General features: G+C 56.8%; 1 protein-coding gene across 1 annotated transcript; it reads left to right on the top strand.

The window, feature by feature from the left end:
* The first annotated feature begins 9,860 nt into the window (after positions 1-9,860).
* Positions 9,861-29,474, top strand: FOXO6 (forkhead box O6). Its single transcript, XM_012646706.1, has 3 exons — positions 9,861-10,274; positions 28,215-28,797; positions 28,996-29,474. The coding sequence occupies exons 1-3, from the start codon at positions 9,861-9,863 to the stop codon at positions 29,472-29,474; spliced, it is 1,476 nt and encodes a 491-aa protein (XP_012502160.1).
* The last annotated feature ends 34,005 nt before the right edge of the window (positions 29,475-63,479 follow it).

Raw genomic sequence — 63,479 nt, 5'->3', positions numbered from 1 at the left:
GCTCGAGGAACTCGCAGACTAGTAAACTGGTGTGCAAACAGATGGTTAAAGAGAGCGTGAGGAGAACAGGAAACACGTACAAGAAACAGAGGAGGGATGAGCGATACGTTTGTGAGGGTTAATTTTATGTGTCCACTTGACTGCGCCAAGAGTCAAGACAGACATTATTTCTGGGTGTGTCTGTGAGAGAGTTTCCAGATGAGATGAATCGGTAGACTCAGCAAAGTGAGCCCCCCAGTGTGGGTGGGCCTCATCCAATCCGTTGAAGGCCTGGAGGGAACACAAAGGGAGGGAGGGAGGATTTGGCCCCTTCTGGCCTGCCTGCTTGAGCTGGGACCTCGTGTTCTCCCACCCACGGTTGGGGATTTACACTATGGGCTCCCCTGGCTCTCAGGCCTTTGGGCTTGAGCTGGAAACCGCACGGCTCTCCTGGGTCTCCAGTTCGCAGGCGGCAGATGGAGGGACTTCCCAGCCTCCGAAATAGTGTGAGAGTTTCCTCATAATCCATCTATGCATCTACAAAGATGTCTGCCTATCTACCTATCTAATCTGTCTCCTGTTGCTTCTGTTTCTCTGGAGAAACCTGATTCAACATCCAAAGAGCTCCAGGGAGGCTTCTTAGAGGAGATGACAGCTGAGTTGAGTTTCAAAGGCTACTAGGAGTTGGTCAGGTGGAGAGGAAGCCACTTGGGATCTGTCTCACCCTGTACATGACATACTTCCCACACCTTTGCTGCTCTCCCTCATTCCCCATTTGTGCCTCATTTACTTCCAAAAAAAAAAAAAAAGATTTAGGGTAGATTCTAATTTTTATAAAATGACACATACAATAACAATTGGACTGTTAAGAAAGGAAAAGGAGTAAGAGTCTTGTAATAAGATGGGAAAAGAGAATGAACCCGAAACCTATACTGAGGACTCAGGATAGTTACTGCAGCTGAATACAAGATTTAACTCCATGCTTCCCAGTGGGCAGAAAGGTAGCATTGCTGCACCTACTGCGATGTGGGGACAGAGGGCCCATTGGTGTCACCAGTAGAGCCCATGCCCGCTCACCCCCTCTCTGTTGATTTGTTCACTGTGTTTAGGGCTCTCTTGTGTATTTGGCTGGTCAGTGTTTTAAATTGGTCTTTAATTATGTCTCATTCGAATGACTGAATTGAATGGAGAGGCTGTGGAGCTGACAGTTTTGGAGCACCTACTATGTGCCGCTCCTGCACGTCCACACTGCTCTGCAACATAGAGCAGACATTGAGGCTCCAAGGACTTGAGCCAAACACTGGCCAGGTTGGCCCAGGGGCCGACATCTCGTAACCCTAGCATAGCCTCTTTGCGAGTTTGGCTGGGAGAGATCTGAGGATGAGATGACTCAGAACAAGCCAGCCAGGGTGATCAATTTGCCAGGCTGGAGCCACAGAGCAAGCCAGACACCTGCAGATGTCCCACGTAAGAACAACTGTTGTGTACCTTGAGTTGGCTTCAGTGTAGTTGATTTGACTTATGAATTTAGGCTGTTGAAAAACCAAAAGCCCAAAAGCCATAGAAAGAACTGGCACTTGTCAAGTGCCTACTATGTGCCAGATGCTTCTGTTACCATATGTTTGTCTGTGAAATGGGGATGACAATAAAATAATGCCAGCCTCCCCGGGTTGATTAAGAATCCAGCGAGAGCCATGGAATCACTTAGCATAGAGGCTGTACTTAATAAGCCCTTGAGAAATATTACTGTTATTACCTTTTTCATTATTATTATCTTCACAACAGCCCTGTGAAGTAGATATTGCCAGGGCTGCCTTGCTGCTAAGGACCTGAGGCTCAGGGAGATGAAGTGCCCAAGGTCACTGGGCTAGAGCGAGGATTCTAACCCAGGCCTGTTGGGCTCAGGTCATGTGCTCTCTCCATGTCACGAGACAGAGGCCAGGAGATCAGGAGATCAAACGAAGGCTCAGGACGAGCACGGAATGCAGACAGGTTTGCTGGGAGGGTGCATGGTGTTAGGACCCTCTGCTGGGTGAGGGGGCCTCTGAATGACAGCTGCAGAGAGAATGTGGACACACGTGGCCGGCCTAGGCCGTGCAGCTAGAGTTGTGGTCATTGTGGTGGGGACCTGCTCAGCACCCAGACGAACAGTAGAGAAGTGGCTACAAAGCAGGTGGGGGTTGGGACCAGGTCCCAGGGCACCAGACAGGGTCAGGCCGGCTGCGGGGGGCCCTCTCTTGGGGGCCATGAGAGTTTAGGAAGTGTAGGTTGACAGCATCAGCATGGACCACATTTTTGGCTGCTCCTCACTTAGTCTAACCCAAGCATTGTACTGCAGTGATTGAAGAGTAGAATGTAAGGCTGTGGGCTGAGCATGTTTCACAACACACGGAGGGGAGAGGATGGGATGTCCCATCCTTACCACCCCGTTAGCCGCACGTGGCCTGGGCAGTCTGTGCCACCCTTATTTGGCATCGCCCACCTGTGCAGGCAGCAGCCCGGTGAGAAAGCAGTTGCAGTGGTGAAACCCCTGGCTTTGGGGTTGGAAAACCCACAGATCCTGGCTCTGTGATCTGGAGGAAGCCATTGTACTTCTCTGAGCCTCTGTCACCCCTTCTAAAATAATACCGAGCTCTCAGGGTTAATCATGGATCAAGTGAGAACCATGAAATCACCTAGCATAGGGGCTACACGTAGTAGGCACTTGGATAAACATTGTCATCTTTGTCACTCTCTTGGTCCATTCAGGCTGCTACAACAAAATATTACAACCCAGGTAGCTGATAAACAACAACAATTTCTTTTTCACAGCTCTGGAGGCTTGGTAAGTGCAAGCCGAAGGTGCTGGCAGATGCAGGGTCTGGTGAGGGCTTGCATTCTAGTTCACAGACTTCAACTTTTTGCTGCCACCTCACATGGCAGAAGGGGAAAGGGGTCTCTCTCGGGCCTCTCTCATGAGGGCACTAATCCCATTCACGGGGCTCCATTCCCATGGCTTAATCACCTCCCAAAGGCCCCACCTCTTAATAACATCACTTTGGGGGTAAGGATTTTAACGTAATAATTTGGGGGGACTTGAACATTTAGGCCACGGCACTCGTTATTGTCATATTCACAACAGCACTGGGAAGCTTCCTCAGCAGATGCTGCCTCAGTTTCCTTGGCAGATGCTCTCAGTTTCCCCATATGCAAAAAAAACCAAAAAACCAACAGGAAAACAAACAAAACCCAGGAATAATGCTGATGACGCCAGAGTGTGGCTTTTAGGATTAAATGAGAGCGTGCACAGCACGGCGCCTGGCACGTGGACGCCTTTTCCTTCCTCCATCGTCAGCCGCTTCTGCCGGGCTGGTCGCTCCAATTATCCTGATTCACCAGGACTCCACGGCCTCGCTTCCAGGGTTCCTTGTGCTGCAGGGTCCTGGGACACAGAGTCAGGCTGAGGAGGTGGTGACGCCTGCCATGTGCCCAGGGGACACAGGGAAAGGCCAGGCTGTCAGCCAGAGAGAGATGCTTACAATTCTTCAGAGGCCGCACAGCCCCTTTCTGCCCCATTATCTCCTTTCATTCTTGTACCCACCGGGGGGAAGGGGTGTTGTGAGCTTCATGTCACAGATGGGGAAAGTGAGGCAAGTACCCAGTCCAGGGTCACAGCGGGTCCTTGATGGGGCTCATCCTGGCTGCATCCCTCCACAGCCACCTACCCACGCTGGGCCGTGGCTGCCAACGGGAGAAGCAACAAACCCAGGGCACCGTGGGCTGGTGTCTGGGGCTCCTCACAGTTGGCGGTTCACTGGCTTGGCAAAGTCTGCACCTCCATGGCCTGGTAGGCTGGGGGGACCCGGTGGTGGGGGGCAGCTGAAGAGGCAACTTTCTCCTAGAAACCTCACCCTCTTTCCAGTGATTCCCCCTGCAGACATGGTGGGCTCTTTAGAGTTCTAAACCACTTTCGTATTTTGCAAGGAGGTCTCAGGGCTCTGCGAACATCGGCCTCAGATGGAGACTTCGAGAGTATCTGCTTCAGGCCTCCCACCCACTTGATTGATCAGGAAACAGCCCCAGAGAGGAGAGTGATTTAGCCAAGAGCAGGGCCAGTAGCGGGACACTGCAGCCCGGCGTTCTCACAGCATGGCTGGATCAGGGAGACGAGAGGCCCGGGGTCAAGACACTCCAGAGGAGAGGGCACTTGCAGGGCAGTGAGGCCACGGGGAGATGCTGGCTCTCATTCTGCCGGGCATCGCTGTCAAGTTGTCACTTTGTCTTTTCCCTGCAACAATCCTGGGGGTGGGGTCAGCGTTGTTGTCCTCACTCTGCAGGGTAAGAAACAAGACTCAGAGGAGTCCGAAGTCACGTAGCGTCTTAGCGGAGGAGGCAGAATTTAAATCTGCACCTACCTGTCTCCTGACTGATGTGTCTACAAGGCAAGGAACACCAAGGATTGCTGGCAACCACCAGAACCTAGCCGAGGCAAGGGAGGCTTCTCCCCTAGCGGTTTCAGAGAGAGTGTGGCCCTGCTGACACCTTGATTGTGGACTTCGAGCTTCCAGAACTGTGAGATAATAAATTCCTATTGTTTTAAGCCATTTGGTTTGTGGCACTTTGTTACACAGCCCTAGAAAACTAATATACCTCCTTCCCCTGGTACAGGAGGAGGAGTGACTATATTGGCATGGCGGATCCCAGGCATGGTCCTGCTGAAATTTAGACTATCACACAAACCCAAGGCAGAGGAGAGTAAATGTACATTGTTTGACATTTATTTACCCTTTGCCAGCCTCTGTGCTGGGCACCTCACTTATGGGATCTTGAGGTGCGCATGGCCATTTTCATGTCACAGATGAAGAAACTGAGGCTTGGAGGAGGGGAGGTATTCGCCCTTAAGCTCCTTTTTCCCCTGCCTCTAGGTGCTGTGCAAGGAGCAAACCAGACTCCAGTTTGAGTCCCAGGGAAGCAGCTTACTCACTTCCTTTCTCTGAGCCTCACTTTTCTCATCCATAAAATGGGAATAAGAGGATCTGCCTCCCAGGTAGTTGCGAGAATGAAATGAGCTCATTCCTTCATTTGATAAATATTTACTGAAGGTCTCCTCTGTGCCTGCCCCTGCTCTAGGCCCTGTAGACCCAGCAGTGAAGAAGATGGGCCAGATTCTTTTGGACAATGCCTGCCAGGTGTTCTGCAGGGGCCAGCACTTAGTAAGTGCTCAATGAAACTTGTGGGGCTAAGAATATAGGATTGAATGGGATGGCGTGTGGAATGGGCTTGGCCTGTAGGAGGAGCCTACTTCAGCACTAATTCTCTACTACTGCTGGTGGTGGCACAGCCCCCTGGCCAGAAGATGTCAAGTCCTTTGGGCCTGGGCCCCGGGTTCTCAGGCACCCAGACACAGCTCCAAGCTGCCTCCCCAAAGCCAGCGGAACTCTCTGTCCTGGAGTGATCTGCGGAGGTAGCTGAAGGGGCCTCCGGTCTTTTCATGGGGCCCCAAATTGCTGTACTGTCCCCTCAGCCATGGCTCCTCAGCTCAGCCCCACCCACTCCCTGACACTGTCCCTGCCTGGGCTGGGCCTGAGCCTGCCCTGGAGGCGCTCCCAGCTGTCCTGATATCCCCTCTGGCTTCTGCAGACACTCCCCCTTTCTGCCCCTGGAGGCCTCCTCTGGGCACCAGCCCCTCCCCCAACCTCTCCAGAGGTGTCCCCAGACATCACCCCTGTGCTATTCTTTTTTCCTGACAACTGTGGCATCAAATGTCAACCAGGCTCCGCTCAGCACAGGCAGGGTGGGGGTTCTCGATAACTGTGTGGTTTAGGGGATGGTCCTCCCGAGCCCCCTGTGGGGTGTTAGGAACGCTTGGGTGGGTTGTGGTCTGGCTCAGCTCCCAACCCACTGTGCTGCCTCGAGCAAGCCTCTGCCTCCCAGACTCTGGTTTCTTGGAGCCCACCACGGAAACCACAGCTGCCCTCTCTGCTCTCCGCTGGGGGCATGAGGATCAAGGGACACAGGCAGAGGCCAACCCCAGAGCTGACTTTCTTCCAGGTGGAAGAGGCTCTGGAAGGGGGTGCTGGGGATACAGAGCAGCTACACCCATCAGACCTCAGAGAAGCTCGTCCTCCTGTCCTCACTTGCCCTGAGTGAGCCGGGAGAGCTGGCACCGAGCACTGGGGAAGCGGGCTCCGCGGGCCTGACAGCTCAGCAGTGGCAGCAGCAGTGGTGGCAGGGGCTATTCTGAGAGCTGGGAGGGGCTGGGGAGCTGAGACTGGAGGAGGGGAAGCAGCAGGAAGGAGACAGTCTCGTGAGGGCAGGGAGGGAAGTGTCACTGCAGCCCTGGGGTGGGGGTGGGGGTGGGGTTGTCTGCCACTGGCAGTGTGCCCTGGGGGGATTGTGCTGGTGTGTGCTCATCATTGGGAGAGGTTGGGCCAGTTCAGGTACCAAGGCATGCACTGAGAATGTTTGGGTGTATAAATTTGGTGACCCAAGTGTAAGTTGAGTGGGTAAAGCACACCCCTGTAAGTGTGTGGGCAAGCGGGTGTGTGTGTATTGGAATGCGAGCGTATTTAAATGCACAGGCAGGTGTGAGTGGAAGCGCGTGTGGAAGGAGGAAGAATGAATGGGGAAGCAAGCAGGGGCTTGTTTGTGAGCAGGATGAGTGTGGGCGTGGGAGGGAGGGGAGACGGGAGCCTGAAAGCAGGCGTGGGGAGGGGGAGGGGAGTGTGAGAGCCAGCTGGTCAAGGGAACTGTAGGAAGAAGGTGAGGATCTGTGTAACTGCACAGTAATTGCACTTGCCATGAGTGTTAGGCACGTGGCAAGTGTGCACCAAGTGAGCCAGAGTGAAGGGATGCGAGCGTGTGCGTGGCCAGAGCGGGTAGGACTGTGTGACTTGGGAAAAGTAGGAAGGGAAGCTATGTATGTACAACAACAGTTAACGAAAACCGCCAGCATTTACTGAGCACTTATTCAGAGCCTGGTGCTGACATTCATAAACTTACTTAATTCTTCAAATATCCTGTGAAGGTAGTGCTATTATGATAGCCATTTATAGAGTAGGAAATAGTGGCTTCGAGCAGATAAGTGACTTGCCCATACTCTTAATCCCTATGTTATTCTGCCTCATAATGAATGTGTGAGCAGGAGCCAAGTTGGGACTGAAGAAGAATGTCGTCAGTGTGCACTGGGGGTGTGCCGTTGAGTGTATGTGTGGGGGGGGACTGAGTGTGCCAGACGTGGGCCGCAGAGGAGAGTCCAGGCAGCAGCTGTGGACACTGGGCAGGGCAGGGGCCCTAGCAGAGCCTGAGTCAGCCTCTAGGGCATCTCTGCCAACCTGGTTTCCCAGCCCTGCAGTGGCAGCCTGTGCCAGGGCCCCCAGCTAAGGATCCTCCCAGCTCTGGTATGGCCTCCAGCAGGGCCCTGTCTCACAGCTCAGAACTGCGCCAGGGCTGGAGACTGGCAGGAGGCTTTCCCGGTCTTCAGGGTACCTGAAGGGGCATCCCCATGTGGGCTGCCCAGGCGTGGAAGGCATTATGCGAGCTGTGGGAGGGAGGTCCAGCAGTCATTTTAGACCCCTTGTGACTCTAAACAGAACCACCTGAAAGGTGTGTGTGTGTGTGTGTGTGTGTGTGTGTGCGCGCGCGCGCGTGCTTGCACGGGGAGTGGGCAGCCAACAGTTCCCATGCCCACCCTCGCCTTCAGGACGTGACTCAGGCAGATGCCACGCCAGGCATCTGCAAGCTGGGCCTGCTCCCCCCGGGTGGTGAGGAGGGGCACCTCTAGCCCTACCCTCGACCTCACCCTTGGCCCTGCTCCTCAGGTCCTAAGCTGGAAGGAAGGAATTTTTGAGAGCAGAGGACTGTCTCCTATGGCCTGGGCCCAGCCCTCCCGCTGCCCAGAGGACTGTGCACCTCCAGCCTCCCCAGGAGCGAGGTACTGGCTGGTGAGGGAGTCAGGAGCTTGGGATTCTAGTCCTGGCCATGCCTTCCACTGGCAAGTCCTGGCAAATCATCTTCACACTCTGGGCCTCAGTTTTCTGATTGGCAAAGTAGGAATATTGTGCTAACGGGACACAAGGTGTTGCTAGCAGGGCAGCAAAGTGGTCTGAGCAAGCAGGGAACTGAGACAAATGTCGGGAGCTAGGGATAGAGAAGGTGTCAGGGTTAAGCTGACATTTGAGCAGAGCTTTGAAGAACACGAGAATCTCTGATGGGGCATTGGGAAGGGAAAAGGCTGTTCTAGGCAGACGGGAGAGATGCCCTGAGCAAAGGCTGGCAGGTGCAGTGGTGGCTGGAACCTAGCCTAGCACCCTGTGGGATGAGGTCATGGACTGCTCAACCTCTCAGCTAGCCTCGCCTTCTGAGGTCACCTGATCCGATTAACATCTGACTCCTCCAATAGTCTATGCAGTAGGGACCTCATTTGTCTCAGTCGCTGCTCTCCTATAGTGCCCTGGACAGGGTCTGGTACATCAGAGGTGCTCAATAAATATCCGTTAACCAAACGAGCAGCTTCTCCCCAGACACCATGCAGGCAAGCGCTTGTTCCAACAGCTCCTGTGAGAACCTCCCACAGACTCTAACACAGCGGTTTGCCAAGTGTGGTCCCTTATGCATCACCTGGGAGCTGGCTAGAAACGCAAAGTCTGGGGCCCCAACCCGGACCTGCAGAACCAGAAGCTCTGGAGCTGAGGCCCGGCAATCTTAACAAGCTCCCGAGGACGGTTCTGCTGCACGTTAAACTTTGAGCACTGAAGCTCTAAAGCTATACCCAAAGGCACCATAAGAGCTCATGAAGAACCCTTTTGCAGATGAACAAGCTAGAACTGTGGCAAAGCCTGCCCTGGAACCCAGGTATTCTTGACCCATTCCTTTCCCCAGACCAGGCCAGGGCATAAAGAAGAGGAGTTTGCTTATCCGCCCAGTCAGGTTGCTGGAACGGAGACTTGGAAACGCCAAGGGTCTAGAAACAGAGGGCGGGGCGTTCCTCCCCGGAGTAGAGGGCGGGGCTAGCGCTCCGAGCCCCGCCCCATTCCCGTTGCCCCGGGAAACCCCGGGTTGTAACAATAACCCGCTGACGCGCTTCTGGGAGGGATCCTGTCGAGGCCGAGGGCGGGACAGCCCCGCCGCGGACCAATGGGAGCACTGGGGTCCCGCCCCCTGGCCCCCTCCCCGAGCGCCGAGCAGGGGGCGGGGTCGCGCCCGCTGCTCCTCCCCTGCTCCGTAGGCGGCGCTGTTGCGTGCAGGGGCTGCGGCTGGGTCGCCCGAGCTGGGAGCTCCGTTGCCCCCACCCCCAGCCCACGGGCGGGGCACCCGGGCAAGCCGAGGATTCCGCGGCCCGGGAGAGCACGCCCCGCCCCCTCCTTCGCCGGGTCCGCCCCCTCCCCGTCCCCCGCCCATCCCGAGGTGCAGCCGGCGCTGAGCGCGGCAGGCGCGGGAGCTGGCGCTGGAGCCGGAGCGGCCGCGGCGGCGGCATTCACGGGGCGGCGGCGGCGGCGCGGGCTCCGGCACCGGCTCGGGCTCCGGCATGGTGCAATCCAGCCTCGTCCCGGGAGAGCGGGGCCCGCGCGCAGGGCCGGCGCCCAGGGAGCGGCGGCAGCGGCGGTGGCGGTGGTGGCTGCAGGCGCAGGCAGGCGGCAGGTGCTAGAAGCAGGGCTGGGCGAGGTGTGTGCCCGCTGGGCTCCCGGGCCGCCGCCCCCTCACTGCCTGAGTCTTTCCCTCCCTGCTTGCTCCCCAGCGCGTCCAGCCCCCTGCCTCCGCACCCCGGCCCATGGCGCCCCGCAGTTGAGCCAGCGCCGCCAGGGACCCCTCCCGCGGGCCTCCCCGGGGCGTGCAGATCCCGGAGCCGCCCGCCCACCCTCCGCGGAGCCTCCCTCCCCTCCTCGCCCGAGCCGGGCGGGACCATGGCTGCGAAGCTGCGAGCGCATCAGGTGGACGTGGACCCGGACTTCGCGCCGCAGAGCCGGCCGCGCTCGTGTACCTGGCCCCTGCCGCAGCCCGACTTGGTCGGCGACGAGGACGGAGCGCTGGGCGCAAGGGTGGCTGAGGGCGCCGAGGACTGCGGGCCGGAGCGCCGGGCTACGGCCCCGGCGATGGCCCCAGCGCCGCCGCTGGGCGCGGAGGTCGGACCGCTGCGGAAAGCGAAGAGCTCCCGGCGGAACGCGTGGGGGAACCTGTCCTACGCCGACCTCATCACCAAAGCCATCGAGAGCGCCCCGGACAAGCGGCTCACGCTCTCGCAGATCTACGACTGGATGGTCCGTTACGTGCCCTACTTCAAGGATAAAGGCGACAGCAACAGCTCGGCCGGCTGGAAGGTGGGGGCGTCTGGCTGGGGAGGGGGATTGGGGACGCCGACTGGGGCTCCCAGGGGCTGATAGGTACATCTGGGCTCTGGGCGGGCCATCGGGAAGGGAGCTCTTTGGCACCCTCAGGGGTCACGGAGTGTGCGCCCAGGGCGTGGGGCCGGCCAGCAGACAGGCGGGGGCGTGCTGGGAGCAGCTGTGTGCGTGCTCCCTTGCGGGGAGGGACACGGAGTGGGAGGTCTGGCGGGGTGATGAGGGACTGCCTCTTTGAAGCGTCCCTGAGGAACATCCCCACCCGGTCCTTGGGGGCATAGCGGAGGAGCCCATTCTCAGGCATGGACACTGGGGAGCCTTCCCTTCCTCCCCTGAGTTTGCTTTGTGTTACTCTTGTTTTACCGTTTCTGCCAGGGCACCCTTCTTAAAGAGCTGGAATAATGACTTGGGGCCAGTGGCTGCTTTCCCTCCCAAATCTCTTCCACTGCCCTTCCTGGAGCTGTCCCCAGGGTGAAGAGCGTGACCATAGGCCCACAGTTCTTCTTGTGGTGCCGGGAGTTCACCCTAGGGCACCAGCCAGCCTGGGGTGGGAAACTTGGCAGGTGACCTGAGATTTGAGTTCTCCATGGGGCAGCTGCTGACCCCCCTTACCTGGATTGGTATGGGGGCACTGGTGATGACCCCTGCTGGTATGAGGGCAGGGTGTTGAGGGCTGGGGATCTGTCCTTGCCCACCCAGGCTGCCTGTCTTCTACTTCCCTGGCTTTCTGAGCCCAGATGCATTTAGGGATTGGGGGAGGAGCAGGGGTACCCTGCAAAGGCCTCAGTGCCAGCCAGTGGGAAGGGGAGAGCCATCTTGGGAGAGGACAGGGGCTTGATTGGATTGTGGCCTCCAGACCCACCTCTTCCCCTGGCCATCTTATTTGGGAATGCGATAGCCTGTGCCTTTGGGGGAGAGGAGGTTGGAGGGGGACTTGTGCCTAGGGGGTGAGTTATCAGGCTTCCTATGGGAGTGGGGGCCTCTGTGAGGGAACACGCCTATGTCAAGGGAGAGGGCAGTGCCCTGTGGTGGCTGCAAGCAGGGCCAGAGGAAAGAGGTGTGCTAGTGGAGGAGGGGAGGATGGTGGACATGGGCAGCTCTAGATGCCCATGGGCAGCATTGTAGGGACCAGGGTATCCAGACCTGGGAGCCCATGGCTCTCAGGCTTTGTGCTGGCAGCTTCTCTGTCTCTTTTGGGACAGTATGGGGCTGGGACACAGGCTGGAGGAATAGACCTAGGTCTCCTTTCCCATCCCCCTGGGTTCAGTCCCCACCAGAATATTTATTTCTCCCAAGTGTGTTCTGCCCTTGGGCTTGGCTCCCACCTCCCTCCTTGCTCCTTATGCCCTGGCCCACCTTCCTCTCCACTCTGTAGATGTATTCACTGTCCTCAAGCACACAGAGTTCAGGCAGCCTCCTCCAGGAAGCCTTCCCTAACCCTTTTTAGCTAGCTGAGGACTTCCACTTCTCTGGCCCTCTCCATGCCCATGGTGGGTTTTTGTTGTTTGTGTCCTGTCTCATTTCCACTTCCCAACCCACCTTTGGAAGACGGTGTTAATGTCACAGCCATTCTGTGCCCACAGCACCCAGCATAGAGCCTGACACCAAGAAGCCATCTGTGCATGTCTAGTGAAGGAGTGAGGAAATGAGCGACTGGTGAAGAGGATGCTGAGGCAGGGGAGAGTAGGCCAGGAGGGCTTCCTGCAGGAGGTGTAGCTCCCACTGGCTTGATGGATTAGGGAGTATAGGGAAAGATGGGAAAAGGGGACATGAGGCTGGAAGTCAGGAGAGACCTGCAGTTCACTGAGGCTCTTGGGCCAAGCTCTGTGCCAGGCACCTTCACACATCTCCTTTCCTGCTCTCAGCAGTACCTGAGGGGGTTTTACTGTGACATTTGCAGATGAGGGCACTGAGGCCCAGAGTGGAAGACTGCCCTGCCTAAAATCAGAAAGCTGGACTCCAGCCCAGGTGTATCTCCCTCCAGGGCCACCTGGAGCCTCTGGAACAGTGTCCCGCTGGCATTTGGGAGTGGGAGGGGGACACCGAAGGCATTTGAACAGAGGCAGATATAAATCGTAGAATGTGGTTGAGAATGTGCTTGGAGATGATTTAGTCCCATGAGTTCATTTCTCAGCCTGTGAGACTGAGGCCCTGGAAGGGGCTAGGACTCTTCTTGGGGCATCAGTGAGCGGCAGGCTCTGGATGAAGGCCCAGGTCTCCCGCCTGCTGATTGGATGCGGTTTCCACTGCACCACACTGCTGGGGACACACTGGTTCTCCCTGCGCTGGGCTCCCAATCCTGGGCTGGGGCATCAGAGAGGGAGCTTCAGTCTTGGGCTCCTGGCCTAGGCTGTGGCAGACACCACCCAGGCACTGAATGGGGCCTGATGCTGTCTCCTCAGTGGCTGGCCTCCTTCCATCCCACCCCCTGCACCCAGCTCCCCAGGGAGCTTCCTGCCCCTGAGCCCCTTCTCTTTTCCCAGTCACTTCCTCCAGGGGCCTGGTGGAGGAACCATCCCCAACTCCTAGCCAGTCTCAGGTTGACATGGGTACATCTCAGGTGCCAGGGCTGGGACCAGGGCCCATTGTTCCTTCCTCACTCCCCTCTCCCATGAAGGTGTTGCACTTGAATCCCTGGAGTGTACCTAACCCTGTTATATAGGGTGCAGGGACCAAGGGAGCAGGCATTGGACCTTCCTTCAGAATACATCAGAGCTGAGCCAGTTCCACACCCAGGTCCTGTGTTTTGAAGACAGGAAAGGCTGGGCTGGGGACAGGGGTATGGAGAAGGTGAGTTGGATCCCCTGGGGAGCCAGGGAGGTCCTCACAGAGGAGGTGACCCTTGATGTGGCCTGCCTTCACTGGGGAGGGGAGAATTTGGGAGATGGTCTTCCAGGGGATGTTGACTGCATACCAAAGGCAGGAAGGTGGAATTGTGGGTGTTTGATTTGGGTGTGCCAGGCTGGAAGCAAGGGCTCCAGGCATGGCAGGGAGGTGGCATGGGAAAGATGGAGTGGGCCAGATCAGGAAGGGTTGACAAGGAGGTAATTGAGTGGTACTAAGGACAGGAATTGGAGGAGACAAGACCAGCAGCAGGCTCAGGACACCCAGCCAGGCTGAGGCCTAAAGCAAGGCTGGGTTCAGTGCTGGGACTCCCCATCAAAGGGGCTGGTTGTGTTTCCCTCCAGGACTGGGATCTATGCTTAGACAGGGGGTCCCTCTCCCTCTGCAGTGTCCCAAAAGTGTAGCTGTCAGGGTAGAGCCTCCCACTTCCTCTCAGATGCTCTGGTCCCACTTTACCTTAGCTAGCCCTGGACTCCTCCGGGAAGCCTTCCAGGCTGCTGGGAGTCCTAGTGCTCCTTCGCTTAGCGCCCCTGGAGTTGTTCTGCCTGCTATTGTGTTTCCTGGCTGCCAGCTCCATTGGGAGCTCCCAGCCCAGGCCTGGGCGCCTCCCATTCCTGTCCCGAGGTCTGGTGGTGGGAAGGAGCGCAGTGGATGGGGACTTCCCTTCTCTCTCAGGGGCTGGGGCAGCCTGGCTGTGGATGAGTGGTGCTACCCCTGTCTGGCCCAGGCCCTGGCCCAGTAAGTTCCAGGTGGGGTGGGGGCCGGGAGGGAGAGACTGATCTCAGAGTCCAGGAGCAGGGTCCTGCTACAGCGCTGAACGGTGGTTGAGTGTAGGCCACCCCTCTTGGTCTCCCCCTAGCCGGCTCCAGCAGGGCTCCCTCCTCCTCCATTGTCCTCCGGGGATCCCCAGCCCCGAGGGCTGGTGGGGGTGTGGGAGGAGGCGGTGTGAGCCCGGGTTGGGGGGTGTCCTCACCCCCCTCTCAGCACGAGCGGGGGGCTGGCAGCTGCCCGCCTCCTGGGCACGAGCCCGTGCCAGCCGCTCCTGGCACAGTTGCTGGCACGCCCGGCAGACTCCCACGGCCACCTGCTCACACCCACCCACGAGCGCTGGCGCGCTGCGGGCCCTTCCGGCTTCCCGGGCCTCCCGGCGCCCCTCCCCCGCCGCCGTGCCCCTGCGCCCCCACCCCGTGCTCAGCTCCCCGCGGACCCCCTCGCTCCCACCGCCCCACGGCCGCCCCCCTCCCTGCGCAACTTGGGGAGCTCGGGAGGCGGGGCGTTGGGAGGACCCTGGGGTAGCCATGCCGCGGGGGAGGGGGACGGGAGGCAGACAGACCGACAGACAGGGTGAGGGCCCCGCCTGCCACCTGGCGCCGCTCCAGCGGGACGATGGCGGGCAGCGCCGTGCCAGGCGGTAATTGCAGACAGACTAATTTAAAGAGATGAGACGGTTATTTTTAACTCGCGTTAAGGTAATGAACGGCGCGGGGGGTTTGCGGGTTCGAAAGTTCAGCGCCCCGAGCCCCCACTTTCTGTGGGTCAGGGCCCCCTCTGCACGCCAAGGGCTCCAAGCCTCTGGACTGACTAGAAATGAGAGGGAGGTCGAGGAACAGGAGAGGCCCTGCCAGAGGACAGGAGGGGGTGGAGAGCGGGCTGGGACAGAAGCGCCCACCAGCTGAGAACATGTCCCATCAAATCCTCAGCACTGCTGTCCCAGGTGGGTTGGTATCCCTGTTGTCCAGGGGGGGAAGTGACTTGCCCTGAGGTCACACACCTGGGAAGTGGCAGATCTGGGAGTTAGACCCCCTTCTGACCCCCAAACTCAAGCTTTTCCTGTGCCATTGGGTAGGATTGGGGTGGGGTGGGGGCTGGAGAGAAGGGCTTGGGTTTGGACTCTGGAAGGGTTAGGGGCTTGTTCCTTGCAGCCCACCTTCCCCTGTCTTTGAGTGGCAGCTGGTGATGGCAACCATGCGGGATCCTGGGGGCTGTGGAAGCCGGCCTGTGTGTGTCTTGTGAGGGTTGAGGGGTGGTGGCAGACTGCGTGTGTGGCTATGAGCCTCTGGGAGGTGTGTGCATCAGCTGTAGCGGGGGGGGGGGGGCCCTCCTCACCTCAGTTTCCCTTACATCCCAGCTGACTCACTTAGACTCCTTCCCTGCTGCAGCTTGCCTCCCAGGTGACTGCCTGGGGAGCAGGACAGGGTGGGGCTGGGACTGCCTAAGCATTGCTGCCCACTCCCTCCACCTCCAAATTAGACTTCAGGTCTCAGAAAAGGTGGAGGGTCATGGAGCCCAATACCCTAGCCCTGCTTCCTCCCCAGCTGAAGCTCTTCTGCCCCCCTCCGAGTGCTTCCAGTGATGAGAACTCACAACCTCTGGGACCACCCGTTCTGTTGCTAGACAAGCTTAAAGCTGTTAGGACTTCCTTCCTTCCTTTTCCCCAGTAGTGGCCCATCCTCCTGGAGAATCACTCAGGATGTCCTAGTTCAGCCCTTTGAGTCAGCTGTGGAGTCAGGGGTAGGTGGGGTGGGGGGTAGGGGGATGGGTGGACAGAACACCTGTGTGTGAACTAGAGCAAAGCTCTCTCCCCTTTTGGTCCTTAGTATTCTCGCCTGTGTCCAAAGGGCTTTAACTTGGTCTCACGGCCTTTCAGTGCTGTGACTTATAAACCCTCTGGTTCCAGGAGCCATGAGGCATTCATTGGACAGGGGGCACATAGTACTGAGAGTACTGTCCACCTGTGAGTACAGGTGTGGATGCACTTGAACTTGGTGCTCCTGCTTAGAGATGCCTGCCCTGCCTGTGGCAGTACCCAGGTGACAAACATTTTCTAGGCACAATGAAAGGAGTGTTCATGGCAGTCCCAGCTGGCCCCCAGAGCAGGCAGATGGGGGGGGGTTCAAGGTGTTGGGTGGGCATAGCTCAGGCTCTGGGACCCGGGTAGGGTGCTCAGGGGGACAGCTGGATCTGGAGCTCCCCCCTTCTCCTGGCACCCTGGTTACCGTGGAAACCAACTCCTGTTTGGGAGGGTTTGGCTGTTTGCTGTCTCTCCCCACCCCCCAACCCATATGTGGAGGTGGGAGGGGGACCAGGTGGTGTGTGGGGGAGGGGCCTCCCACACCCTCCCCCTAGGGCCTCCCTCTTTACGGAGAGAAGGCTTTCTGGTCTCTCAGGGGGGTGCCTCTGGTGGGAAGGGGAATGAGAATTGAGAGAATGAATGTCTAGGTGCTAGGCTGTCAGTTGGGCACTTCACATAAATTCTCTCATTTCATCCTCCCCAGTCTTGCCATGTATGCATTAATAGCCCCATTTTGCAGTTGAGGAAATGGAGGCCCAGAAAGGTGAAGTCACTTGGCCAAGGCAGAGCCTGGATTTAGACGCAGACTTGTCATCTCTACCACATTTTTGTCCATCTCCCAGTGCCAGTGCTGTCTCAGCCCCACACGCCAGCCAGCCTGCCCTCCTGCCCTAAGGCTCTCTCTTATTCCAGAACCACGCCCCCCCCCCCACCTGGCTCCCCAGTTCTCCTGGGAGCCAACCAAGTCCAAACTTCTCTGTTTGGAGCCCTGGGCCCTCAGCTGGCCTTGTCCATGCCCTGCCCTCTCTCCCACTTTCCCTACCTCCTCTGATCTCAGGCCACCCACACGTTGCCACCTTCACACCTGACACCAGAGTTCTCAACCCACACCCCTGCCGTCATCACATGCTCACCAAGGCAGCCACCGACTTTCCTTGACTGATCCCTCAGGACACCCTTTACAAACTGGGTGGAGGGCTTGGGTGGTTTGAACAAAGACCCACCTTCCAGGTGCTTCTGGAACCCAGTATATCTCCTTGAGAATTCCTGCCTTAAATCCTTAGTTCATAAGCCTGGCTTATGATCAGAGTCACCTAGAAGCTTTTGGACAGCACAGGTTTCCAGTCCCTATCTCAGACCCTCTATATCGGGGTCAGCAGGTGGGCTCTGGAATCTGTATTTATCAGGTGTGTCTGGCGACGGGTCATTGTGAACCAGTGCCTTAGATGGTGGCTTCCTGGCTTCCTGCTTGTCCCCCTTCTCCTCCTCCCAGAATGGACCAGCTCCTTCTCCATGCAGGCTGCCCAGGTTAGGCCACTCCTCTCCTCCTCACTCCTTTGGGGTTCTCCTGAGATTTGAACCCCATGCAGTCAGCTCCACAGGACTGAGCCCCCGCCCTCGCGCCTTAGGATTCATGCAGTATAGGACGCAAAATGGAGCCACAGCCAGGGCTGATGTGCTTTGCAATTGAGAGCCTTTGGTTGCAGAAAGGAGGGAAGGGCTGCCCTGGGCTCCTGGAGCCCCTGGGCATGGGGACCGAGGGCCAAGGATGGCCCCTGGGGGCAAGGCCAGTGTCTGTGTGGTTATAAATATCAGGAAGCCTCTCTGGAACTGGAATGGCGAGGAAACTGAAAGTCACAGCCACTGCTCTCAGCTCCCCATCTGCTGTATGGCCCAGTACTGTTCCATCCAGTCCTGGGGCTTTAGGACGACTCCAGCCGCCCTCCCATCTTCTGACCCTTGCTTTAGCCACACTGAACTATTCCAGCTCGGGCTTCAACCTACCATGTGCCATTACATACATTCTTTCATTTACTTTCACAGCAACGCTATGAAGCTGGTGTTTTTGCTATCCCCATTTTGCAGGCGAGGAAACAAGAATGAGAGAAATAAGAGGCTTGAGCAGTGTCCCACTGTACGTGGCACAAATGAACCTCTCCCAGGCTAACTCCACCCTAGCCCAGTGCTATGGCCAGGCCATTCCAAGCTGACCTTCTCCCCCTCCTCCTGCCACCCCTCCCCCCAGTCATCCTCCCTCTGCTATTCCTTGGAGTTTGGCCCTCAGGTTTCTAGCCTGGGGAATGGCCCTGGGGCCCCTGGCTCCCTTTCCCAGACAGAGAGCTCCCTGAGCACAGGGGCAGACCAGCTGGATGTCCCCAGATCTGCAGGCCCCAGGGCTGACAGCAGCTCCCTCCATCCACTGTAATCCAGGGCTACATACCACACAGTACTGCTCAGAGGGGAACTGGACTGGCTCCCTGACCTTGAGGCCCCAGCCTGCAGGTCAAACTGGGGAGATAAGATGAGGACACTGATTCTGATTCAGGATAAAAACTGCTCAGGTTCATGATGGAAGGTCAGATAATGAGCCGGTGGGTGTTTGGAGGTGGGGGAGGGGAAACTGACAAAGGAAGTCAAACCTTCAGGACTCTTTGGGGAGCCCCTCAGGGTCTGGCTGTGCTGGCCAGAGCCCAGCTGAGGCTAGAGACACCAGTGTGTGGCCTTGAATGGCAAGCCCAGGAGCTGGCACTCTGGGCCGTGGGGGTGGGAATGGCACGGGCAGAAAGATCACTCAAGGGTAGTGTGGAGAGACTGGCTCCAGCACCCAGTGTGGACTTGGTAATGGGGTCCAGAGGAGAAATCGAGTCTGAGATAGGGTGGAGGCCCAGAGAGTCCAAGATACCAGGCCTAAGGCCATGTGCGGCACCCTTTGGTGCTTTGAGAATCTCTTAGCCATCTGGTTAGGAGCCTTGGAGGCAAACAGGGGAGGGCAGAACCTAGCTCTGCTTACCCTCTGTGTAGCCTTGGGCAACTCAGCCTCAGTTTCCTCCTCTACAAAATGGGATAATAATAGGTCTATGCCTAAACTTTGTTGTGAGAAATCATCACCGCTATTCATTGCTCTGAGAAAGGAAAGGAACCACTGCCCTGCTGTGTAGGGTAGGGTTCCCTAGGCCCTGACCTCCCGGAGACACTGAATTCTGTGTGCATGCGTGTGTGTGTGCATGTGTGTGTGTCTGTGTGTGTGAGTGTGTGTGCACACGCGCTGGAAGAGAGGGGAGGCCTTCCTCTAAGGCCTCCCTTTCTTGTCCCTGAGCCCTAGGTATCAGATATTCAGGATGTCCAAGCTCCCTCCTTCCCCTAGTTTGACCCACTAGACTCTAGAGCCTTTCCCATGGCCCTGGGAGACAAGCAGGGCAGGTTTTAGGCCTCCCATTTTCACAGATGAAGGAAATGATTTGCTCAAGGTCCCCCTTGAACCCAGAGTTGCCTACCCTAGGACATTGGCTCCTCTTCTGGCAGGCTCTGTGACCTTGGGCATGGCCTTTCCCTCTCTGGCTCTGTGTTCCCCTCCCCCAACACTCTGGGGAGCTGCAGGCCTCCTCCTTCTCCCTCCTGTCTCCTCCCTCTGTCCTCAGCTGGCCTCCTCCTCCTCCTCCTCTTGTAACCTGAGCTGGGGCTCTGGGGGAAGGGGCTTGCCCTCTGCCAGAGGCACCTGCCAGCTGAGCAGATGTGCGGGGATGGAGGCCCTGGGAGGGGATTGAGGGCTCTTAGCCCGGCAAGGCTGGGGCTTGGCTCAGCACACCCAACCCCGGCCTCTGGCCTCTGCCCCTAGGGCTTACCCTGAGCGCGTGTTCATTTTTCAGTGGACATTCTCGGCACTCCAACATGTCCTACAAGGACCCCTTAGTTTCCAGGAGAAGACAGATGGCAGATGAGGGCTGGTGCCCCCAGCTGGGTGGGTTGCCCTAGGCTCTGGGAGCCCCTTGGCATGGGGACAGAGGGCCAAGGGCGGCCCCTGGGGGCAAAGCTGGTGTCTGTGCGGGTGGCCGTGCCCCTGGGAGAGCAGATGGTTCTCTTGGCACCATGCCCACTCCTCCTTTTTCTCCCCCAGGAGCCAGCCTGCAGGGCTGGGGCACAGCTGCTGGGCCCTCCCCAGAGCTGGCCCAGGGCAGGGCTGGGTGAGGTCACTGCAGCTGCTCCTAGGGCCTGGGGCAGGGGAGTGGGAGGTGCTGCCTGCAGAAGGAAGGAGGGGGCTCAGACCGAGAGGAGAGACAGGGAGAGGTCTCAATGGCTTTGCATTTAGGGATTCTGTTTAATCCTGGATGAAGGAGGAAAGGGTCTGTGAAGGGGTTGCTGAGCCAGTGTGGACAGCCTTCCCTATCCCTACCCCAGGCTCCCCCTGGAGCTTCTGCCTGGCCGCTGCTCCTCTCTGGCCTCCGCTCCTCTCTAGAGGTGTCTTAGGGCAGGAGGAAGAGCAAGGGCCCTGGGTGCAAATTCCTGCACTCCCACTTATATTGTGCGACTTTGGGCAAGTCACTTTGTCTCTTGGAGCCTCAGTTTCTCATCTGTAAAATGGGGATAATAAACCAACTCAGGTTATTACAAAGACTCATTGAGGTGATAATTGTTGAGTGGCAGCACAGTGCGTGGCACATGGTAAGTGTTTGGTAAATGGTAGTCCTTCCCTCCTCGCTTTGCTGAATTCTCCCAAGGAGGCAGAAAGTACTGAGGAAGGTGGGTAGGTGGTGGAGGCAGCAGGAGCTGCAGGGGAAACTAGGAGGGAGGGGACTCAGGCAGGACCTTGGTAAAGGCTGGGCAAGGCTTGGAGCTGTGGCCTGAGTTTTTGCTGAACAGAAACTGCACAGAAATGCCAGTCCTGAGCGGTTCATGGCTGCCAAGGGCTCTGTTGCATCCGCAGACTTCCTGTGAGCCAAGGATTGCCCCACAAAGTTCAAGTCGCGAGGCAGACTCGTACGCTGTCTCACTCTGGTTTGCAGTTAGATCTCTGCAGTAGCATGGATGTGAGAGCATCTCTTTTTGGGGGGCTTGCAGAGGGGACTAGGAAGGTGCCATAGAGGTGGCCTTGATGGAGGAGCAGGAACTGGTGGAGCAGTGAGAAGGGCAAGGGTAGAGGGAACAGAGTGTACAAAGGGACAGAAGTGTGGACATCTGGGGTGGCTGGAGGCCCACGTGGGCCTAAGGGAATGGGGGTGATGAGGCTGTAGGGCTGTTGAGTGTCAGTCTGGAGTTGGACCCACACCCATGGGTGACAAGGAGCCATGGGCTTCTGAGTAGGGGTGAGCTTGGACTTCTGTTGGTGGTTTGTTTGCTGTCCAGACTGGGTGTTTGGGCTCTGCTTTCTCAGGGCGGAGTGGGAGGGAAGAGGGGCAGTGCAGGGTGGGGCAGAGAGCCTGACCCTTGACCCTATGCCTTGCTTTGGACATTTGGTTCCTCCTGGGCCCCTGTCTTCGCACTTCTGTTCCACTGCTGATCCTGAGCCCACTCACTTGCAGACATCTGTGGCCTTATGCCCCCAACCTGCCCTTCTCCACTGCTGTCCCTAGTGCCAAGGATTCGCACATGGCCTCAGACTCCTGAGGTCATCTAGTTACCTCTTCTGCCAGGAAGCCTGCCTGGACTGAGAACCCTAGCTTCACCCTGGGTGGCAGGGCAAGTGACCCTTGGGGAGTCTGTGGCTCTGTTTGACACAGGTGTGTGTTCCTGGGCCAGGCTGGGGCCCCAGAGTGGGGTGAGGGGCATGGGTGGGATGGGGGTGGCTCCTGGGGCTTTGAGACAGGCAAGGGATGAGACATGTGAGATCCTGACATGTGGGATCTCAGCCAGGTCTCATCTCTCCCTGTGGATGTTGGGGCTGTTACCCCCTTTACCAGGAGGCCAAGGTCACTTGGATGAAGTTGGGATTCCAGCCCCTGCCCTTGACCTTTCTTTATGTAGGAAGGGAGGGAAGGAGGGAGAGAGGCAATGGGAGTCATGGAGAGGATCAGAGCTCTCAGTACAGCAGCATAGGTGGTCTCTGCTCGTGGAGAGGCAGCGAAGGGAGGGGCTGGGCTGGGCCTTTTACTGTGATGGAATCTGGAGAGGCATCCACTCCTGACTGTGGGCTTGGGCTTGGGCTTGCGTGGCCAGAAACAAGACCCAGGACTGAACTTGGAGGATCCGAGAAGCCCCCAGGTACAGGGTTGGTGGTGGATGGGGGCGTAAGGCTTGGGCGTGCTGTATCAGATGACATTCAGGAGAGCTTGGGCTTGAGAGCCAAGGCAGGAATGGCCACTGGGGTGAACAGCAGAGCAGAGTGTCCCCTGCCACATTGAGGGTAGGGGTGGGAAGAGCCCTTGCTTTGGAATCCAACAGCCCTGGGACCCAAACCTGGCTCCAGCATTTTACAGCTTCATGGCCTCAGGAATCATTTAACCCACCTGAGCCTCAGTTTCTCCCCTTTAAAACAGCAGTTCCTACTCACAGGATGGTTATCAGGATTAAAACAACCTAGCCTAAGTCTGGCACGTAGTAGGTGGTGCCCTTCTCCTGCCTCAGTGGTGTGTGAGAGCTGGCTTGTGCCAGCTCATGAGAACTGATCATGTACACTTCTTCCCAATTCTGCACTCAGTGACTTCCTGCTGGCAGCTTAAAAGTGGCTATGATAGGAGTACCCATACCACAGAAATCAGCAAAAGCTACAAATCACACCAGGTGGGTTTTTTGCCTCCTGGAGAGCTGGTTGTCAAACATTTATCAACACACCACTGAACGTGCCCCCAAAGGGTAACCTCCCCCAGCCCAACTACCCAGGACCTCAGAAAATGGCACAGAGAACATGTCCCATAATCCATCCTGTGGATCCTCTTTAGCCCTAGTAGGGACAAAACAGGAGGCGGGGCAGTAGTGGAGCTCTGGCCATGCCCAGCAACCTAGAACGCAAAGTCCATGGGCCCTTCTGGGCCTGGGGGAATTGGATGTAGTTATAGCACCAGGCAGCCCTTGTAGGCAGGGGACAGCAAATGGTGGGACTTCTCTCCACACTCCTCCCTTACCCCCAGAGATCCAGCAGGCCCTGGCTGGAGAAGTAAGATTGGATGAGGTTGAGCTGTCAGAGAATGAAGCTGTGTGTTGGAAGGAGAAATGAGGTTGTACTGGAAGATAAACGAGGTTGTACTGTCAGGGAATGCGGTGGTACTTGGAGGCAAGGTGAGGCTGCATTATTAGATAAATGAGGTTGTACTGTCAGGGGATGAAGTGTACTTGTAGGAGAGATGACGTCTTGCTGGATCAGTCGGGTTGCGCCGTCGGAGAACACAGCCACACCGCAGGAGGAAGGAGGGCATCCGACTTAGAGGATAAATGAGGGTGTCCCGCTGGATAAATGAGGGGGCCCGTCAGGTGAATGGAGTGCTGTTAGCAAATGAGGTTGTACTTGCTGGATAAATGGGACTGGTGTGCTGGATAAATGGGGTTGTGCTGTCAGACGAATGCATTACTGCTCGTGGACGAAGGGTATCCTGGGAATAGATGAGGGTGTCCTGCTGGATAGATGAGCTGCCGCCACCAAATGGATCAGACCCTGTCCATGGGAGAGGCACCGTCAGCAAGGACGAGGTTATTCTGTTCCCACTGGGACTCCGGGAGCGTCTCCTGGCCCAGATGGTACAGGCCAGAGGGATCTTGGTGTGCGCAAGCCCTGGGTTCTCCAAGTCTCTCTGGACAGCGGGGTGGGGTTCGGGGAGGGCAGCTGCACCGTTTACCCTGGGAGTCCTCCTTCACCTCTCACAGCAGCCCTAACCCCTCTCTGCGGTTCCTTCTGCGGCTCATGCTGTTCCTGACTTTGTCCACCCCACCGCTCATTTCTCGCTCTCACCTACATTTTCTCTCCATTCAATTTGGAAAAGGCCCTGTGTGTGCCAGCCACTGCCCAGTCTCATTTAATTCTCCCTACGACACAGTATCACTCCCCTTTACACACACGCACATTTTCTCTATCATTTATTCATTCAACAAACAGGTGCCCAGTATGTACCAAACACCTGGGGTATACAATTTAAAAAAATGGACAAGAATCACTCATGAAGCTTATATTTTAATATAAGGGCAACCAGACCAATAAAAAATTAAACCAGAGGATAAATACATTATATATTCATTTAGAAAGTGATAATTGCTTTAAAAAAATTGTAGAGAAGGTTCAGGGGGCAAAGAAATACCAGGGAAGAGGAGCAGTTTTTAGGAGAGGTCAGGATGGGCCTTGTTGCAAAAGGTGAGCTCTAACAAAGATTTGAAGGAGCTCAGAGATCTCTGTGGGCACCGGGGGAAGATGGGACCACGCCTGGCAGGCTGGAGGAACAGAGGGAGTGATGGAGCAGGGCGTCTGAGAGGTCACAGAGGGTCATGAGTGCCATGGCAAGGCCTTTGCTCCTTACTCTGAATGAGATGGAGGGTATTGGGGAGATCCGGGCGGGACTGGACATGATCCCAGTTATTTAAAGGGTCACTCCAGCCACTCCTGGAGTGCTGCAGGGAAGTGAGGGTAGAAGCAGGAATTGGAACTTCAAAGCATCTTGCTCCAGGGTGGCACCGCCCATGGGCGATGGAGCTGAAAATGGAATCTGGATCCGGCACCAGAGCCCATACACTTTGCCCTGTGCCAGCCTCTTCTCCCTGGGGGATGAGGCCTGGGGGACTGGTCTCCCTGGCCCAGGTTCTGCAGGAGAATGGGGTGGGTGGGCGTGGGATAACACCCATTATCCTTTCCTTCTGCCTCCAGATGGTCTCCCTGGGGCCCCAAATCAGGGAGGTCCTATCTCTCTTAGGAACATGCTCTGGGCCTGGATGTGGGGCCCCAGAAGCCAGGCCCAGCTCTGGGCACCAGGGGAGCCCGGGCATGCCGAGGCTGTGGCTGTGGTGGTGGGTTGCTAGGTGACTCCAAGAAGGAGCCCTGGTTACTGCTGCCTGGCAGAGGCCTCTCCCTCCTCTGCCTCCCTCACCTCCTCCATGGCCTCTGGCCTCCCAGGAGGCCTTGCAGGTGAGCCAGAGCTGTGATCAGCACTTGCCACTGGATCTTGGCAGGGAGCTGTGATTGGTACCAGGTGGCTGGCCCCTGAGGCGCCAGACTGGGCTGCAGGGCCTGGGCTTCTCTCATGGGGCACAGCCTTGGTGCACACCTGGTACAGAGCCCAGCTCAGCAGTCAGGGGCCTAGATCCTTGCCCAGCTCTGAGCCACCTCCCCAGGTGGCCCCGGTCAAGGCATGGCAGCCCTCTATGCCTCCATTACCCTGACCAAGGGGCTGGTTTTCTGTGAGGGAGGGTGCTGAGTGGGCAGGGCTCCAGGTCCTCCCACTCCCACCCCCGCTGGCTTGAGTGTGTAATGCCTAACTTTTGCATTAGATTCCATTTATGGAAACAGTTCCACTACTTTAAGAAAAAAGTCTGAAAACCTCTGGAGTGGATGATTCCAAGAATTTTCAGTGTCAAACTGAAAAGGTCCCCAGAGTACAACTTGCCCATCTCCTTAGTTTACACGTGGGGAAACTGAGGCCAGGAACTCTCCCTTTACCTAGGTCAGACTTGGTGAGTGAGAAGTCCTAGGCCCACATCCCTCCTCTGCCACCAGGTCCTGGGTGACCTTGGGCAAGTCCTTTGTTTTCCCTGGGTTGGACCAGACACAGTTTCAGGCTGGGGCTTGAGCTCCCAGGGGTACCTGGCTGGATAGGGGACAGAAGGGGAAGGGCACAAACCTTCGTAGGCCTGCAGCATGTCTTCGTGGTAATCTAAAACATTTTTATGTTTATGAAAGAAATGTGGATTATGAAGTACATGCAGAATTTTCTTGAATTCTGAAAAAGAAGCATAAGGCTTGTAGGAAATTTTGACCTTTCATCATGCCCCCAGCCTCCCCATGCTACCAGCTTCTAGGGACAGTTTACATGGAAAACTTGAGGAACACTGGAGCACTGGCTTCCTAAGATTCTTTGGGAATCCTCTGACCTGTTTCCCTCTCCCATGGTGGAATGTGATGTCCTTTAGACTCAGAGTAAGACCACCCTGAAATCAGTACCTGGCTCTACGCCTAACAAGCTGCGTGACCTTGGTAAGTCAAACGACTCTGAGCCTCACTCTCCTCATCTTGAGACAGGGATCACCATTTGCCATAAAGAGTGTGTGAGATAAAGAACTTAGAGTGCCCAGGGCTGAATGGGCAGGTATTGGCCAGTTGCTGGCACCTGGTGATGTCCTTCCTACTTCCCCCCAGCTCTGAACCAGGCTGGCACATTGATAGAGGAGTGGCCTGCTGGTCTCCAGCTGGAGAACTGGGGAGGTGGGAGGTGCAGCCTCTGGTAAGCCAGACAGTCCTATGGGGGAGAACTGAGGCCTCCGAGGACCTCAACACAGGTGTGGGGGAGGGGCTGGGGAGCCAGGTGCAGGGGCGGGAACAGGGAAGGGGGTGTCTACTTGAGAGAGCACCACTCCCTGGGGGTCCAGCTCCCCTCCTCTCAAGGCCCCAGGAGAAACCAGGCAGTGCAAGGCTGCCAAGCTCCAGCTGTTGCCACCCAGGGCAAGAAAGTGCCAGAGACAGTGAGTATGGAGCCCTGAAGCATCAGTACTGGGAGCTGGGGGTAACGGGTGGGAGGATACGCTGGGCAACAAGAAGGCCTCCTCCTCCTGGAGACTTGTGGGGAGGAGGCGGAAGGGACAGTTCTCACAGAGCAGTGGCTACGAATGTGCCTGGGCAGATTAGCAGGTTAAGAGCAGGTCCACGAGCTGGGCAGGGCTGGAGTGGTACCTGGCACCGTTGCCTAGCTGTGGGGCCACGGGCAAGTTACAGCATGCCTCTGGGCCTCTGCTTCCTGCTCTATGGAACGGGATAATGCCAGCTTCCCAGAGTTGTTGGTGCCCAGCACAGCTGTACTCAGGGCATGATATTAAGGAGTTGGACTCAGAGCAGATCTGTTAGGTGATCCAAGAGGTGAGGTCTTCTGGCCAAAGTAAGGGATGTAACCAACGTTTATGATTACCTGGTGTGTTCACCAAACACTTATTCTCACACATTATCTCACATAAGGATCTTACAGCCTTAAGATGTGGTTACTGAATGTAGCCCATTTTGTCAGAGTAGTTCATGAGGCCCACAGATATTTGAGTAAGCAGCCCATGGTCACACACAGCATCCTGCCCAGCCCACTGATACCCAACCCCGTGCTGTTTCCACAGCAGTGCCTGAGCAAGGAGGTCAAGACCACCAGGTGGGAGGCCCCAGGGGTGGGGCATGGCGGGCCCAGCAGAAGTTCTGCGCCAGGTTCCTGCGGGCAGCCAGGCCAGTGGAGCTGTGGACTCCTTGCCTTCCTTTATGCTCAGGACAGGCCTGGCAAAAGCAGGCAGTGACATGAGGAGCACTGGAGACTGGCATAGCAGAAATGAAGAGGAGGAAATGGACAGAGGTAGCAAAGGTGACACCCAGGGAAGTACTGAAGGCAGCAGAAAGGGCTACGTAGCCATGGGCAAGCCACTTTGCCTCTCTGAGCCTAGGTCTTCTTGTGTGTAGGTAGGGATTATGCCACCTACTTTTTAGGGGTTTGTGAAGGCTCCACCAGGAAGGGGCTTTGAGGGCAGGCAGGCAGCTCAGGAGGGATGGGTGGGCTGTAGCCCAAAGGGCAGGCTGCAGAGCTGGGCTGGGGTTCGAGGTCTCCATGGCCAAAGGTTATCCTTCCTTTGAGGGGCTTGATGGGATCCAAGGCCTCTGTGGAATTTACAGGAGCTCAGAGGAGTTGGGGGGAAATCTCTGAAACGTCTCGGGCATATACCCACCTTGGAGACCCCCAGCCTACTCTGCTTTCCCTGGCCAGGCCCTCCCAGCAAAGGGTTAACACTCTTCTCTACCTGCAGTTGCATTTTAAAGACACGAAATTAAAGCAGGTAATTTATTCTCCCCACACACGAAAGAGCAATTAGTTCTAAACAGGGCTTAATCAGTCACCGCGAGATTGATTTCTGGAGCCCTGGGTTTTCGGGCTCCTGGCGCCATGCCAGGCTGGGGAGGGAGGGGGGCGGACAAATGAGCCGCAGCAGCATGAGCCCTTACATAATCTGCTGGGGGACCCTGGCAGCCTGGATGGCCCCGCCTCGGGCTTGGCTGAGTTGGGGAAAAGGGGTCCCCGCAGGCTCGGAGCAGTCCTCAGGGTTGGCCATGCCCCCAGGAAAAGGCTAGCCCCAAAGCTCAAGCCTCGCCCTCCAGGCAGTGTCTGTGTGGGGGTGGAGGGTGGGTACTCTGGGTTTGTCCAACCTGGTACTTACACCTGCCCCCCTTCTCCCAACCCTCTCACCCCATCCACCCTTCCATGCTCCCTATTTCCTTCCCTCCCCCTTTGGCTCTCCTCCATTGTCTTCTCTCATTTCTTCTATTTTCTTCCCCTCCTCGTTCCACCACGACCCCCTCTTTCCCCACGGCCTCCTCACTTCCCACTCCCCACCCGTGCCCTTGTCTCTGCCCACAGAACTCCATCCGGCACAACCTGTCGCTGCACACGCGTTTCATCCGCGTGCAGAACGAGGGCACAGGCAAGAGTTCGTGGTGGATGCTGAACCCGGAGGGCGGAAAAACTGGCAAGACCCCGCGGCGCAGGGCCGTGTCCATGGACAATGGGGCCAAGTTCCTGCGCATCAAGGGCAAGGCAAGCAAGAAGAAGCAGCTGCAGGCACCCGACCGCAGCCCAGACGACAGCCCTCCCGGCGCGCCTGTCCCAGGGCCGGTGCCCGCTGCGGCCAAGTGGGCCGCCAGCCCCGCCTCGCACGCCAGCGACGACTACGAGGCGTGGGCCGACTTCCGCGGCGGCGGGAGACCTCTGCTCGGGGAGGCGGCCGAACTGGAGGACGACGAGGCCCTGGAGGCCCTGGCGCCGTCGTCGCCGCTCATGTACCCGAGCCCCGCGAGCGCGCTGTCGCCGGCCCTGGGCGCGCGCTGTCCCGGGGAGCTGCCCCGCCTGGCCGAGCTTGGAGGCCCGCTGGGGCTGCACGGCGGCGGCGCGGGGCTGCCCGAGGCTCTGCTGGAAGGCGCGCAGGACGCGTACGGGCCTCGGGCCCGCGCCGGGACCCCGGCCTACTTTGGCGGCTGCAAGGGCGGCGCTTACGGCGGGGGCGGGGGCTTCGGGCCGCCAGCGCTGGGCGCGCTGCGCCGCCTGCCCATGCAGACCATCCAGGAGAACAAGCAGGCCAGCTTCGCGCCGGCCGCCGCGCCCTTCCGCCCCGGGGGGCTGCCCGCGCTGCTGCCGCCGCCGCCCGCGCCCAGGCCCGGCCAGGTGCTGGGCGCGCCAGGGGAGCTGGTGCTGGCGGGCGCGTCAGCCGCCTACCCCGGCAAGGGGGCCGCCCCGTACGCCCCGCCCGCGCCCTCGCGCAGTGCCTTAGCCCACCCCATCAGCCTTATGACGCTGCCCGGCGAGGCGGGCTCCGCGGGCCTGGCACCGCCCGGGCACACTGCCGCCTTCGGGGGCCCTCCTGGCGGCCTCCTGCTGGACGCGCTGCCGGGGCCCTACGCGGCCGCCGCCGCCGGGCCGCTGGGTGCTGCACCCGACCGCTTCCCGGCCGACCTGGACCTCGACATGTTCAGCGGGAGCCTCGAGTGCGACGTCGAGTCCATCATCCTCAACGACTTCATGGACAGCGACGAAATGGACTTCAACTTCGACTCGGCCCTGCCTCCGCCGCCTCCTGGCCTGGCCGGGGCCCCGCCCCCCAACCAGAGCTGGGTGCCGGGCTGAGGGCCGCCTCCCGCGCCCCGGGTGTCCCCGTCCCGTCCCCAAGGGGCCTCTGTCTTCCCATCCTGAACCCCGGGTCCCCGTCCCCATTCTAGCGCCCCAGAAGGCAGCCCCAGCCCTGCTAGAGACCTCAGAAGTTGACCGCTGAGGAAAGTGGGAGGGAGGGGCTGGGGCACCCCCACCATTCCTGCCCAAACTCCTGCGACTTGCTCCCCTCCTCCTGCGGCAGGAAGCCTGGGAGGAGGCTGAATTCTGGGCTGGGTGGGAGTGGGGAGGAGCGAGGTGGGACGCCTGGTGAGGACGCTGGTTGGGGAAGCCAACTAGGAGATGGGCCATGGAGGGGGGCAGGGGGCGTTTCCGGATCTTCAGTTTCCTTTGCAGAGCCCTAGCTGTGACTCCTCCCCCACCCCCAACTGCGATCTGATTCCCAATTGACACACTTTCCCACCGGTCTTAGCCTCACTCGCCCAATGCCAGCAGCCCTCTTATTGGCCATGGCCTCCCCCACGGTTCAGCCCCTCCCTCCCATCCTTGCCGGCCCTCGTTTCTCCCCTACCCGGTCGGAGTCAGTCCTTTCCAGCCCTCCCACTCCCAAGTGCTGGTCTCAGCCTCTCCTGCAGGCCTCAGTCCCAGATCCACCCCCAAGCCGTCACCCCTTGCTGCGCGCCAGTCCTGGCCCCTCTCCCATATTTATAAGTGTCCGGTCGGGGCGGGCGGTGGGCGCGGCGTCCCCGGCGCGTATCGTAGGCAGTGTACCGTGGCCGTGCCGTCAGCGTGTGCGTGTGCGTGTGTGCCGTGTCGAGGCCGTGTAGAGTGCATTGTACAGCATATTTTCATGAATAAAATTGTTTTAAATATTTCCCGCGCCTTGGGCTAGCAGGAGGGGGGCAGTGGCGGAGGATAATTGGCAGGGATCTTGGGGAGGTGGGGAGTCCCTGCGCTTGAGCCGCTATTGAAGCTTTGTGTCTGGGCACGTGTCAGCATTCGCTCTTGCTTGTCTGCTCAGCACACATTGGTTAAGCGCCTACTGAGTTCCGGACGCTGGAGATGTGCCTTGTGGAGCTCTGCACCTGTTTCTGTGAACACGTGCATGCAGGAAGTTTTGGGCCTGGGGAAATTCTGTCCTGAATAAGCCTCAGAGATTGGGAGAGAGGATGCAAATATTTATTGTGATTCTAGTGCCAGACCCTGTATTGGGCACAATATTTTGTTCCCATTGTGCAGATAAGAAAACAAGGTCAGAGAGGGAAAGTGACTTAGGAAGGCTTGGTGGAGATGGTGGAAGGAGGAGGCTTTGAGGTGCACAGGCTGCTATTGGAATCTATCCCCTGCGGTCTACCAGCTGTGCAACCAGGGGCAAGTTTTCAGACTCTGCAGCTTTGTTTTCCTGGTCTACACCATAGCATGGTAGCATCTATCTCATGGATTTCTTTTGAGGGGTAAATGAGAAAAGGTATGTAAAGTGCTCAGCACAGGCCCTGCTCATTCATTCATTCAAGGAAGATTTAGTGAGCACCTGTTATGTGCCAGTCCTTATATCAAGCATTGGGGCTGCCCTAGGCACAGTCTCTGCCCTTAAGGCACTTAGAGGTTTATTGGCGGCAAGGATGAGTCCACAGGAGATTATAGATCAGAGCTGTGATGAGTGGAGAAGCCAGGCTGCCATTGTGGGAATCGAATGATGGGCCAGCACTCATCCTGGACTTGAGAAGTCAGGGAAGGTGCCTGGAGGGGATGCTGTCTCGCTGAGCCTTGAAGGATGAGTTGGCATTGGGAAGAGGAGGGACTCAGACAGAGGGAATGGTGTGTTCAAAGGCCCAGTCAAGATAGCATGTGGATTCCAGAACCAACAGCAGTTGAGTGTGGCTAAGCTCAGCAGAGAGATTCCTGATGGCAGGGAGGCCAATGGGCCAGAGGCAGTGTGGCCCAAACAGAGGGGCTGATGTGGCTCAAACCAGGGGATGGGGAGGGCAGTGGGGCTGGAAGGGAAAGGATGAGTTCACATCTACTTTGCTGTACACTCATTGGGACTTGGTTGTAGATTGGACATGGGGATGAGGGCGAGGAAAGAGTCAAGTGATGCCTGGCTTCTGGTTGGGTGTCTGCGCAGACAGGGCCATTCCCTGAGATGGGGGCATCGATGAAGGAGGAGAATGGTGTGCTGGGCCCCAGGCAGGCTCAATTTGAGTTACAGTCTATGGGAATCTTTGGGATTTGGGGCAGGGGGAGGGATGTTTAGGAGCGCGTATACTGTATGAATGGCATTCTCTGGCATTGGGCAACATGGTGCCCTGGGTATATCCACCTGGATAGTGAGATCAGAGCCCAGGATGGTGTCTGGGCTGGAGATGGAGGTCAGAGAATCAGGAGCACAGAGGTTGTCATTGAGGTGTTGGGAGTGGCTTGGTGGGGGGGGGGTTGCAGAGAGAGAAGAGTAGGGAATCCAAGTCTGCTCCGATGAACAGCTGAGAACGCCTTGGCACAGGAAGAGGGACACACTGGCTGAGAAGCAGCAACCAGAGGGAGAGGAGAAGGAAAGCCAGGACACTGTGGGGTTGGGGTCCTAGAGTCCTAGAATGTGGTTCTAGAAAGGAATGCCCAGTGCTCTTACCTCCTGGAGCTTCACTTTCTTGGTCTGGAAGATGGGACAGTAGCACCTGTCTCATAAATTTGTTTTGAGGAACAAAAAGATTGGACTTCTTGTCTGAGGTCGCACTACTAGCAAGGGGCAGAGCCAGGGTCTCTGCCACTGAATAGGTGCCTCCAGTGCCCAGGCTCTCCTGCGGCCCCCACTGCCTCTGAGGAGGTGGCTGGGAGCAGAGGAACAGAGGCGCTTGGAGCCAGTGGGATCCACACAGGTTCTGGGCTCAGAGCTGGGGGGCTGAGACTTTGTTGGTGTGGTGTGGTGGGTGTCCCTGCTGGGTGGGGAGCACATAGAGGCCGATGACTCCCCTCCTGGGACAAATGCCCTAGCCCTACCCCACAACCAGACTCAGCCCAGCTGGGTCTGGGCTCCATATGGGCTGCAAAGCTGCCCCCACCCTGGGCTGATGGAGGGTGGGCTGCTGGTGTGTACGTGCAGGTCTGTGTGTGTTCACGTAGCCCCATGTGCAACTGTCTGTGCGGGTGAGTGTGTGTTAGGTACTAGTAAGTGTGCTGAGGGGGCGGTTTGGGTGGTGGTTGAGGTCTCCGTGTCTGAGTGTGCACATGGCTGAGCATGTGCGTGCACGCGAGTGCGTGGGTGTGGGTGTGGTGCGAACCACAGTGGATCCGTCTCTGAGTGTGCCCACACAAGTGCCTGGGGCTGCGGGGTCTATGCCTGTGTGAGCTGCTCCCTGTCCCCCCCAACACTGTCCCCACATGTGCACTGCACGCCCTCCTCTCTGGGTGTGCCTGCCCGTCTTGGCACATACTTCTCTCTTGGGAAGCTCCAGCGCTGGTGTTCCCCTGCCAGGAGCGTCTTCTGGGCTGCTCTGCCGGCTGTCAGAGGGGAGGGGAGCAGAGGGACACTCCAGACCTGGGATCCAGCCCAGCTCAAGGGCAGGGAGCAACGGGACCACCTCAGAGTAATGACTGCGCTCCGCCCGCCTCAGGCTGGTCCTAATTCCACACACAGCTTCTGTCCTGCTGGACCCCATCAGGAGAAAGGGGGCAACACCCCTGCAGCCGGGGGGGGGGGGCTTCAACTGGCCCTTCCCCACCAGCCTTGGAGCCCAGCAGACCGCCCCCTCCATGCCCACTCCCTGGGAGGCGTCTGACACATGATTTATTCATAAAAAGCCATTATTTGTGCCAAAGAAGAACTGAGCTGCCGGCTTTTTAAGTGCTGATAATGCTCTCAGCCTCCTTGTCTCTCCTCCCTCCCCCCATCTTCTGTCTTCTCTCACCTCCTTCAGACTTCTACCCGGTCTCCTCCTCCCCGTCCTTCCCCCTTCCCCTCCATTCTTCCAGCTAGTCCTCTGTTGTGCTCCTCACACCTCCTCTTCTCCCTGCTCACCCCACTCCACTCCTCCCCACCGCAGTTAGGGGAGCGAGGCAGGGCGGTGAGGCTCAGAGCCAGTTGTCCCAGATTGGGGAAGGGGCCTGGAGCCCTGTGGACCCCACGCCTCTACCTCCACCTTCACCTGTACAGGACCAGGGGAAGGCCGAGCAAGGTGGGGCGGGGGGCCTCAGAGGCTGTCCTACCCAGCTCCCCTTCTGCTAAAGGGTGTGACTTTAGCCCCTCATTATTAGCACCCATCCCCCACACTCCCAAATGAACCTTCAATTAAGTAAAAACCGTGCACTTGCTATGCAACTACAGGTTCAAGGCAAGCCCCCTAAATCCCTCCCTGCCCAAGAATAACCCCAAGCTCTCCCATGTAGAAATTCTGGAGCCATCACTACTCAGGTGGTGCCAGGAGAGGCTGGCGTCAAGGGAGACGCTTGGGGCCTGACACAGAGCACCTGTTTCCAGACAGGAAGGAGCAGAGTGAGTATGTTCACAGATCGAAGCGTGGACATGGACACACACCAGGCTCTTAGAAGCAGACATGACAGCCCCACATGTGTGCATGCCCTCATGCTCACACGTGCACACACACACAGGCATGTGCGCAGCCACACAGCTACTCACGCAGATGGAGAGCCGTTCCTTGCCCCTTTCCAAAGCGTTCCTCCCCTGCACCTGCAGTGGGGGCTGGAACTCTTTCCCCATGCAGACACCTGCTCATTCATTCATCCATTCACTCATTCACTCCATCAATTTTGTTTTTGCACAGCCGCTGGGTCAGCCCTCGTGTTGGGCACTGGGGAGGCAGAAATGAACTCCAGTGGGCTCTGGGGAGGAGGACTGGAGCAGAGAGGTGCTGCAGGCCCTCCCCTACAGCCTTGGGCTGGGGGCCGGGGGCCCAGCAGGCGAGGGGTTAAGTCATTTGGCATCCAGAGCTGGAGCCATTAGGCCTCCTAATTATGAAATTATCGAGGTCCTCAGGTGACTGCTAATTTCACACACACTGTTCCTCTCACGGCTAATGAACGCCCGCAGAACCCACACCTTGTCTTTCCTGCTGAACGGTGACCTGCAGTTAATGAGCTCAGGAAGGCAGACAGGCCGCCGGCTGGGTGGGTGGGGCACCAGGCCCGAGGAGGGGGCAGCTCGCCCCTCCTGCCCCTCCTGGCTCCCTTTACTGGCTGCCAGCCCCAGCCAAGGCTTCTGGGCCAAAGCCCAGCCCGCAGTTTCTGCAGGACAGGCTAGGCCCAGGGCTCCTGGGAGCAGGGGAGGGATGCAGATTTGGGGAGAGCTTTGGGTCATATGACCCTGGAATGAGCATGGGGCAGAGTGAGGGTGGGGGATGACGAATGAAATGTAGATGGCGGAGGAGGGCCATTTCTGCTCGATTCCGATGCCATGGCAGGGACACTTAAGAAGGGCTGGGGGCTAGTGATGGCATGAGGGGTGGGAATTGGTGAGTGGGGCTGGGCTACAGCCATCCCCCGATGCCGGAGATGGTGACAGCTTCGGGGGACAGGAGTGCTGATGACTGTGGGAACGTCAGCTGGTGAGGTCGCGATGTTGCTGCTGGTTGTGATTTTGAAAGTTTTAATTTTTTAAATTAAAGTAACATAAAACATTACCCTGCAAAATATGAAGAAAGGTGACATATACAGGTTGCAATCTTAGGTGGGGGCAGTATAAGAACTCAGGTCTAGAGGCCACGTTCCCCCAAATGGAGATACGGTGGACCGTCTGGGCTGACCACTAGGTGGGTTTGAAGGCCCTGCGACCTGCCCATGGGGAGAACCCTGCTCCAGCCGTGACCCACTAGCCAGGTCAATGCGGCTTGAGTGGCGGCTTGAGTGGCAGCATGGTGAATGAGGGCAGCGAGAGGGTGAGAACCCTGGTCCCGGGCACAAGGTGCCTTTGTTCTAGCTTTTCCCTGCCCTGAGGCCTGAGCCGGCTCCTTTCCTTCTCTGGGCCTCTGTTTCCTGGTGAGTAAATGATAGGGTTGGGCCAGAGCTGTGTTTACAGAGGGCCATGGCTGGGCTCCTTGGGGCTGCCCACACTCAGCCTGAGGCAGGCACCCCAGGCCACCTGGGGGTCCATGGAAGAATCCCCTTGGCTCCAGGTGTGTGCATTTGTGCTGGTGTGTGGCGGAAGGGGTGCATCACTCCATCCTCTTGAAGCCGCCCTTTCCCCTGCATCACTCCATCCTCTTGAAGCCGCCCTTTCCCCCTCAGGAAGGAGAGGGAATCCTGGCTTCCCACCAGCCTAGTCGTAGGCTGTGTCCACCGACAGCAAGTTCCCGCGCTGCCACCAGCTCTCATCTACTTCCGCACCTTGGGTTCCCACCTGTCAAAGGTACGTAATAAAAGTGTCAACTCACTTTGGGTGCGACAGAGATCTCAGAGGTCCTCGCTGTTACTGTGCGACCTGGGCCCAACCAGGCTCTTTCCACGTTTCTACTTCTCTCCCCAAGTGCTCACAGGGGCTCTTCTGGAAGCCGGTTGCATGATGAGGCCAGGGAAAAGTGCCTGCACCACAGGTGTTCCAGGGAGGAGGGAGGGCGAGGGCCAGGGTGAGGGGAGAGGCTGCCTGTCTGCTTGAAGGCATGCCCCTGCGTGGCACATTCCTGCTAGCACTTCGTGTGTGGTAGCCCACTTGACCCACACAACAATAGGGGTAGGTGCTTTTGTTATCTCCATTTACAGAGGAGGAAACTGAAGATTAGAGAGGTTCAGTGATTAGCCCAAAGTCACAGAGCCCGAAAATGGCAGAAACAGGCCTCAAACCCAATGCCTGGGAGACCTTGACTATGTTATACCTTTCTTCTACGTATCACACACAAATGCACAGGAACATGCATGCCTGTGTACACATACACACCAAGACACACATAGACACAGCGATTCACTCATCTCCACATCCTACCTGCGTGTACCCACATGCATGTTCGCCCTCCCCTGGTCTAAGGCTCGCAAAGCCACATGCCCACAGATGCAGTCACACATGAATACGTACCTCATTAGTAGACTTGCAGAAATTCCCAAGTACATACCCACATGCAGATGTCCACACACAGACATACAAATCACACATGTGCATGCATAAACATATGTAAACACTATGTGTATACAAATGCATCTACCCAGGAAAGTGTGCACACACACAAGTTCACACCCCCATGTGCACAGGTGTTAATGGGTCACACATGCACGTGCACTAATATACAAACACAGAAGTGTACAAGAGATATTCTCAAGGGATTATTTATACACACATGTGCACATAGGTATGCCCATACAGACACATACTCTGCACATATGAAAGAAGGCTCATGTACTCTCACATGTGCACACGGGCATGCACACCCTTGTACACATGCACAGGAGCACACAGGCCCAGGCGCCCCGGTACAGCAAGGTAAGCAGCTTCTCTGTACTGTAGGTGTGATGGATGGACCCACGTTCTAAGTGACTATCAAAGTGTCGTGGTGTTCGAGGTGCAAACACCAATTAGTGGGGCCTTTGAAAGCATCGGCTCGTTAGAGGGGAAGCAGAAGAGGCTGGAACTGGCATAAAACGCGGAGCTATTTAACTCTCACGGGGCGAGGGTGTGTGCACTGTGGAAAGGCCTTTGGGTAGAACTCCCCCCTCCATTCTGCACTTGTTAGTGGAGAAGGACCCTCACGAGAGGCCTTGGCAGCCAGCTTTGATGCTCCTTGAAAGTGGGGGGGGGGCAAGTAGCATCCTGCCAGCACTGGGCTGGCACTGAGCGAGCGGGGGCTGCGCCAACTGGCGATCAGTTTCATGCACATCGTAAACCTAAGTGCTTTCTGGAGAGTCAGGCAGATTGCACATAAAGTCCCCCTTCTGTCCCTAGCACACGGGTGGGCGGGTGAGGCAGAGGCTCTCCCTGGCAGGCAGACCTCCACCAGGCTGCAGGAGACCTGGTAACCTGGTCCCCAAGAGGAGGCATCCCTGGGGACAGGGGGAGTTCTCTCAGGAGGGCTGGCACTTCTGGAGGAAGCTGGAGATGTGGACAGTACATGAGCCTGAGGTCTGCCGGACTGTGCCACTTTGCTGGCTGAATGACTCTTGGCCATTACTTTCTTTGACCCTTGGTTTCTTCATCTGTAAAATGGGTTTATGTGGGAATTAAATGAATTCATGTCTTTGGCATGATGTGTCACGGAGCTGAAGAACCTATGAGCACAAGTGAGGTCACAGTTGCATTTATTGTTATGCTCAAATGATCCAGGCTCTGTGTCACCGCACACACACTGTGGGGCCTTGGACCCCTCCCCACAAGCTATCCACCACTCTTGGCAGGCTTTGGGTGGTGGAGGATGGGGGTCTCACAGGGGCATGCATACCTGTCTTTCATTATGGGAGCCCACCCATTCTCCCATCCTGTGCCTGTCCAAACTCTTGTCCATACATATATCTGCTCTCTTAACCATGTTTGGAGAGGCCTCCCCATGCGTCTCTCCCATCATGAAATACCAATGCCAGACCAAAGGGTGGTCTCTGGGAGTTCTCCAAATCCCCTGCCCTTTGGGAGCCAAAGAGTGGTTTTGGGCTCTGCAGCGGGGATTCCAGGGGTTGGGGGAAGACACTAGAGGGTGGAGGGGGCTGTGTTCCTGCTCAGCTCTGTGTCTGTGTCATCCGGGCTACAAAGAGCTGTGCTGTGCTTGTGTATCATCTCTCAAATACTCTCATAAAATCAGTGTCTTCAGTTGCTGCCATCATCCTAACCCTGGGAGCTCAAATCCAGACCAGGTGTTGGGCTGGGGAGGGATCCCCCACTGCCCTCATCCCAGGAACCCATACAATGGAGGCTTAAGAGCAGTTCTGAGGTCAAACTGCCTAGGTTCAAATCCTGGCTTTGCTATTTAAAAGCCACATGATGTTGGGTAACCTACTTTATCCATGCTTCAATTTCCTTGTCTGTAAAATGGGGATGATAGTGTCTACCTCATAGGGTTAGTGTTGTGAGAAATAAACGCAGGAATAAATCTAAGTAATGTACTTGGAGCAGTACTTGACACACAGCAGCATGATGTGAATGTTTCTGATATTATGATTATAATATTATGATATTATAACCATTGTTCCTGTTTCTCCTGTGCCCTTTTCAGACCACCAATTCTTCCTCTTACAGGGACAGAACCAAAGTCTCCACATTCATCACTGGCTTCAAAACAGATCTAGAGTGGGAGTACAACAGTGCTCCTACAATTCATAACTCCAGGGGGTGATTTCCACACTATAGTCTTTGTCAGTGCCCAGAATTGTGCAGGGTCCAACCTGGGCAGCTGAATGTAGCTATCTCCTTTTTCTCTCTGATACAATGAAGCCCTGTCTACTAGGACATCTCGTAGTCAGGTTCCTTACAATGAGCCTGGCATGCAATAAGCACTCAGGAACATAGTTAATATAATTTACATAATTACCTTTACATAATTAATCTTCACAACCACACTGTGAGGAGCAGATGATTATCCTTAGACTACAGATGGGAAAAGTATGCTCAGAGAGGGCTATATTAGTCAGGATCAGAGAGGCTATGCTGTGTAACAAACAACCCCCCAAATCTCAGTGGATAAATACAACAAAAGTTTGTTGTTTGCTTGTACAAAGTCTGCTGCAGGTGCAGGTACCGTGGGTGACTCAGCTTTCCCTGCTGCTTTGATCTTAAGGATCCACCATCTCAAAAGGGGTTTTGTTGGTTGCTGCAGCAGCTGAAGTTCATGTACCAGCTCTTCTATGCTTTGGCCGGGAGTGGCCATTCACCTCTGTCCACAGCTCACTGGCCAGGAGCAGACACCTGGTCCTCCTTCCAACAAGGAGTCGGGGCAGTGTGAGAGCCCATGTAGGCAGGGGGAAGGATGGAGGTGACTCTGCTGAGTGCCCTGCCTGGACCAGATAAGAAGGGCCCGGGAGCTTAAGGTGAGAGGAGAGGCTTCCTGGAGCTAGGCGTAGAAGAGGGGCAGGATGGATTTGGACAGGCAAAAAGGCGGAAGAGGGCATTCGTGTGGGGACAAGGAGTGAGTAGACAACTGCAGGTGGAAAGCATAGGCACCTCCAAGGAACAATGAGAACCTCCTGGCTTGAGCAGGTGTGTCTAGGGAGGATGGAGAAGTAGAGGGTGGACCTTCGAGAAAGGGAATTATTTCAGAGGCAGAACTGATGAATCTGCAGCCCATAGTCACCCCTGTGTGGATGTGGTGGGGGAAGGAGGCTCTGCTTCGACCTCCAGGTTTCTGGCTTGGGGAACTGGGAGATAAAGGTGCTAGTCATGGAGTTGGGGAACCCAGGAGGAGGATCTGGGTGTGGGGTCAGAGGGAAGGCTCGGTTGGGCCATGTTGGGTTTGAGTGACCATGGAGCATGCGCGGAGGGGTCCAGGAGGTGGTGAATAGTCTGGTCCCAGCTCAGCAGGAGTGGACTGGAGCTGCTGGTCAGAGGTTGTAGGCACACGGGTGGTTCCTGAAGCCTCGGGCATGGATCAAGGGGGCCCTGACAGAGCTCTTGAGGGCAGCCCTATGTGGCAAGGTAGAGGAGCACAGGAAGGTACCAGCCAGAGGAGTGGGGACAAAGCCAGGAGGTGTCTTGGGAGCGAGGGGCGCCAAGAAGTCAGTTGTGCCTGATGCTGTCCTGGCACCAGGAGGAGGCGTGACCATGGAATTTAGTGACAAGGAGGCTGCTGGTGACCTTGGCAAGGATTGTTTCCTGGGCACGATGGGTACAGTAGCCAGGCTGGAGTGGGCCAAAGAACAAAGAGGAGGGGACAAAGCGTAGGGAGCAAGTGTAGACAACTCCCCCCTGGGGCGTCCCCTGGAGGGTGAGGAGAGAGATGGCCGTGGTGGGAGAGGCTGGGTTGTCAAGGGTGAATATTTTTACAAATTATTTTATTATTATTATTACTATCTTTTAAGAAGGGAGACACTTGAATGTGTTGACAGCTGATGGGAAGGAAGCAGTTGGGAGGGGATGTCAGAGACGTAGGCAGGAAAGATGGGACTGATGCAGGGCGGCACTGGGGAGTGGGGGCGTGGGGAGGGGTGTGGGTGCTGTTGGAGGAGGGTCAGCTGTGAGGAAGCCATGGGGGGAGATGGGGAGTTACAGACAGTAGCTGAGGGTCCAGGGGTGCAGATGTAAGGCACAGAGAGAGGTTGGGGAGGGGAGGGACGGGGCTGACTGAAGAGCAGAGAGGTAAAAGACACACACACAAAGGGAAACAGAGGAAAGAAGGAGAGAGGAAGAAAGACAGGGAGGAGGAGCACCAAAGGCAGGGTGAGGCTCATGAAAAGACCCCTTGGGAGTGGGCCCGAGCAGGGCCAGGAGTGACCATGGGGAGAATGTGTGGCTTTCTCAGGGGACCCTGACCCAGTCCAGAGCTTGGATCTGCTCCCAAACTCCACTCCTGCCAGCCCAGGGGTCACCCTGACTGTCGCCGTGCAGATGCCTGGGCCCCCTGCTTTCTGCGGCCTGGGGTGGGGACAGAAGAGTCTGCTAGCTCTTCCTGCACGGAGCGGGCACCGTCTGCACCCCTCGAAGCAGGGTGCTGGGCAGCCAGGAGCCTGGTTTTCACTGGGGCAGTCCAGGCTCTGGTCACGCCACAGGCATTGGGCCCCAAGCGTGGACAGGCCCAGGAGGAGGCCAGGATTGCAGCCTGACCCTGAGCCCACCCCTCACAGCCCGACTCCAGACCCTGGTGGCTCCTGCGGGGACTAGGCCACCCTGACATTCACCTAATTGTCTTCCTGCTTTGATGAGCGGCTCCGCAGAGGCGCCGCCACGGATCAAATTAAATGTGAGCCAAGCAGGCAGCCGATGATGAGAGGGAAATACCACATTTACATAGTCCGGCGTGGGAGCTGGGGAGACCCAGGCCCAGAAAGACAGAGACTAGGGACCCAGGAAGAGGCAGCGGGGAGAGAAAGGCAGAGAGATGAGGGTGGCAGAAAGAGCACAGACGGTAGGGGCAGAGGCAACAGGGGCCGGTCACTGTTGAATGAAAGGCACTTGGGGAAGGGGGCTCAATATAGTAGAGGCTTGTCCCACCTCCAGGCAGGTGACTGCCTCCCTGCCAAGCCCAGCCAGCTGATCCCAGTGGTTGGAAGATGGTCTGGAGCCCACACCATCTCTCCTGCACCAACTCCCAGCTGGGTCTCCTAGCAGCTCCCCTTACCCCACCCCAGACCCCACAGCTGGGCTGCAGCTGCCTCCCTCTGCACAGCCCTGGTGGGTGCGGCCAAGAGCTTCCCCTCAGTTCACTTGGGGACATCCTGGCTGCCCGTCCTGGGGTTGTAGGAAGGGGCTGGCCCAGGAAGGGTGAGTGTGTGTAAGTGTGTGTGTATGAATGTGACAATGAGAGTGACCATGTGTGGTCTCTGTATGAAACCCTCTGTGTGTGGGTGCATTGGCTGTCACTAGGCCTGTGCACTTGTAGGACATTAGTGAGCTAGGCCTTCCTGCCCCTCGAAGTGGAGTCAGGCCTGAAGGGCCCAGGTGGCCTGGAGGCTCCTACCTGTGGACTCGGAGTCTGTGTGCAGGACTTGTGGGACGCTGGTATCCAAGTCAGAGCGGTCGTGCCAATGACCCCTCCGCCCCAATAGCGCATTACGAGGTGCGAAGCATCATCATAGCCTCGAAACAGCTCGGGGAGGTAGCCACTGTTACTCCCTCAATTTATAGAGAGGAAAACTGAGATTAAGAAAGGGAAGTGGAAGCAGCTTGCCTAGAAAGGACACAGCCCGGACTCATCCTACTCAAGCCCAGTCGGTCCCTCTTTGCTGCCTATCTCTCTGGGTGTCTGAGTCCCCTGATGAAGGCTGGGTCTGGTGGGCCCAGAGAAGTCAGCACAGAGCCTTTGGCTTTAGTCGGGATTGGCAAATGCTTATTCGTCCCTTCCTGCAGCTTCCTCAACCTGTTCCCTCCGGAAACTCCCCTTCCTTCCCTCTTTAGTCGGGTTGTGTTTTCACCATTCACAGTGTTTGAACTGATGCATGCCACGTGCCAGGCATGAGCCACGCCCTTTCCATATGTGTCCTTGAACCCTACGCAGTAGGCACTATCGTTAGCCCCCTTTGACAGATGTGGAAACTGAGGCTCACACAGATCAGGGAGAGGCATTTTGTTAAGAGTTAGGCTCTGCACCTCGACTGTCTGGCTTCGGCCCCCTTTTCCCTGAGGGTCCCCTCCCTCTGTTGCAGAGACAGACCTAGACGTCTGGGGAGGCAGAGGGGTGTGGGAGGAGAGGCTTCCCATATGCAAGCGTGTGTGAGCTTGTACGTCCATGCGGGCAGCCGTGCGTGAGCGCATGTGGGCTTGTGCACCATAGTGTACAGTTGGGGCCCTGCCCTCTGCCTTCTCTGTGAGGTGCTCCCACCACTCTCCTCACTGACTCCTCACAACTCTACTGCCTGGGAATTATTAGTTCCCCATTTTTGGAAGGAGCAAGCTGAAGGAAGTGACAGCAAGTAGTGCCACGGCTTGTCCTGGGACCCAGGCCTCCAGGGTCCCAGCTCTTTCCAGAACCCCAGTGCTCAGCAGGGTGTGCCTTTTCCTTCCCCACTTCCAGGTGCACTGCGGGCTGGGGCGGGGTGTGTTTCTCTGTCTCCGCCAACTCCTATGTGGGGCTCCCCCACCCCAGCTCCAGAGGAAAAAGCGCCTGCTGGCTCCACTGAGAAGCCCTTCCCCCTCATCCACAGGGTCCAGGGCGGCTTTTACTGGGAAAATAATTAGAAATCTAATTCTTATTTCTCCCACTCTGCTAATTGTCTGTGGACAATTTGATTGTAACAGTCGTCACTGAAGCAGAAAAACCACCTTATTTCTGCCAGACATCCTCCCGCAATTAACACCGGCAACTGCCTCGCTCTCCTCTCACCTGCAGAGACCCAGGGTCCTGAGGTGCTCTCAAGTCTCTGCCTCCAGCTCTGGGGAGGACACATCTGGGGACCAGGCCTGGTCTCAGTGGGGATGGGGCAGGGGCAGGGCTGCGTGCCCAGGGACCTATAGGGCAAGGCAGAGAGAGAGAGAGAGAGAGAATGAATGAATAGGAATATTTGCGCATTTGGGTGAAAGAAGGAGGGAGAGATGGAGACCTAGGCCCAGGGAGAGACGGGGGCGGGGGGCACCAGCCAGACCCCAGACCCAGGGCAAAGAGAAATGTGGCGAGAGGCGAAGGCACAGGAGGAAAGAAGTGCCCAGCAGAGGCCAGGCTGAGGGGCCAGGAGCCGGGGTCCCCAGCCCAGACTGTCCCTCTGCCAAGCAGAGGACACACCTTCTCTGAGACAAAACCAGACAGTGTGTTTAGGAGCTGGCTGCGGAGGGCTCCCCAGAGAGCCCAGCCCCCTGTGGGATGTGGCTGATTAGGGAAGGAAAGCAGCTGGGAGGAGGGGATGGGGCACGAAGGGGATGGGGGATGGGGGATGGGAAGGGTGATGGATCCGGGACAGACAAGAGTGCAGGTGGCGAAGGGACTGAGAATGAAACAGCACAATCCGGACTGACCTGTTGCTCACAGCTGCCAGGGCTCCTCTCCCACTGGCCACCGCCCTCCCTCCCTGTGAGCACAGCCCCTGGGCCGGGGGTGCCCTCCATTGTTACCCTGTCTCCCCACATGTATTTTCGGAGCCCTGTCCCTGTCCCCGCCCCCCACCCTGCTCCATCTCTCCCCTCCCAGTGGGACTCTGGCAGTGGATAGACATGGGGACCCTGATCCCACGTGGGTCTAGTCCTCTGTCTCGGGGCACAGGGTGGGCTGAAGGGCTCAGTGGGCCCCTTGGCCTTGGCCAAAGCCTGGCGCAGGGGCAGGAGAGGGCCTGCTGTCCGTGCTGGCACCAACCAGGCACACTATACTAGTGCCTGCTGCTCTCAGACGCCCACCTCACGGTACTGGCCCCAGGGCAGGTGTGTGGTTGGCTTGCTGTGTGCTCCTGGGGGGTGGGCAGCTCAGCCGAGCAGGACCCCTGAGCAGCCTCCTCTGCCTTGTTCCAGGGCTACCAGTGTCTGGCAAGGGTGCTGACCCCGCCTTTCTCCCTTAGCCCAGAGTCCTGGGGGCAGGGTGGGGGAAGTGTGGGGGACCTGGGGCCTGCAAAGGGTGGGGAGCAAGAGAAAGAGAAAGGGGATCTTCATCCCAGAGCCTCCCCTGCTGCCTGCCTCTCCTTCCTCTGCTGTCCTCAGCCCTCCTGCTCCCCCTCCCAGTCTTGTCAGGGGAGGATGGGGGCCCCGGGCTCCTGTCAGTCTCGAGCTGGAGAGCTCCCTGGGCTTCATTAACATGCAAATTAGCAAGTTCTGACTGGCTGTGGCAGCCACCCCTCCCATCCCCGGGAGAGTGTGTGTCTGTGTGTGTGTGTGTGTGTGTGTGTGTGTGTGTGTCTCCTCTGCAGCAGGGCTGGGAGAGAGGGGAGCAGCTCTCACTGCCCTGCAGTCCACACACAGCAGTACGTGTGTCTCGCACACACATGCACACACTCCACACACCCCTACAGAAAGACGCACACGCGGAATACACAGCCACATATAGCCACATGTCATACAGTCTTAGGGACTCCTGTGGACACACAATCACACATACAGCATCACTCTCGCACACACACAACTTCACCCACAGTGGTCATACCCTAGACTGTCTCAAACAGGCGTATGAAGCTCCGCCCCTTCCCAACTGACACTATTTCACACAGTCCTACTGAGGCACAAACCCACAAACACACTGTCCCCCACGTAGCCACACACACCTACACGACCTCAGTCGGTCACACAAAGTCATACACAGTGCAGAGCCCAGTGGGAGGGAGGTGCTGAGGCTCCACGCTGGGCCCCAGAATGCAGCTGCCACCACCTCGATGCCCTCCATGCTCACTTCACCCATGTTCCCTCCACTAGAAATGACCGAGGCTGGTGTCTGCCCTGGCTGGCTCTCAGGGTTAAGTACTGTCTAGTCCCTCTGCTTGGACCCCACCCTGAACTTCCTTTCACCCAGCCCACTTGGACTGTCCTCCAGCCATCACCTCTGCCCGCAGCCTCTCCACCCCCCGCCATTGGGGTTGGGCCTCTCCTCTGGCTGCTCAGCTCTGGGGCTTCCCCTGAGAGTGGCCCTGGTGACACTGCATTGAAATTGCCAGTTGATGTGTCTGCCTCCACCAGGATGGGAGCTCCAGGAGGACAGGGCCGGCGTCAGCCAGTCTTGTTTACTGCTCTGTCCCAGTGCTCAGCTCACTCTGACCCGTCCATGCTATTTCCGCAGCAGGATGGAGCGGGAGCCAGCAGCGTTAATAACGCAAATGGCTAATACTTATGTGGCATTTGCTGTGTGCCGGGCCACGTACACAACACCCCTATGAAGGAGTTGCTATTATCATCAACCCCATTGTTATAGATGGGGAAACTGAGGCACAGAGGGATTAAGGTGCCTGAGCATGACCACCCAGCCAGAAGCGCGGTCTGAGCTCTGGTTGCCCAGCTCTGGCTAGCCCTGCATGTGCTCTTCTCAGGACACCAGGCAGAGACTGGGAGGGCCGGGGGCAGTCACAGGGGTGGGGAATGGAAGGTGGGGAGGGGCAGGGCAGCAGGAGGAGCTCCCCAGTCTCAAGGAACAGGGTGAGCACTTGACCTCTGAGAGGAGGGTCTTTGCTCACTCTCTGCCTGCACAGAGGCTCTGGGCCATGGGATTCTGGGGCGTCATGGCTGGGGAGATCAACCAGGACACCCCATTTTAGAGAAGGGGTGACAGACCAGAGCAGTCCCCAGTCAAACGTGCCTCCCATTTCTCTAGTACCAACTAAAGTGCCAAACACTCTCATTTCAATGATCTCATTTAATCCTCCAGACAGCCCGGCAAGGTTGGCACTGTTATTAGCTCCATTTTACAGGTCCGGAAAGTGAGGCTCCCTCTATCTGCATGTGCCCAAGGCTGGTGTGGTGCACATCCATGGTTTTGTCTTCAGGGAATCATCTTTGCCCCATGCTAACCCTGCTTTTGGAATGGGAGCTGCCATCGTTTACAGATCCACCCTCCTGGGCCATGTGGATGGACACGTGATTCAAACTGGGCCCATCAGAGCCCTGGCTTAAGAGCTTTGAACTTGGGGCCAAGGTGAGGCTCTGGAGTTTTCCGCAGCCCACACCCCCCCTCTGCAGGAGAAGGGAGAGTGTCAACCACGCTGAGGGGAAGGGAGGGAGGACCACCTATAACCTGCCTGCAGTGGGGCAGCCCAGGGGGTGTCAGCACACCCCTGCTTACTGGGAAGTCTCCCAACTAGCTCCACCTTGCTCAAGTCTCTCCTTCATCCTTCCATCCTGTCATCCCTCTGCTTGTCCAGGGCCTCACCCCTGCCCAGGGGGCTCACAAGACACCTAGGGTGTCAAAGAGGGGCAGGAGGGGGCTGTGCCCACTGGGTGACCCAGGTGGGTGCTGAGCCAAGACTGAGGGCACAGACCACCTTAATCCTGCTGGGTGACTGGCGAATGGCCTAATGTAGTCACTAGGCTGTCCTCATCCTCACTCTGCCGGAGGTCTGGGCCCTTGTCTGTTTGTTCACTATGCCCAGAACAGTGCCTGACATACAGTAGGCACTCACTGTTCATTTGTGAAATGAATGGATGGATGGACGGACTGACATGTGTCTCAGGCCTGGCTGGGCCGCTCAGCTCCCTCACTGGTGTGGAGTGAGCATTGTACTTGGACACACTTGGTTCCCATGTGGCACCCTAGCTCTGGGAACTGCTGGAGCTTGTGGGTAGGGCTCATTGGGTGGTCCTCCCTCTGACCTGTCCTCTCTCATCCTTCTCTCCACCCCCTTTCCAGCCTTTGGAGTCTTTTATACAGTCCAGGGTGCGGGGATGTGGGGTTGGTGGGTGGCTCTCTCAATGCAAGCTGCATCCAATTTTTTGGGTCTTAACTTAGAAGAATATCTTTTGAATGTAAAAGGCCAAGAAGACATGCCTTTGTTTCTCTGATGCATGGGTGACCTGAGTGTCACCACATGTGATGAAGCAGGCTGGGAATGGTACCTGGTGGGCTGTGCAGTGTGGTGGTCTCAAGACTGACACCCAACAACAAGGCTGGAGAAAGGTCCTTGGGGAACAAGATGTTTGGTGAGAGTGAGTGGGAGGATGAGTGGCCTATTGATCAACAACTCAATGTCATCAGGCCACACATCAGCTGTTCAGCTGGGGACTCGTACCCAGGGCTTCTAGGCCCCCACAGGTATCTTTCTGAATTCTCCAGAGAGAATTCTTGGCATTGACCATTTGACTCTGGAGTTAGAGTTGCCAGGGCTTACTAGACGGGGCCTGACACACCCTGCCCTGTCCCCTGGGCCCCACCTTTCCCAGACCCGGTGTGAGCCCCAGCTTGGGCTTGGCTGTCACCCACCCTCCCAGTCTGAAGGCCACCATTAGGCCTGTCTCTTCTATTCAGGGAATTTGGAGCCAGGAGAGGGAGAGAGAAGAAAGGTCCAGGTCTGCCCATGGGCCAGAGTCCCGAGTATCCTTCCAGACTGACCCCAAATTCCGCCAAGGTGGAATGGAGGTGTTTCTGGCTCTGGTTCCTCAGCCTGGCAGCTGCCCCAGGCATCTGGCATAGACAAAGCAGCAGCTCAGCATCCGGCTCAGGGCCTCCAGGGGCCTTGTGGTGGGCGTGGTGGGCAGGCTGGGCAGCCCCTCCTGGCCCTGCAAGCAAAGGGTTAACAGGCTGGGGAAGGAGGGAGCAGCAGTCGCTTGGCTAAGGAGCCTCGATAATTGATTCCCTCATTCCCATTTGTTCCTGCTAAAGAGAGACAGATGAGAGGGAGCCCGCCAGGCCCGTCTTGGCACCCGGCAGCTTGGCTGGGCACAGCTGTGCTCATGGCGCTGGTGTCTCTGTGGGGGAGGGGCCGGTCGCAGGGGAGGTGAGGAAGTGGGGCCGTCCCACTGCAGGCCTGCTGCCCCTCTGCCCACCCCCTACAGGCAGAGATGACCTCAGAGCGCTTTTGAGAGGACAGGTCTTTTACTTCACCTTGTGGCACCTTTTTGCTCTATCGGCCTGTGCTGTCACCACCCGTGCGTGGTCTGGGAGCTCAGTAGCAGACACCAGAGGCACATGCTCCGCATGGGACCCTGCCTGCCTGAGGCCCAGGCAAGGTTTCTGCCTGGAAGAGGGTCAGCTCTGGCCTGTGCGGTTGAGTTCTGTGCCTTTGTGAGGCAGGCTGAGGGCCATGTCACTAAGCTAGTGTCCTTGCCTGGCCACAGGCTCCGTCTAAATCCCCTGGTCCTGACCTGCCTCGGACTCAACTTTTTATCTGTTCCTGCCTTGTCTTCATCTCAGCCATGCTCGCTGGTGCCTGTTAAATTGGGCTGTTTTGGATTGTGACAGAGCCCTGCCAGTTTCCCCTGAGAGAATGGAGCTTGAGTGTCACGATGCAGCCAAGCATGAGACCCTGGGGTTCAAATCCTGGCCCTGCCACTCACTGGCTGCATAATTTGGGCAAGATGTTTTTACTTCTTTGAGTCTCAGTTTTGTCATATGTAAAATGGCAGTGATACCAGTACCTACCTGTGGTTGACTGCAAACATGGCCACAGTCTTCCACCCTTCCCTGAGCGTGCCCCATGCAATATGACTTGGAAGCTTCTCCCATCACCTTGAATCTGGGAAGGTCTTGTGACTTACTTTGGCCAACAGAATGTGGTGAGAGTAGCATAGCCACTTCTGAGCCCAAGCCTCAAGAGGCCTTGTATATTTTTCCTTGTTTCTCGGAACCCTGCCTGTGTGAACAAGCCCGGGCTATCCTGCTGGATGAAGACAGACACATGGCCCAGTCAGCCCCAGCACTCCGATGACAGCCAGCCAGCCAACCCCCAGAAGCAGAGCCCCTTAACTGCCTAGCAGTTGACTGCAGATGCTTGAGTGAGCCCGGCCATGACCAGAAGAGTAACCCAGCTGAATTTCCAAACCACAGACTAATGAGCTTAGTGAATGGTGCTTATTTTAAGCCATAAACATCGAGGTGACTTGTTATGCAGCAAAAGCTAACCAATACACTATCTCAAATCATTGCTGTGTGGGTGACATGAGAGACAAGAGCAAAGTACTTAGTAGAGTGCCTGGCACAGAGCAGGTGATCAGAAAGTAGAGCCTCTGTTACCACTGCCTAGGGCAGAGTCCTTGACCACAAACTAGTCTCCTGTATTGGAGACTGTTCTCTCATGAGCCCTCAAAAGTTACGAGGACTGTCTCTGACCTACCCCCTCCACACATCTCCTCTGTAGCAGCAATGAAAATATCAGACAACATTATTGAGCACTTACGGTGTGCCAGGCTCCATGGCAGGTGTTTCACATGCATTTTCTCATCTACTCTTCACTCGACCTTATGAAAGAGGCACTCCCGTTTATACACTGTTGCTTTTTACACATTCATCATTTTCAATCCAAGCAAACTGAGCCTTGGAGATGTGAAATCTGACTTGCCCCTGGTCCCATAGCTAGTGAGTATGGAGAGACCCTCCCACTCTTCACAAAGCACTACCCTCCACCTCAGTCCGCTCTGCCTGTTCAGCTGGCATCTGTAGGCCCTGTCCTGGTAATCCCATGGTCGGAGGGGTGTAAGGGTCTTCCTCACATTCCTGCCAGATGTCACAGGCTCAGCCGGATCCCCAGCCGACCACCCGGAGCCTGGACACTGCTCGTCTGGCCTCTCGTACACACAAACTCCGAAGCCTTATTCTTTCCTCTGTCAGGACAGCGTTTTTGGATGCTCTGCTCTCACTAGATGCTTTGAGGGGCCGCAGACTTTTCTCTTTGGCTGCCCCTCCTGGGCCTCCAAGTGACAACTTCTGAGTTTTCCACTCTTTTGCAAACTTTTCCTTGTTCTCAGATTCCCTTCCAAGTCAGCTGACACTCCGGCTGTGTTAGGGACATTAGGGGTGTCATCTGCTCGGCCCCCTTCCCTTCTCTTGGGAATCACAGCCCATCCCCAGCGCCCTCCAGCCCTGCGGCCGCAGTGGGCTGCCGTGCTCTCACAGGACCCCTGCCCTGGCCCCTGCTGATGGGTCCCAGGGTGGCCCATGACTTAGCCTCGCCAACTGAAGTTCTCCAAGTTTTTGGCCTGGCAATGCAAGAGAATCGGTCTTTCTCGGAAGTTATGGGATACAAAAATTGAGAGGACACTATTATGATATTTTTTCATATTTTCTTTTTCCTGTTTCAAACTAATTCCATTGCTTTGGAGTATGAATAGGTTTTAGAATAGTAAATCTTTTTTTTTTTTTTTTTAATATATATGGCCTCTGGGGTAGTCTCTTCCCTCTTCTCAAACTATACATTAGCATACTAATATTTCTTCATATTTTAGACCGAAGGTGACCAGGTCAGCCCTATTGAAGAGAAAAAAATTAAAAATAAAATTTGATTCCACTTTTAAAAAAATCTGGAGGACTCAGTGGCCACATGTCCTGCGTTGGGGGGGAAGCAGGTCTGCAGTTGGCCCAGACAAGCCGCTCTCCCAGCCTTCCCCGTGGGTTAGTTTCTCAGATTCTGTGAGCGAGTAAATCCTTCTTTGTGCCTCTGGGAGGCTGGGTTGCATTTGTGTCACTTGCAAACCAGAGTCCTGACTGGAGGTTCCCTGCCGTGAAGCCTCTCCATACACTTCTCCCAGAGCGCCAGGGAGGGGATGGGGCAGGCAGTGAAAGTTTCTCCCCTGGAGACAAACTTAAGTCCCACAGACCCTACAGATGATCCACAAATCACTCGGGTTCCTGAATCTTAGAGACAGGCACCGCCAACCACCCACACACTCGCACCAGAGACCCGGCTGTCACCCTCTCTCTCCCCTCTCCGTTACCCTGCATATCTATGTCTCCCCTCGTTATCTAAAATCTGACTACTTTTCTCCATCTCTGTCTCCGTCCCAGGCTCACGCCGTCCTCGTCTCTGCTCTGGGCCTCTGCAGCCGACTTCTACCTGGGCTGGCCCCAAGGTGCATGCTCCGCACGCCAGCACAAGTGTCCTTGGCATGCTGGGGAGATCAGATTGCATCGCTGCTTTTCTTAAAGTGCCAAGACTATCTGCTTCCCCTCGAGTTTGGAATAAAGCCACCAGCTCACACACACACCCGTGTGCCCTGCTGTAGCCTCGGAGTCTTTCTCCTGGACTTCCGATACATCCGCTTCTTTCCTCCTCGGACGCATGCCCTGCCCTGCCTGCCCTGCCGGGACCTGGAGCTCTCTCACCCTCGCTTCAGAGTCCAGCCCCTTCTTCTCACTTAGGTCTCAGAGAGTCCCTCCTGCTCACCCTTCTAGAATCAGCCCTCTCCGCAGTTACCCTGCGTCCCATCTCTCATTTGTATTCGCCACAGTAGCTAGCATCACAGCCCAAGTTATTTGTCTGTGTCTTCGATTTGGCGCTGCCCCTCCCCCTAGACCATCAGCTCAGTGAGGGCAGGAACGGGGTCACCCTTGTTCACTCTGTGTCCCTAGCACCTAACAAGGCGCTTGGTACATAGACGGGTTTGAGAAATGTTCATCGCGCGACTAAGTGGAAAGTTGAATCCAGGCAGGGAAGCAGCATTATCTCCATTCTACAGAACAGAAAGTCGGGGCTGGCACACAGCCAGCAAGTGGCAGAAAGGGGTCCAAAGCCCAGTCTCACGCCAGTCTGTGTGAGGCCAGAGCCTTTGCACTTTCCAAAACAGCCAACTTCTGCATCATGTTTGAATTTACAAGGCAAGCCCGTGCCTATTATGTTATCTGATTCTTCCCGCTCGGCCCATTCTCCCAATTTTATATGTGAGGACATGGGAGCTTGGAGAGGACGCCTGTCTGGTCCAAGGGGCCCTGCCTTCGGTAGGGACCTCTAGGGTCTCACGGGTTTCTGGTGCCCCTAAACCTGTCATGGCCGGAGGGATTCAGTGTGAGCTCTCCCTGCCCAGCCTGGATCCCTGCCCACAGGGGCACCACCTCCCCCCACCCCCGTACAGGCCACCCGCCTGTGTCTGTCACATCAAGTTCAAGTGATTCATGTGGCAGCAGCTCCTGGTCTGCCTGTCGGCACGTCAGCTAGCCCTGGTTACCATGACAACAGGATGCAAGGCACCAGGGCATCAGTGGGCTGTGGCTCTCAGAGGGGCAGTGCCACAGGCGAGGGAGGGGGCTTGTTTCTTCCTCCTGTGGGAAGCTTGGCAAGGGCTGCAGCCGCCGGGGCTGGGTGGCCCCTCCCTGCCTCCGTGCCTTGGCATTTCCTTCCTGCCATCTGTGCTGGGAGCTGGGGGAGGGGCTGGAGTGCCCTCCCTGGTGGGAGGGGTCTGGGAGCAGATGGGTGGGAAAAGCAGCCCTCCCCATCTAGGCTCTGCCCCCACCACCGGTTCTAGAGACTCTCCCAGGGCCCTCATCACACCACAGCCTTTCTTTCCTTGGCATGAATGGGAAGTTTGAGACCCAGTTGAGCCAGAGAATTGCTCTCTGGACTTGGAATAGAACCTAGGGAGGGAAGGGTTTTTCCAGGGAGGGGTCCTGAGGGAACCCGCCTGCTTTGTGCCTGCACCTGGCTGGGACAAAGTCCCGCAGTCCCTCTCAGTCCCTCTTCCCAGCAGCCCTCTGGCTCAGTCTGATCATACCCGTTCTACAGAGGGGGAGACTGTGGCTCCGATGACAGCTGGAAAGTGGTAGCACCAGGATTCAAATCCAGGCCCATCTGGCTCCCAACTTTGTTCTTGCCGGAACCCTTGCTGCCTGCCCCTCAGAGTGGGAGGGGCTCCTCCCTGCCACAGCCCCTCTGTCTGTAGCTCATCCCTGCCAGAGAGATGGCGGCTGGGGGCAAGCTGGCGGAAGGAGCACTGCTCTGTGATTTGGGAGCCTGGGTTTGGGTCCCAGCTCCACAGTGGGCTGTGAAACCTTGGCAAGCCCTGCCCGGGTCTTCTGTCCGGGGGGCTTTGGGGTGGCTGGACTGAAGATGCTGCTCCACCGCGGACACCAACCTATTGTCCTGCCCCAGGGAGAGGGCCTCGGCTGGGGCTGGGCCTGGGATAGGTGACAGGATGGGGACATGGCCAAAGAAGGAGTCCAAGTGAGCAGCGGCTTTCTTTCCTAACAGGATGTGCAAATGGGACATTGCTCGTTTGGACTTGCTCCTGAGGGTAATCGGTGCCAAGGTCCCCCACATTCTAAATGGAGATGCAGGTCTCTTTAGGCCCTGCAAGCTTGGTGACCCCAAGCTGGTCCTGTAGCCCTCAGCACCTGCTTCCACGCTACCCTACGGGACATGATGAGGACTTGGAAGGGGAACAGGCAGTGAGGATTCCCTGGTCAACATGCTTCTGGGGGGTGCCCACCCACTTCCACCTTAATGTGGGTGAGGGGTGGTGCTTCACCCCTCGGAACAGCTGACATGTGTCCCCTAGAGTTTGACTGGGACTCTGGCAAGCCCAGGCTCTTCTGTGGGTTCAAGTAGCCATGACAGGGCAGCCTGCACAAAAGGGTCTGCCTGCCAAGGGGGTGACCTCTTGGAGTCTGAGTGGAGCGAACTCCAGGAGCGGCAGCCGGGCAGGGAGAGGGGGAGATCCCAGCTGCAGACCCTTTGCCCATGTCAGGGAAATGCTGGTTGAAGAATCCCAGTGAGGGGTCTCTGGAGGCCCCACAAGACATGCTCCCCAGAGAGAACCACCAAGCCCCAATCTTCCTGGAGGACCAGGTTTCTCACCCATCAGGTTTCTCAGCCTGAGCCAGGCCTGAGCTCGAGAAAGGACTCTCTCGATTGAATGAGAAACTGAAGTTTGAGGCTAGATTAGATTGGAAGTTCTGACTCAAAAATGAGACTGATAGTGCCCGAGAGTGTCCAGAAAAATTATGGGATCTGCCCTGCTATGGCCCAGGAGCAGGGTCACAAGAGCGAGCTGTGAGGAAGAATCCCGCCAGGAGTGCAGAGGAAGGATCAAGGGTCTTCCGCATCTGGCACTACCAGGGCTGGCCCTTCCTGTCAACTGGTCCCCTGGGTTGGTGTCCCGAGGAGGTGGGGATTTGAACCCCATTCCAGGGCCCTCTATTTCCCCCTTCTCCACCCCATCACCTCCCTGCACTGCGCCCAAACTGGGGGGACCCGGGTGGTTGTCTCTTCCCCTCCACTGGTCCTGCAGGGCTCCTCCTTATTCCTGCATCCGGCCCCCACATTCCCTCGGCCCTCCTCCACCCCTTCCTCTTCTCCCCCTGCCCACTCCAGAGCTGATTTTGGCTTCTTGGAACTGAGTTCACCGTTGAAGTTGGGACAGGCTGGGTCCAGCATCCTTAAATAGGCCTATGTATTTATTAGTCCAGTGTCTTCTGTTACAGATAGGGAAATTGAGGCCCAGAAAAGCAAGGAAGCTTCCCAAGGCCATACAGCAGCCCCTGGCAGAGGCAGATTAGAATCTAGGCCTTTAGCTCCCTAGTCCTGGGTTCAACGGAGTCCCGGGGGCTCCCAGGGAGAGATGGCTGGGACAGATCTGTGGCAGGTCCCACTTGCCATCCCGCCCTGCCCTGCAAAAGCACATCGGGGGGGATCGTAGAGGACACAGGGCTAGAAAGGTCCCTTCCCAGAGGACGTTAGGCCTAATCAGGATTGGCAGAGATGTCAGCACCCGTGCCCCACGTCCAGCCCTGGGATTCAGTGGGTCACGGAGGCCCTCAGAGAACTGGCTGTCAGAGCGGCTTCTGCCCAGGGCATCCGCAGTGCCTACAGCCATAGACTCCGCCAGGCGGGGGTGACAAAGTACAGTTTCTGGAGTTAGATCTGAGTTCAAGTCCCGTCTCTACTGGGTAGCAGTTGTGCATCCTTGGGCATCCTGCCACGTCTCCGAGCCTTGCTCTCTCGCATGGAAGAAGGGACGAAGGCACCAGGATTCGGTGGGAGGATGACGAGCTGAAGCGCCACAGGCCTGTATCCCAGTGTCTGGCTGCCAGGCTGCCTCTGGTCCCCAGAGAGCTCTGGGACCTTAGACTTGTGAACAATGGAGCTGAGGCCCGGACTGGTGACCCCGCCATCCTTCCCCCCTCACCCTGCATGGAGCCCTGGGGTTGCCCTGTCTATTTTTAAACTTCTCCTCCTCCCTCTGTCCCACCACTTCCATCCTTTTTCTCCCCCACCTCCTTTTTCAGAAATGACATAATTAGAGGGGTTTAACGTTCTGCTGCTGAAATCTTCATTTTCTTGGGTAATTTCCACTATTTCATCAAGGAATAATTAATTGCATTGTCTTTAATCAATTGTTTTACAAATCCAGCAGCGGGAGGAATTCTCCCACCATCCCCACAGCTGCTCGCCCCTCCTGGGTGAGGCACCAGCTCATGCCAACGAAAGAGCTTGGCTGCCAGAGCTGAGGTGGGGGCGACCGCAGGGGAGGGACCCACCGTTTCCCCAGCACCAGTCAGGGAGGCTCGCAGGCAGCCACACAGGGGGCACCCACCTGCTGGGGCAGGACTTCGGGAGGGGCTGTGCTCGCCTGGGATCCAACTGCTCATGGCCTAGTCAGGTGGGGATGATCAGTCCCATTTAGCAGATGCAGAAGCCGAGGCTCAGAGGGGATCACAAGAACCGAGAGCTGGGGAGGGATGCAGGTCTCCCAGGCTACGGGACTCCAGAGAGGAAAGGTAAGACCCAGCGCTAATGTCTTAGAGATGGGGGCTGGCAGTGACCAGGAGGGAGGGAAGGAGAGGAGGGAAGGGAAGGCCTTCCTGTCCCAGGCAGAGGAGGAAAGAGACTGTAATAACAGCGAACGCTTCTAGCACTCACAAAATACAGGCCCTGTTCTAGCACTTTGTCATCCCGGTGGCCCTGGGAGGTGGGCCCTCTTATTACCCCCACTGTACAGAGAAGGAAGCTGAGGCTCAGAGAGGTTAAATGACCCACCCAAGGTCGCTTAGTGAGCAGTGGAGGAATTGTGTGTTTATGCGCTGACAGTACCGCTTCCCCCAGCCACCCGATGGCAACAGATGAGTCCTGTCTTCCTCGAGAAAAGTCTAGTCCCGCCGCAGCCAACCAAGTGTTCACATGATCCGCTTCTTCTCTGAGTGCCCCACTCTCTCCTGCTCTCCACCTGCCCTGGGGCCTTACCTGGACTCTCATCCAAATAAGTGTCACGTCTCCTTCTCCTTACACTCTTTCATTTTTCTTTGTGGTACTTATCCACGACTTTATCCATGGCAGGCATCAGTGCTTCCTACCAAACATACAGGGCTCCCCGTCTTCTGGGTGCACCTCCCTGCCCCTCCGAGCTGAGTGTGACCATGCGCCTTGCAGTGGGAAGTGAGACAGGACAGCCATGTCATGGGTCACTCCCAGGGCTGGGGCTGGGGCTTTGGGAACTATTGTGCAATTCGCCATGTTCCCTTTTGTGGAAGTTGGAGATGGATGCTCCTGCAGCTTGGGTCCCCAAATGAGGACAACATAGAGCAGGTTCTTCCACAGGGATCCCCCAAAGGATGTGTAGCATGAGTGAGAAATAATTCTTCATGACTAAGTGCAGCAAAACATTGCCCATTCTGACTGATCCATCACTCGATACGTGATTACTCACTCATCTGAATGTGAGCTTCGCGGGAACAGCAGCTCGGCTGTGTTCGCTGCCCTGTCCCCAGTTCCTGGAACCCTGCCGGGCACGTAGTAGGTGATCAGTAAGTATATGTCGAATGAATGAATGAAGATCACATTCCCTGGTGCAGGACTCTAGAATTTACTACATTCTTACATATAATTATTTTTATCTTCGCTACAGCACCATGATGTAGGGAATACTCCCATTTTACAGATTCTGGAACTGACACCCTGAGGGGTTAGTTGAGTTGCTCCTTGACACGCAGCCAGCCGATAGTGGAGCTGGGGCTAGAATCCACGTGTCTCGGTCCACAGCTGCCCCCACCTGTCTGCTCCCAGGACAAAGCAGCCTGAGCTGTCCCTGTCCACCCCTGGCCCCCAGTGGTACTCTTCTCTTTTACCCCTGACACCAGGCATTTTGCCCCTGACAGGGGGTGTGTGGGAGGGTAGAACCCCTGGTCGTAGAGTCTGTCTCTTTCTCTTCCCCTGTGGAGTTACCTGGCCATGCGTGGAGTCTCCTGCCCGCAGTGTCTCTCTGTTAACACACATTTCAGCCCGCTGAGCCACCCCAGCCCCTCAGTCTCTTACCTCCGCTGCTCTCCTGTCTGCAGCCCAGCAGAGGATGGGAGGGCATCGCGAAGCTCCTGCACTGGCGTTCACGCCACGCTCCCCATGGGAAAGGCACTCCCAGCTCTCAGTCCAGAATTATAACTCCTCCTTCCCACGTGGCTCCATCCAGCCTGGTTATCTGGAGTTCCTGCCCGCAGTGGATCAGGAGTGACAAATTAGAAGGGTAAGGTAGGGAACAGAGACACCGGCGCAGTAACCCGCTGAGATAGGAAGATTATAACAACATGGAAAGATTTAAAGAACACAGGCTTTGAGGCCACTTAGCACAGGGGCCAGGCGAGGGCTCCAAACCCTTCAGTAAGGCAGGGAGCGTCACCCGCTGCAGCCCAGGCATTGGTTAGTTCACCACACGAGCAGCTTGGCATGGGAGGTCACTTCATTTCTCTAGACCTGAGGTCCCTCAACTACTGGATAATCTCCAAGGCTCCGTCTGAAAAACTCTGCATCTGTATTGACACAAACCATACGACCAAGCAAGGTTAAATCACGTCCCATAAAAGACTGTCTTAAAAAGGCAGGGGAGCTTATAATACCTTTTAGGAAGGTATTCCTCCGAGGTGAGTTTTAAATGCATTTGCTTTAAAGGTTAACCTAAAGGTCTTCCATTTGAAGAGCTAGTGTGAACTGTGGGCTGGCCACTGAGCAAGGTGCTGGGAACACAGATATGAGAAAGACACAACCTGCTTTTGAGCTTGTCAGTCTAGTGCGGGACAAGACATGTGAACTAATCATTGCAATCCCACAGCATGCAATGGGGCCAAGAGAAAAACCAGCTCTTTATGGTGGATCAGAATGCCTGGATCTTGACATGTAAGTAGGAGTTTTCTAGGCAAAGAAGGGGAGGGAAATCCAGGTAGAGAGAGCAGTGTGAGCAAAGGCATGGAGGCATGAAACTCTTGTGTTCAGAGAATTGCAGGTGGTTCAGACTTGGTGGGGTGTTAGAGTTGAGACAAAAACTAGAGATGAGGCCGGAGAGAGGTAACCAGGGCCATAATAAAAGGCCCAAAACGTTTGGACCTTATTCTGTAGGTAACAGGGGAGCCATGGAAGGCTATGGAGCGGGAGCAAGATGGTGATCTATGTTTTAGAAAGTCCCTCCCTCCAGCAGCCAGGGTGGAGGACGGATTGAGATTAGGGTGGCCAGGGATGTGCAGGAGATAAAATGGACCAGGTGTTGTCAGGGACTGGATGCTGGTTACGAAGGAGCCGAGGTGCACCCCTGTGTCTGTCTTCAGTTCTGGAGGAAACAGAGGGCAGTGGTTAAGGGACATGGTGGCACAGGAGGGGTGTCTGTGGTGGGGGCTGAGTTTGACATTGTAGACACCAACCTGGGGCTCTTCTGAAAGGCCAGTGGGTCAGCCCATCAGGGTACGCAGTAGAGGGTGGATGATGGGAGATGTATTTGTTATTTATTTCTGTTGCAAGTTACCCTAAAATGTGTGGCTTAAAACAATGAATATTTATTATCTCACAGAGCTTCTGTGGATCAGGAACTGGGATCAGCTTCCCTGGGTGTTCCCAGTTCAGGGTCTTTCATGCAGCCGAGATATTGGCCAGCGCTGCAGTCATCTGTAGGTTCACCTGGGGCTCAAGGATCTGCTTCTAAGGTGACTCACGCACACGCCCGGCCAGTTGGTGGCAGTTATTGGCAGGAAGGCTCATCTTCTGTAGAACAGGCTGCTTGCGTGTCCTTACAACATGACTTCCCCCAGAGAGAGTGATTCGAGAATGAGCAAGGCAGAAGCCTCCCTGTCATTGTGACCTAACCTAGGAAGCCATACGCTGTCATTTTCATAATATCCCATGTTTACAAAGATCAGCTTTATTCAGTGACTACACAGGGATGTGACTACCAGGAGGTGACAGGGGAAGCTTCTTGGAAGCTGGCGACCACGGACAGAGATCTCCCCTCAACTCCCTTGTTTCGTGGATAAGGAAGCCGAGACCTGCAGATGGGCAGGGACTTGCCCAGGGCCACAAGACAAGTATAGGACACAGCCAGGGATACATGGTAGAGTCTGCATAGGCCTAGGGGACAGGGACAAGGACCCTCTCCTCTGAAAGGCTTAGAAGGAGGAAGAGAGGCTTCAGGAAGCTGATGCCAGGTGCTCAGCGCCAGCAGGGGCTGGGGGCGGGAGGCCGAGGGACTGGCCAGTCCCTCTGAGAGCTGGCTGGGAGTGGAGCCTCCTCCCCAACCTCCCTCCGGAGTACGAGCAATAGTCCAGGGCTGCTTGTGCCGGCCGTGGGCAGGGCCTCCCCACCCACCGCACCACCCCACACTTCATTTATGCAGCGCGTAGGATGTTCATCTCTCCTCTCCACTCTTCATCTATTCATTTGTTCACAACATTTTACCAAAAAATCTCCTATGTGCCTGGCATCTCTAGGACCCATGTTGGACATGCAGGGACATACATGTCTCTTGACTTCACGCTTGAAACTTACCACCTAGTGGGGCAGACCAATGGGAAGCAAATAAAAACATAAAGAGATATATTAGCACAAATTATGAAACACTTAGTTTAGATTAGTAGTCAGGGAAGACTCTCCGAGGCAGTGACATTTAGGTCTAGACCTGAAGGGGTCCAGCAGACAAAGAGTTAGGGGTGACGGGGGTAGGGGGTATTCCAGGCACAGGGACCAGAGTGTGCAGAGTCTGCACGGAGGGAGACGCTGGGGGTGGTGGGAGCACCTTGAGCGAGCTGGAGCTGGGCGAGGGGGCGTATGCAGCTCGCCCTTTGACCAGACCAACCCTGATCTGACTGCTGCAGAACAAACTAGCCCACGTGGCTCTGGAAAAGCAAAACGTGGTGGACTGGTGCACAGGCTGGACCGTCACCAAGATGGCCCTGAGCAGGATCATTGGCCCTGAAGGATGGACAGGCAGGGCTTTCAAAGGACCAAGATAAGGCAGGTCCTCCAGGAGGCTGCTACAGGAAACTTGGGTGGTGGGTGGAGGCAGGAGGCAAGGAGAGGGGACAATTGTGGGACTTTGGGGCCCCAGGAGCTGAGCAGAGCTCTGGCAGAGGGAAGACCCCAAGATGTCAGAGCTCCAGGGTTCTGCGCCTCCCCCGGGGAGCACCCCGATGCACCTCCTGTGCCCTGTGGCGTCAGGCGTGGGAGAGGCCTGAGCTAAGCCAGGTCTGTGCTGACCTGCCGAGTGGCCTAGGAAGCCTCTTTCTATCTCTGAACCTCGTGCTCATCGTCATCACCCCCTCGCAGGCAGTTGTCACGATCAGAAGGATTACTAGGTAAGAAAGAAACTTACTGATTGAGAAGTAAGTGTCCCTTCCACCCCCTTGAGGATTTGGGGTTCATTTATTTTAATTATGTTTTTCATCTCCACTTTCTCGCCTCCTCTCCGTTCCCCTTCTCAGCCTCTGGTAACAGTCATTCTACTGTGTCTCTATGAGATCAATTGTTTTCATATTTAGCTCTTGGGGTTCATTCTTACTAATGAACCGGGCGGGGGCTGGCTTGGGCACCCATTAGCCCTCTGTGGTGGTGCCCCCAGGCCAGCTGAGAGCAGGCAGGGCTGTTCCCACCAGGGGGCTGTGGGGTTAAGTGGGAGCTAAGAGGATTATAGGGTCCTTGTGAGCTGGGCAGCGTGATCAGCTCCCACCCACCCCTGCCTGCTGTCTGGACGCCCGGCTGCTGGGCCTCAGAGCAGGAAGGAGGCAGCAAGTGGCAGAGGCTGAGGAAGAGGGAAGGACGGGGAGGGGGAAGGAACCAAAGGGAGGAAGGATTCAGAGGAGCCAGATCTGTGGCACTCCCCACATGTGTGCGCAGGCACACACACACACATACACGTGCATGTGTGCACACAAACATGCTCACCCATTACTATACACAAGAGCATACGAACATATGTGTAGACACGAGCATATGCACACATGCATGCATATTTACACACGTACACACGAGCACATGCACACCTGCCTGTGACGCAAGCACATGCACACATGTGTACTGACACATGCCAGCGTGCATGCACATGCTCATGCACACATGTGCGTACTCATGTACACGCACACGTGGGCCAGTCTCTCACGAAGTCTGAGACCCAGGCCTTACAGGTCCCCAGGTCATGACAGTGTCTTGGATGCTGCTTCGGTCTTACATCAGTCCCGCACGCAGCCTTGTGACTTGCACAATGTCGCATGAAGCTACAAAGGGCCTGAGCCAGGATTGGAACTCATTTTGGAGAGTATGCCTATATAGGGGAGCAGAAGGTGAATCCAGGAACCCCTAAAGGGTTGCACCCCCAGGGAGAGGGAGGGGTGATGCTGATAGAAAGAGACATCCCGCACCTGGCAGGAAACGACCAGACATATCATTACCATGTGCCCCCTCAGCTGGCACCACCCCTATCCTCCGGCCTCTCTCCTTTCAGCTCCCTGGGCCCAGGCAGGAGCTTCCCGCCAAGGGGCTGGAGCCCCAGCAAGAGAACCCAGACCAGCCTGACTCGGTGCCCAGCACCCACGGGCAGGATGGAGGCAGGATGGACAGGAGCTGGCACCTGGGAGGGGCTGCTTCTGAGCGCCCTGTGAATGCTGACAACTCTCATCTCATTACATTTTTAACTGAAAGGTCAAGGGGCTCGCAGGGGTCAGAGGGCCAGGGCTGGAGAAGGTCGGCCTTGACCTTGGGCATCTGTCTCCACATAGCCACGGGCCTGGCCTGGAAGGCACAGAGGTTGGAGTGGTCCTGGCACAGCTGCAACAGCAGCCCCCAACCCACACATGGCCTCTGCTGTCCCCGCTGAGGCCCAAGGGGATGAGAAGGTGGACACAGGCACGGAGTGGGCCTGGGTCTGGGGTTTTGGGCTGGATGCCCTATGCATGGCCACAGGTCTTTGAGCCCCTGAGTTTCCTGATGATGCCAGGCCTTAGCTGGGGGCAGTTCTGAGATCTCCCCAAGAGGCAGCTCCAGGGTGGGGTAAGGAAAGGAGCTCCCCCGGGGTGGCATGCTCTGAAGCTCCTTGGAGCTGTCCCCTGTAGCCTGCCAGGGTCCTGGCCAGCTACTGCAGCCAGAGATTTATGACCCAGCCTGAAGGTGGCACAGATAATAAATCTAGCTCCAGCCTGGCCATGGGCTGGCTCTCCTGCTGCCTTCCAGGGCTCTTACCTGCCCTGTCTGAGCCAGGCCCCCCACAAGCTGGAGTGGGGGGCATAGGGAGGGGCCCTGGCCTGGAGGGCCTTCCGCCTTCGTGCCCCCTCCTTGTGGGAGAATCTCCAGGTTTTGCCTGGCACTGGGGCCTGGAGTTAAGAGCTGGGACTCTCGAAATTGCCAGCCTGGGTCCAAGCGCCAGCTCCCCCGTTCCTGATTGTGGGAGCTTGGGCACAGGTCCAGGCATCCGTTTCTCCATCTATAAAATGGGAATAGTGGTCAAATCTGTACCACGGCCCTTGTGGGTTTGCTAAGATGCTTGAAACAGGGCCTGGGAGCTAAGCTGCTCTTACCCGAGGCCCCAGAGTGGCACACAGGGACTTTGCCTGGCCCCAGGGTTTGCCCCCCACTGTGTCTGTTCTTGTGCCCCAGAGGCTGCTGTGCTGGGACGTGGCCAACCGGGGAGGTGCGGGGGGAGGTGTTCCCAGCTGCAGCCCCTGCAGGCTCAGGGATGGGGACAGCTTGAGACCCGAGAGCCCTGTTCCCTGCCTCTTTGCCCTCACTAAGGCCCTTCCTCTGGACAAACCTATGAAAGAGACACCATCCTTGTTTAAAGAAGAGGGTGCGAGACTCAGAGGGGGAATGTGACTTGCCCGAGGTCACACAGCTGGCAAAGGGCAGGCTGAAATTTGAACCAGGCCTCTCTGGGAGCTCAGTGTTTCTCAGGAGCACACCAGG

This window comes from Propithecus coquereli, unplaced genomic scaffold (genome assembly GCF_000956105.1).
Source record: "Propithecus coquereli isolate 6110/MARCELLA unplaced genomic scaffold, Pcoq_1.0 Scaffold249, whole genome shotgun sequence".
Lineage (NCBI taxonomy): Eukaryota > Metazoa > Chordata > Mammalia > Primates > Indriidae > Propithecus > Propithecus coquereli.
The sequence above is the reverse complement of the archived record's forward strand: the minus strand, read 5'-3'. Positions and strand labels throughout refer to the sequence as shown.

Bases quoted from the DNA above. Each gene is read 5' to 3' on its own strand.
- FOXO6 (XM_012646706.1), top strand. From the start codon at position 9,861: ATGGCTGCGAAGCTGCGAGCGCATCAGGTGGACGTGGACCCGGACTTC. The intron at 10,275-28,214 runs GTGGGGGCGTCT...CTCTGCCCACAG, and splicing joins ACAGCTCGGCCGGCTGGAAG to AACTCCATCCGGCACAACCT. The intron at 28,798-28,995 runs CCCGCGCCGGGA...TGCCGCCGCCGC, and splicing joins GGACGCGTACGGGCCTCGGG to CCGCGCCCAGGCCCGGCCAG.